Consider the following 72,089-nt stretch of genomic DNA (forward strand, 5'->3'; position numbering starts at 1 on the left):
CTTAAGGTTCTACCTATAGATGTATCCCCAAACTTTCACTTTAAAGTTATGGTAGCCAGAACTATCTATTGTCATGTTGCTTGCAATGAAAAATGTGTCTTTTATGTATTGAATTAAAAAAAAATATGTACAAATATTGTTTTAGAAGGATTTGTCTAAAAGATTTTAATCATTTTAATATGTATTTACAGTTTGTTACGGTCATCTCAAAGTATTCTGATATCAAAATTGGCGTCGTTTATTGATTGATTATTTTTTTTATTGATTTATGTTTAATATCCAATTAATTAATTATGAATTTATTGAGCGTATATCAGCTCGAAACGTCAGAATTTTACGAGGAAAACTTCTAAAATAAGAGGCTGTGAAGTTAAGACTTCCAGTTTTAACTTCATTTATTTTGTTCATATTGTGAGTCATTCTTTCTTTTAGATGGTATCAGCACAGATCAGCTCTGATGAGCTTGGTCTATCATGTAGTAGTGGAGATGATTTGGGATTGTCCCTTGGGTCTGACAGTGATAGTGAAGAGGCAGATGAAGTTGGTATGTCACTGAGCTCTTCCAGTGAATCTAGCTGTGATGATGATTTGGACGTGCAACTGAGTATAGATGTGGATTCAGTCTATGCCAGACCTCCTCCCATGAAACCTGTAAACCGTCTACTGTTCTGTAAGTTATTAATTCTGCCTGACCCTTCATAAGACAGGGGTGGCAAAATCAAATGTTTGAGTGCCTGAGTCGTACATTTGCTTGTCTGTGCAACATAATTTTTTTTCAATTAAGTTTTGTGGACAACCAGTTTTTAGCTCACCTGATAATGATTGCTCAGGTGAGCTTTTGGGATTGGTCTTTGTTTGGCGTCCGTCCTTTCACATTTGGTTTGTAAACACTCTAGAGGCCACATTTCTTGTCTGATCTTCATGAAACTTGGTCAGAAGATTTTTCACAATGAAACCGCGATCGAGTTCAAAACTGGGTCATGCTGGGTCAAAAACTAGGTCACTAGGTCAAAAAAAGAAAAAAAATGTAAACACTGTAGATGTCACATTTCATGTCCAATCTTCATGTAACTTTGTTAAAATGTTTGTCTTAATGATATGTTGGGTGAGTTTAAAAGTGGTTCCGGTCCGTTGAAAAACATGGCCATCAGTGGGCGGGACAGTTTTCCATATTGGGCTATACATAAACCTTGTGAACACTAGAAGTCACAATTTTTGCCCAATCATCATAAAGTTTAGTCAAAACATTGGTTTTATTTATATCTAGGACAAGTTCGAAAATGGTCCCGATCCAAAACACGGCCACCAGGGGGGCAGGGCAGTTTTCTCTATATGTATGTTGTAAAAACATGTGAGAACTCTAGAAGTCACATTTTTGGTCCAATCTTCATGAAATTTGGTCAGAACATATGTTATGCCCCCATATAGCAGTTGAACTGTCAGTCTGACCGTCCATCCGAAAACTGAAATGTTGGCCAGAACTTTTTGCAATATTGAAGATAGCAACTTGATATTTGACATGCATGTGTATACCAAGGAGCTGCACATTTTGAGTGGTCAGTGATTTAATTTGTTACAGCCTGTGCCATTTGATTGGGAAAATTAGCGCGATAAACCGTAAAATTGGGAAAATTAGCGCGATAAACCATGAAATTGGGAAAAATTAAGCATTATAAATAAGTTAAGACCTAGATTTAAGAAATCATAATTAAGTTATATAATACTTCTTTCTAAAAAAAAAAAAAAAAATTTTTTTTTTGGAAGTTGGGCTTTTTTGGGAAATTTTGGTCAGATTTTTGGGGAAAAACGTGTAATTTTGCGATTGGGAAGCAGCCAAAAATCGGCTGTAAATTTGAGCAAAAAAAATCACTGGTGGTGAAAGGTCAAGGTCAAGTTCATCCTTCAAGGTCAAAAGTAAAAAAAAATCAATCCAGGGGAAGTAATTATCTTTAAAAGGGAGATAATTTGAAGCCAAAATCTGGTGTCCTCTGGTTCCCGTCACACCGTTAGTGTCAAGGCCTGGTGTTAATGTTTATTAGTTTAATCACATAACCAATTTAAAGCAATTAAACTCAGACAAATGTAATTGATTCACTCAATGCTGCATATTTGATTAACAAAAAATCTTGAGACCAATTAAACACCCACGGGCAATCTAATTGCTTCAAACCATGTTGCATGCATGTTTTAATCTGAAGTGTCTACTGTCTAGACTTCATAATACTTAATATCTGTATAAAACTAAATGATTACCGGAATAAACCCCCTTTGGAAGAAACACCCTTCCCTATAAACGGCATAGCGGAAGAAACCCCCTTTTACATTTTGCATACACTGAAGAAACACCCTTCCATAGCAGAACAAACACCCTTCAAGTGTTCAGAATGGCAGAATAAACCCCCTTCCTAATCGTAAACCAAAATCCATAATTAAATGAAGGTGCGAAAATCTGATTAAAGAAGTGTACTGGCTGGCGTTTGTTAAGAAAAGTTGTTAATGATACACATTGATTAAATATTCATTTTTTTTGGCCCGATTTTATAGCCGAAAAACGGCTATGTTCCCAATGGCAAACGGTATACTGTTTTCCCAAAATTTGACAAAAAAATCCCAATTAAAAATAAAAATTAAGAAGTCTCTAATGATTATTTCATCACAATTTTATTTCAATTACATGTAACAAAGTACATAATTATGATTTATATGATTTTGATCTTTTAATTTGAATTATTAAATTAAAGAGTTATATCAATTTATATGGTTGTATTAAAGTGCTACCAAAGAAGGCTACTGAATTTATTTTCCCAATTTCTTCAAAATGCCGATAAAATTCCCAATTCAAAAGCCATGGGCTATCTACCCAAAAAGTTGAAAAAAAACCTGATATTCAAGCTGTGAATCTCAACTTCTCATCATTATCTACAATACATTAAAGTACATTAAAGGACCTTGAATATAAAGAAAAATTATACATTGAAGACGCATTTCATCAAATGCAGCAAAGACAAATTAGCGCCCCGAGCTGATTGTGACGAAGATATTTCATACATATTTTCCTACAATAACCGAAGCATTCGTCTTTTAAAAAAAACTTTCTTATTCTGACTTGAATCCCTAAAAATGGCATAGCGAAAGAAACCCCCTTTCACATTTTGCATACACATGATTTCATTAATTTTTATGGAAGGGGGTTAGTTCTGCTATGGAAGGGGGTCTATTCCGCAAATGCAAAACTAGCAAGGGTGTTTCTACTGCCTATGCAAAATATGAAAGGGGGTTTCTTCCGCTATGCCCATTTTAGGGAAGGGTGTTTCTTCCGGAGGGAGTTTCGTCCGTACACCAGCAAAAGAATCTTGAGTCTGCGTCTGATTTTTTTCACTGGAGGGCTTTTGTCCGCCTCTTTTTTTTTCATGGAAGAGCTTTTGTTCCCCCCCCCTTTTTCAGGTTTGGCATAAAACCCGGGTCTTATAGAATTGACCGGCCCGGGCGGGTAATACTGGGAAAACCCGGGTTTTACTGGGCAATAGTGGGCAATACTGGGTTATATAAACTTATGATATTGCAATATTGTATAACTTATACGATAATAATGAGTTTGTACATATTAAAAGAACATGATTATCTTTTAACAATTTTTAACTAAGTTACATTGTCAACTTCTAATTCATGTGAAAACATATTCATAATTCCTTCTCAATTTCATGAACATGGAAATTCTTTTTCTTTGTCTGTTTGGATGGGCATTACTTGGGTATCGAAGATATTACACAATTATACAAAAGCACAACTTGCACAATGATATAGCACATAACAGAAAATAACTATTTTAGCAATTCTATTCTATTATTTAAACTGTTAACTTCTACTTCTTGTTGATGCATATTCATAATTACTTTTTTCTGCAAAAAAGTGCAATTCATTTTGTGTTTGTTTTGGATGGTTTGGATGGGCTTTACTGGGTAATAAAGATATTACACATGACAATTATATAACTCATATGATTATAAGTCTTTATAAATTTATATCCATTAATTATTATTAATTAGAAACTATTTGTTACATTTAACCAACTACATCATGTGGAAAGTTTGGAATCCTAATAATACTTTCTTATTTTTACACAAATGAAGTTCAATTTAATGGTCTTTATGGACAACACTGGGTATAACTTGGTATCTGTGTTCTATCTGATTTACATTTTATTAACTCCCATTATTTTTCTAAAAATATGATATGTAACAGAATGGTATTTATGAAGGAAAAGGGAAATGGGTAAAGACTAAGGATTATACATGTAATTTATCTTTTTGTTATCATTCAAATTATTTAGTTGATCTCTTGTTGCATAAAGACTCATGTCCCAATCTAGTGTTTTAAATTATTGACACAGTTTTGTGTCTTCATTTATGACACTCACTCAGTTTGTACAACTAACAATAACACTGGGCTACTTAGATAAACATTGGACCTATATATATATATTTGGGCAACATAAGGGCCCTACTAGGGCGAGACAAAGGCCCTCTAACTGTTATTTAGGGGCCATAAAAGATACACAGATTAGTGCCAATAAGGGCCCTCCCATAAACAGTGAAAAATTGCTTTGATTGCTACAGTAAGTGACAGATTCCTGTTAAGAAACTGTGACGAGATGTTGTAATTAATAAAACAACAGTCACTTTGAAGTCTGCAGTAAAATTGTATATATCATACAGTGACGATATGTTACTTCTATTTCAATATTATTGCCAACAATTCTACAGCATTTGCTAACTCTTTTTTCTTTGAAATAGAGGCTAGCAGAGAATTAAGGATGATACAAAACAATTACAACTGCATGTTTAATGAAAAAAAATAGTATTGCCCACTTTCAGAGTATTGCCCGGGGCGGGAAAAAACGGGTTTTCCCGAGGCAGGTTTTTCGTGCCAACCCTGTTTTTATTTATGGGAGAGCTTTTGTCTGCCCCCAATAAAACTGATGGGAGAGTTTTTGTTTGAGATAGCAAATGTCCTGTTTTGCAAAATGTTAATACATGGTGGTAAAAAAGATAAGTCAAGTAATTTAAAAATGTATTTTATTATTTCTTTGTGTTGGTTTCAATTCCTCCTATTTGGAAAAATGATGTGATGCTTAAATTCCCCAGTCTGATAGTTCAGGCACTGTGCCCCCAAACAAGAGTGAGACCTCTGATCTTGTTATTTAGGAAACAAACTTATTGCTAGATGTGGTCTGGCCAGAAATTCAATTCACTGTATAATTAATAAAGATGCCAAGATTAAAATATTATCACAGTAGGGTTGCAGTGGCATGCAGTTTTCTGTTGTTTTTACAAGCATTCTTTATCAGCTTTATGACATCTAGGTGATGGTGTAGTGCAATAAAAGGGAAACAGCTGGTCACAGTAGGGTACTTCCCAAGTTGCTGATTAGATTGATAATTACTTGCAACTTGTTATCTAGGAATTTGCACTTCAAACACACTTGTTTACCACCTGCAGAGAGGCCAATTTCCTATACGAAAACGTTGACGAGTGACGTCACGCGCACCTGCTAAATGACCCGATTTTCTACTGGAGGGCAAAACGCGCATATACAGAAGGTCTATCTCAATATCTATCTCATAGCACTGCCTTGACAAAATCAACGTTTTTGTTGATAATCATGCATAATATCAAATATAATTTTACTTATTATGTCTGAAAAGACATAAGCATGCAAGGATCTTTATATTTGAATAATATTGTTATTATTTGTTTTTACTTCAAACGAACTCGGGAGTGGAAATCCATTTAAGAGCAAGTACGGTATATGGTTACCACAAAATTTCTCTACTTGCACTTCTTTGCGACCATTTGAAGTTAAAACAAGTCTCAGAAATTGTAATTCTTTAAGAATAAAATAGATTTAATGAACGAAAACAATTGAGGATAAAGACAAACAACAAATAGATAGATTTTATCTTAGCAACATATGCATGTAGTAACCTTTATATGTCTAAAAAAACTAACCTTGTTACACATTAAATGAATTTTATCGATTGATGTAATTGATTTATTTAATTGAGACACCAGTTTTGACACTCTGTGTTGCAGCATAGGTGTTAAATTGCATCTTTGTTCATCACAAATCGATTATCTCGTTATGATCGGAGACCGTCCAGACAAAGACAACAGGGTGTCATAAACCAAGGCACATTGGGTCCATGCCATAAACCACATGTTGCAGACGATTGTCTGTTCATTAAACACAATTCATGATACCTCTATGACATCTCTTGGCATTTTGAGAAATCATTAAAGCCAAATTTTAAAGCAAAAAAGAAAAGTTGCTTCAACAAAATATTTCAACATTACAAAATGACGAAATCTGTCAAAAATGGATTAACAGGAACACGTGCATTATATTAGCCAGTTAATTGAATCATTATAATACAGTGTTCAATAAATATAATTTTAACATATTGTGCAGTATTACTGCTACGTAATTAAGGGATCCGGCAAATGAAAACTTCGCTAGTACGTGTAAAGATTTTACGTTACTTCAGTGTACACAATACCATCATGAAAAGAAGCTATCACAATATGGTAAAAAATACTTGCGTTAAAGAAATGAAATTTATAATGTGTTAATAATAGAATGCTAGACTTTAAATTATCACTAATTATCACTAGCACGGACTCTATATGACAATATACGCTCCGTGTCACTAGTAAAGAGATTTCAATATACATGCAAAGACAATTCAATTTGCATAATATGCAGGGTTTTTTCCGCGTTTGTATGATAAAATTTATTAACATTGGCATTCAATGTTTACGAAACAAAAATTTATTGATTGGAAAAGTATATACCGTTAACCATAACATTTAAAATTTTAATGTATTCCGTTTTTGGCTTTGTTTGATAATTGATTAAATGCACCTCTTACAAGCTGATGAAAAAAACAACCTATCCATACCACTAATAATTATTATCAAATTAATAAGTGTTTTATTATTGTTGCAATATCATTTATTAAAGTCTTACTATCAGAAACAATAAGGCAATTTCATTGTTTTGTTTTGTGGGATTGTCAGTATTTAGTATTCCCACCACGTTTACTCTGATGCTTATAACTACATTGTTTTTATGAAGAGGGATCGATATATATATATGTGAATATACATTTATTGGTACTAAATATAATATATTACCACTATTTTTTTTAAGATATTCATTTTTATTTCGCATTTGTTATCAAAATATGGACGAAACAAAAGCCCTTTATACATGCTTTACGTTACTGTAACCAGTGTTTTTGCCCTCCAGTCAATGCGCATGCGCGGAAATATCGAAATGTAAACAATAACAATCAACGTTCGTATAACAGAATTAAATTTACTATTATAGATTTTGCCAAGATAACCAGATTAAGAAATAATCATGTTTTGTTTCATTGACTTTCAATTATTTTTTTAAATACATTTCATGTAATTGTTTGAAAGAAATGAACCAATGTTTGAGTATGGTATTAAAGTAGAATGTGTGTACTACTAATAAAGTTAAAAAATGTTAAATCTAGTTTTCTTAACTTATCTTAATTTACATTATATTTGTACAGGTTTTTTTTGGCCCGATTTTATAGGCGAATAACGGCTATGTTCCCAATGGCAAAAAGTATACTTTTCCCCAAAATTGTGTAAAAAATTTTCAATTTCCAAAAAAAAAATAAAAAATTATAAGTGTCTAATGATTATTTTATCTCAATTTTATTTCAATTACATCTAAAAAGTATACAATAAGGATTTATATCATTTTATTCTGTTAAATTGAATTATTATTAAGACTTATACCAAACTAGTTTTCCCCACTTCAGTAGACTTTTGTGCCAAAAAAAATTTCAATCCTGAATTTATTTTCCCAATTTCTTGGAAACGCCGATAAAATTCCCAATCTTAAAGCCATGGGCTTTCTTCCCAAAAAGGGGGAAAAAAACCCTGTTGTATAGATACAACTTACTAATTTTTCGAGTTTTTTTTAATGGGAAAAAAGTATTCAAAACAACTTGTTATTATATTGATTCTGTTTAAAACTGTAAGAATCACATATTTCAAATGAGGGGTTAACACTGGATAACTTTACATTATTTTTGCCTTTAAATGTACGGTGATTTGGGGGAAAGGAGGTCAGTGCCCTTTTAGGGGGGGGGGAATAGCGTGTTAACATATAAAAAGTGATGGTTTTGTCTTGTAAATATCTAGTTTAAAAGGGTTTTATAACACTGTAAGATACAAAACAATAAAATATTGTATTAAACAGTAAAAAAAAAAAGAAAAGAAATTACCGGAATAAACCCCCTTCGGAAGAAACTCCCTTCCCTAAAAACAGCATAGCGGAAGAAACCCCCTTTCACATTTTGCATACACGGAAGAAACCCTCTTCAGTCTATAAAATTGATGACATAAACACTGTGATTGCATCTGACTTTTTATTCAATCTTGTTGCCTTTTTTTATTTTGTATAGCTGAAGTGAGCCCGGGCATCAAAATGAAAAGCAAAGCCTTAAGCTTGCTAGACATCAAAAGTGCACTTAAAGAAACTTGTGCATGTGGATGTCAGTGTTTAAGTAAAACAGACTTTCTAACTGCAAGAGAAACAAGAAGACAATTTTGGATGAATTCAAGAAATATAAGAATGCAGTTACTGAAAATGTATGTCAGTAGATCAAAAAGACATGGACGCTTTAGATTTTTGGACATAAATCAACAAACATTTTGTTCAAAAGCCTTTTGTTCTCTACTTAGAATAAATAAAAATACTTTTTCTAGAGCTTTGGATGTGTTCAACAGACAAGCAGTGAGTGTGAAAGGAAAAAAACCTAGAGACATGTCTGAATCCTCAAAGCATCTCATTAGTTGGTTAGAGGACTATGCAACATACCATGGTGATCGAATGCCTGAAATGCAGACCTGTATTTGAAATACAAAAGTGAACTGGATGATGAGAATCATGTCAGCAGATCTCAGTTCTTCAAAATTTGGGAACAGTACTTTCCACATCTTAAAATAAAGAAGGTATACTCTTGTTTTACTTATTTTAATGTTACATGCTTAGTACTTGGTGTCTATGGCAGAGATAATGAGAACGCTCCTCAAGTAGGGATCAAACCCAAAAACTCGATCGCTAGGCGGACACCATTTCCACTACAACACTGTGATGTGTGAATATTACATACTAATTATCCCGTGCTGAAGATGCAGGGATATTGTTTGTCATTGTCTGTTCATCCATACCTCTTTATGTCTGCCACACTTTTCCACCCAGAGCTGTTTCTCCGTTAATAATGCATCAAATTTCTTTAAACTTAAAAATGTCTGTTATTATACTACTGTGGTGTAAGCCTAAATTTTGTTTGGATCGACCCCCTTTATGGATTGAAGTTAATAAAAAAAATCATCTTTTTTCCGTCCAGAGCTGTTTCTAAGTAACAATTGCATGGAATTTCATGAAATTTAAAATAGTTGAAAATGGTGGCCAACAAAGATATGTTGAATATCTTCTGAAATTCAATTTATTTTGGCTAACATTTATAGCAATGAACAGAGTATGTTTAAAACTCTTTTTATCAAAGATGTTATACATTATAAGAAAATATAAATATCTGACTCAAATTTCCTTCCTGCTCCTTTTTGGCAGTTCAATACATGATGATGATCACCAGTCCAAAGATAATAAAACATGGTTAAAATTAGAGTTATTTGAATTCTAAAAACATTAAACACCTTCTAGTTATAAGAACTAGTGAAAAACGTCTTGCCAAAAACAGTTGGATGGTAAAACTTCTGAAATTTGGATGAACAAATAAACAGGAGCACACATATTTATTATTTTTTCTTTCTTTTAACAGACTTGTACTCATAAAACACACACACAAGACTTATCAAACAAATTAAACTGTTATTTGTTTAGATTACCGGAAAAAACCCCCTTCGGAAGAAACCCCCTTCCCTAAAAACGGCATAGCGGAAGAAACCCCCTTTCACATTTTGCATACGCGGAAGAAACCCCCTCGCTAGTTTTGCATAGGCGGAACAAACCCCCTTCGAGTTTTCAGACAGGCGGAATAAACCCCCTTCGTGTTTTCAGAGAGGCGGAATAAACCCCTTTCCTAAGTGTTAAGTCTTTCCCGCAGAGGTAGTAAAATCCCGACTCGAACGATTCCCCAATACATCCGTTTCAACCCGACTCTATTACTGCATGCTTGCTTCTTTTCAAGTTTATATTCATTTCCCGATAATCCCGTTTATAAAATTTTTAAAGCACCTTCTGGTAAATATTAACGATAAAAGCTCTCAAAAATTTCTTTAACACAAACCTTGCCATGTTTTCTCTTGTATCAAATAAATTTCGGCATAAGTGACTATTTATAGACTATTTATAGACTTGATGAAATATTATCGGTCAGCAGCTGGAGCGTGCTCGTCGCGACCGAGGCCAGAAGCCGCCTGCAGAAGATTGATTCTCGCGGTTTGATCTTTTGCGGATGGCTCAGCAAATCCAGCTGAGTCCGTCACCCTCGAGCCGGATGTCTTCTTCACTGCTGAGACTGCTGTCTTCTCCAGGATGCAGCGGATCTGACCAATCCGCTGTTTATCGTCGAGAGCTCGCCTGCCCGTACCGGTCCAGAGGTCCCGTCTGTAGAGGGACGGGTACGGCGGGACAGCAGGAAGGGGGTTTCTTCCGCCTATGCAAAACTAGCGAGGGGGTTTCTTCCGCCTATGCAAAACTAGCGAGGGGGTTTCTTCCGCCTATGCAAACTATGAAAGGGGGTTTCTTCCGCCCTGCCGTTTTTAGCGAAGGGGGTTTCTTCCGGAGGGGGTTTCTTCCGTACACCATTTGTTTACTATGTCTTGGTTTACAGGGTTTTTTTTGGGGTTGTGGGGGAAGGGGCCTTTAGCCCTTATGTGGGTGAAATTTTACGCGGGATTTTCCACTTTGGGGGAAATTTGTGCGCGTTGGGAGTTTTCGCGGCGTTTCCATTTTGGGGGATTTGTTTACTTACTCTCTCATTATTACAATACATTTGTACATGTTTGCACTATATTCATTTGTTTTTCATAATTTATTACGTTTGGCAAGATTAAATTGAAATAGAATTGAGATATTATAATCATGAGACACATCTTTCTATTTAAAAAAAAAAACTTAAATTTTTTTTAGGGGGAATTTTTGGTTCTGAAAGCGAAAAAAACAGCCTAGTTTGGTGGGGGAAGACGCCAATATTCGGCGTCTGTTATATAAGGTAAAAAACCCATGGTTTAGATTCCAACTACTTGTACAAATATCACTTGACTTGAGGGTACAATAGCTGTTCCTACTTGTCCAAGACTTCTGAATCATTTGGCTATTTTGATATACATTGTACATTTGTGATGTATGTATGTTTTTCAGACAAACTCGTTCTCCAAGTGTTCCACCTGCACAAAACTGGAAAAACAACTGGAAAAAACTGCATGTGCCATCACAAGAGCACAGATCAAGCAGCGAATAGAGGGTCACAATCAATTCCAGATGTAAGCTCAGATATTTGTAATTTTTATTATTAGTTTTTTTGCCATAACTTTGTGAAGCAGCCATGGCCCCCTCGCTCAGTTTGTGAAAATACCGGTAGGAGTCATGAACATTTCAAAATTGTGAAAAAATGAGTCACAAACTACTGAAACTTGTCAAAATTCTGAAATTTAGTTTATGAAGAATAAGTATAGTAGAAGCATGTTTATTACTTGCATCATATTAAAATATCCATTCATAATCCATTAAAATCAAATTTCCATTGTCTGGACACTTTTTCTTCCAACAAATAACCACTAATGTCTTACATTTAGATCTTCAATATTTAATATTGCTTCCTATGGTTTGAGAAAGAGTTAAGCAGTCTTAATATTATATCAAGACTGCTTAACTTTTTCTCAAACCATAGGAAGCCTCTCCACTTTCAATATCTTGTCTCGCTAATGTCAAATATAAGAACAAATTGTAATTTTGAATTATGAACTGGCCCATTTTGACACTTTTGAGACCAAAATGTCCCGATTTTCACTGTTACAAAAAATGGCCGTTTTTGTCAAGTATTGTGGCCGTGTTAGATTTGTGAAATGGCCGTTTGGAAATTGTAAATAGGCCTTTCACGGCTATTCTCTAAGAAGAAAAAAAGCCCTGATTATTAAAATTATTTGTATAATTATTTATTTGTGTTATTTTATTTGAGGTTTAAAGCAACGCACACAAAGTTGTACTTGCCCATTTACCCAAACTTTTATAAAATGAAATAACCATTTGCATATAAGAGAGCAGTTTTATTAGGTGTCAGGCCTTTTTCTGTCTATTTGGGTGAAAAGAACCTAGCAAAATGGGGATTTTTCGAGTCATAAAATCTTCCAAATTGGGAAGAATTTTAATCAACAAAAGCATTATTTGGGCAGGGTGTTTTCCTGCCATGTTGGATAAAAATCGTATAAATTATGGAAATATATTTTGTAGGTTGTTTAAAAAAATAAAATGGAGATATAGAGTCTAATATACAGAGGAAACAATATGCATATTTGGCATGGGGAATGGGTCCGACTATCGGACCCTTGAGATAAGCAGAAAAAAGGCCTGGGTGTCCATTATTAACATATTAAGTGTATTTTTCCTCTTTTTCAGATTTACTTTATTATATGCTTGAATTTGCATGTTTATGCTTAATTTACCATGTTCACATAATACACAAATAGTAAGTTACCCAAATAATATGTTCGGCAATCTGGGAATCTACAAAAAGGACTCAGCAAACTGGGAATTGGCAATTCAGGAGTCGATAATCCTGTACTAATCCTATTCATTGCAAGTTATGTCCTAAATATAAAACTGAATCACATATTGTGTTTTTCCGGCTTATTTTGGGGCCGAAAATAGGCCCCATTCCCAATGCCAAAAAGTATATATTTTTCCGAAACAGAAGTAAAAGATTCCGGATCCTAAGTCATTTTGGGCCAATTTTGTTTTTCTGAATTTTACTTGTACTTACCTGTGATAATTGGATGCTTGTATGCCAGCAGTGTATATCGTATTAATTGGAAAAAAAATCAGGATGGAAAGAACCTACTACTATGGGAAAAGGAGGAAAAGCCGACTGGAGCCTACAGCCTATCTATCTATGATAATTGATGGGATGGATCAGTGTAAGATATTAGTCTTTAAAATATAAACGAGCATTCTGTCATTTTTTTTTATAAGCAATTCAAAGGGAATGACCTTTATTCAATGTCCAATATGTATTGATGCCTCCTGCTCCTTAAGATATGAACTAGTATAGATTTTAAGATAGAAAAAAAAACATACAATGAATGGAAATTTTAGAAAACAAAACACTTGAAAAGTTCTACCCACTCTGAGCCTCTGTCAATAATTTTGTAAAAACTTAATTTCAAACAGTAATCTGGTGTGTCTAATTCTCTTGAGTAAGAAATGCATCTAAAGAATTTTATCTATTGTTACTGGATTTTAAACTTGTTTTGAAATTCAAGACTGAACAGATTGAGAGGAAACGAAAAGAATATGCTTGGTAGAGGGCCATTTACAAACTGCAATACTGTAACTAAGTGATTAACTGGTGTGTAGTAGAGTATCTGGCCTTAATTCATTAAGAGAGACTTTATTTTTTTTTAATTCTTGATTAAATTTTCTATGTTGTTAAAATTATGTTTATTAATGGTATAAAAGCAGTTTATCTCTAAAAATGAGAAATACATGAAAAGAAATTAAGTATAAATTAATTATCTTTACAGCTGAAACAAACCTACCACATTTCACTGGAAGACTTCCCAAGAACATGAGGATGGCGGATCTGCTGAAAACCCATGTTACTGGAGTCATAAACCATGAACACGGCGGTTTCCACACCTTTATAGACCTCAACGAATACCCTCACGATCCGAACCTCACCATAAATGTCCTTCTTAAGATGCTGAAAATTACTGCTGTCAGTCATGTATGTATTATTTCTTCACTTCAAAACTGATAATGTTTTTGGGTCACACCACCTACATAATGTGTGTGAAAAATGCAAGAATGAGCCTAAACTTTATAATATAAGCATACTTTTAAGTTTATATTGAGAGCTAGTGAGTAAATGGGCTTATCATAAGTTATGGTCAAGCCTTATGTTCACTGACTGTTAATGGAAGTAAGAAAATGCCCTTCATTTTGTTACTGGTATATAATGAATTCAAAGAAGAGCCTGAGGTGGCATATAGTTTGCACTTGTCGGCTGATCAGTTGGTCTGTCTGTCTGTACCTAGACTTTGGTAAGGTTGTTAATAACTATATTTCAAGATCATGACAAGTCAATGTCAGTGTAAAATTTTAACCTTTCTGTTTTGAAACACCTGGCATGTAATACATCTGTGTGGATATAATGGCATTTTAGAGGACGTGATACATGTTTTACAAGCATTACTTGCTTTAATATTGTTTTGTTTTTGCGCCATAACATGTACCATTTAAGAAATAGAAAACCTCACTGAGGACCCTATGAAAGAATATTGACCAGTCAGGCAGCCACGAATAGTTTATGGACCGAAGCTAAAGGCTGAGGTCGATATACTCTTCGGGGCTGCCTGGCTGGTCACTATTTTGCGATTGGGTCCGAAGCGAGTTTGCTATTTCTTAAAGTATACCGAACATTATTTAGCAAATATATGTTTATTCAAATAAACACATTCCACCAATATGTTACCGTTTAATAACATTATATATAACTGTGTAAAACTAATAATTATTAAGTTTTTGAACAAGGAAACTGTAACCGAAACAATTTTTGCGTTGGGAAACTTGCAAAACATTCAAACGGGTACTATTAGTGGACCTATACAGAAAAGTGCCCACTGACTAGATGCGTGTGCATTTTTACCAGGCACTTTTCAAAAGAACGGACCTCAGTAATTTTTATAAGCAAAGAAGAAAGAAATTTATGTGAGGTGTACTATTGATTAATGAATATTTTGTAAAACAAAATACCCTTACACCTGAAATGTCAAGATATGATTATTATTTTTTTTCAGGACAACACCTTACCGCCTACATTTTTCATACAGGCTGACAATTGTGGACGAGAAAACAAAAATCATATGGTATTGGCCTTCTGTGAGCTTCTGGTAGCGAAAAACATATTTCAGGAGGTTTGTTATTTCTTTCTTAACATTTTAAGTAAGTGTATGTTTATTGCTCATCGAAGCACTTTGGACTTGGGTGAGTTCTTTTTGTGACTGGCCTTTGTCCATCATTCAGCATCATGTGTTCACAATTTTTTCATAAGACATTTCCTTCTGTTGCTCTGTCCCGAGGGTTTGTCCGGACTGTTACTATGTCATTTATCATTAGATTTTAAAATGGTTACATTTGTTTACCATCATGGGATAGTGCCAAAGAAGTACATAAATATCCCAAACTTGGCAAGGTCAAGTTTACTCTTGGGAGTTGACCATAAATGACCATAATGAGCATGTCCGGGACATAAGTATGTCATTCAATGTGAGATTTAAAATGACTTGGTACATTTGTGCACCATCATTGATCAGTGTGTCATGCAAAAGAATTACGTCAAGGTCACATAATCTTGCATAAAAGTTCATAAAAATTGCAATATATTACATCCAGAGCTGTTTCTCAGCAACTGTTGTAATGAATTTTATTGAACTAACAATAAATGTGTACCATATAACTGTGGAAGTGCACACAAAAAATTTGTACGGATAGACTTGGTAACTCAAAAGTTTTGCCCCCCTATATTGATTGAGTAATTGTGTCCATTTTGAGCAGTTTCACACTAACTTTTGTATAGAATTTCATAAAACTTGAATACAAATGTGTATAATCATTCTGAGGTAGTGCATTTTGAAGTTTTGTATCAACTTGGTAAACACAGAGAAAAATTTGGTCAGTCCAAAGCTGTTTGTCACTAAGAGAGGAATGTTGTGGTATTAATATTTTACATCAGCATGTTGCTGAAACCAAATAGTGCTTTATCCCCCGCCAAAGGCGGATGGAGATTGTTTTTGCCTTTTCAGTCCGGAGCTATTTCTCAGTTACATTTGCATGGAATTTCATGAAACTTAAAATTAATGTGTATCTGACTTCCAACCCCGTTATAGAGTTTGATGTAACAACTTGTTCATATATTTGGGATATAAAACTTCAAGAAAAAAACTTACATCAATTACTTGAATTCGTTGGTGAGCGGCTGCACACAAATCTTGACATCTGAGTGTCAAACAAATGATACAGGTTTCACAGAAGCTCTTTGGTGGAAATCATGAATTTATATAAATTTTGTTTGAAGAATACCATTTTTTCTACCCTTGACAAACAAGCTGCAAAATCCCTTTTCCCAATAAGAAGCAAAGAGAAAATGGCTTTTGCAACCAGCATAAAACCAGAACAGCCTGTGAGTAGTTCGCAGTCTGTTCAGGTTTTATGCTGTTTGCTTCTCATCAGTAACTAAGGGTTGAAAATGAAGCCTTGAATAAAACTTGAATAAAGTAAGAAACGTATTTAATGTTTAATGAAATGTACTATAACTTTTTAAGGGACTACAAATGCGTCAAAATACATATCTAAGTGGTAAAGGGATATGCCACTAAAATCTTAGAAATGAATTAAAATGCAAAGTATAAATTAAATATTATCTCATTTTAGCAATATTTTTGCTTACCATTCCATTAATTATTACTTAAATTGTTGCATCGTGTAGCTTTAACAAACCCCTCTTCATACAACATAGAAGACAGCACAACACAAGAGGATGTCAGAACTAGTCAGGATAACGCATTTCCAATTATCTGGACTACTGGCTCGAAGCAATGAAACGACACTGGAATCAGCGAACATCTGCATGGTTCAATTATTCTTCTGATAATTACATGTAAAGCCTGTCAGGCGTGCTTTCAATCAGTATGGTAAATGAAGCTCAGAATCTGATAACACACATCGTACTTAAGCATAATCCTTTGAGACTTAGTTTTTAACAAAAAGTCCTGATCAGTTTTCTGTAATGCATAACAGGTGGAAGTAATGTACCCTGGATAGTATATGGGCCCAGGAGCCCAATATTCAAAGAGCCATGAAAAAAAATCCTCGCATGATTCCAAGTCCAATATCAGAGGGTGCCAGTGGGGATTTTTTTCATGGCTCTTTGTCAATTTTTCTCCCATTAAACATGATTTTATATATTTTTTGAATATATAGGGCTCCTGGGTCCATATACTATCCAGGGTACGTTACTTTCACCTGTGTAAACTGTAATGCATCTGTAAAAGCCTTGACCGAGTCATACAAGGAAACATTAAAAAAACAACATATATGAATTGAAAACACCTATGGTAAAGATCAAATACAAATACAAATAATTGCTACAATAAAATGAGAAAACATAGGCCTATCTTTAGTAGATCTAAATAAGTTTTTAAAAACGACATTATCAAACAACGTGGTGTTTACATCAACTTGACATTTGGCGGGAAACAAACTTAAAGAATGCAACTTCCGGTTTTATGATGGATGCGTACATATAGTTAGATCTATATGTCATATTTTATGTCGATGCTTACCGTTGAAAATATTTTACATCAATCACAACACTTATAAAGAGAAATCTTATTTTGAAACCGGCGATCTATTTTTTGTAATGTCTTTTAAGACAACTCTTAATTTCTTCAAGAGCAAATATATCACAGTTGCGTCCCTTGATGACTTTGGTTGCCAATCTTTTACGATCCCGTAAAATCCAATGAAAGATATTTCGAACAAAATGTTTGTCTACATACTACATGGCTTATATTTTTATGGAAACTTTCTTTGTTTTTTAAAAGGCAATATTATATAAATACTGAATGAATTACGTACAATCAATACGAACATAAATTACAAATTTTGCCAAGAGTATTGCTTTAAATCTGCTGTAAATTGTATAAAATAATAATGCAATGAAATCAATTATTGAATACTTCCCAAGATTATTTCTTAAACTAAACAAAAACCTTTTCCCAATGTATTCCATATATTGTTTAAAGATTATAAACTGCAATGTTTCAACAGAGAAAACTAGGTATGTATTGAATAAAGGGGTGTGTTTGTATGGCGTACCATTTGGGTCAAAAGTCAACAAGACCTACTAGGTAAAATGAGAAATGTACGTCGACGTACAATATGTACGTTGACGTGCAAAAATTGTACGTCGACGTACAAATATGAAATACACGTCGACGTATATATTTGTACGTCGATGTACAATTTGTATGTCGACGTATATTTTTGTACGTCGACGTACACATTTTCTGAACAGCCAATAAAACACTCGTCTCTTGAGCCGCTTTTCTTTCAGATTTATTCATAACAGGAATGTATAATAGAGGGATCCGAAACTCGATTTTATGCCGAATATGCTGTCGTGCAGTTTTTGCGCAGGCGCACTCGTCTTAAGCTGAAAACGAAAATGGTGGATCAGACGACTTTTGTTAGGTTAAAAAATCATCATAATCATCGTTATTAAACCATCATCGAGACTAAATACACATGGAACAATGGCAGGTATGTTTTCAAAATCAGTTACGCATGTATATTTATGTTAGATTATGATGATAAAGTCATAAAATCAGGTTGCAAATAATAGCCTTCGGTAGAGGATAGATTTCAAAATGGCGGAAATGTATGTTAAACAAGCCGACATGTACCAATTTATTTGAATCATCAGGTTTATATTAGATTATACTGATTATTAAACTTTATATAAACCGATAGACAATGTATCGAATTGAGTCGTGGACATATTTTAAAGGCATATACGATATTAATTATGTTAGTTTTCTGGATTTGAATTTGGGGGAAAATGGCGGAAATGCATGTTAAACAAGCCGACATGTACCAATTTATTCGAATCATCAGGTTTATATCAAATTATACTGATTATTAAACCTTATATAAACCGATAGACAATGTATCGAATTGAGTCGTGGACATATTTTAAAGGCATATGCGATATTAATTATGTTAGTTTTCTGGATTTGAATTTGGGGGGAAAATGGCGGAAATGCATGTTAAACAAGCCGACATGTATCAATTTATTTGAATCATCAGTTTTATATCAGATTATACTGATTATTAAACCTTATATAAACCGATAAACAATGTATCGAATTGAGTCGTGGACATATTTGAAAAGCATATACGATATTTATTCTGTTATTTTTTTTATTGGAATTTGGGGGAAAATGGCAGAATTGTAGGTGAAACAAGGAGTTACTGGAATATTTTCTTGAAGCATCAAATGTATTTAAACATCTTAAAAATATAAATGGAAGCTGCAAATTTACTAAACTCATGTTACGGAATTGATTTTTTTTTAAATGTGTGTTTCTACGGTCGATTTTAATGCTATTTAAGTTGAAATGGCAGATTTTTTTTCCAATTGCACATTTTACAATAAAATAAAAACATGTTTACATCTATTTAAACTCCATTTACTACTGGTTTATTCTTTTCGAGTTACATTTATGGATAGTTTGTAAACGCTTTCATAAGGTAGATGATGTTTTGGAATATTTTAAACCCGAACCGTACCGTACCGTCTGCAATAGGTATATGTGAACCCTTTAGTATCGAAATTTATGAGACTTATTGGCAATTAATTTATTTTATATCTTGACAGTTCATGCGTATCAATGTATACCAATGATCATGTGATCAATGTAAAAATAAAGTGTTTAATATATATAAAAAAAATATGTTAGTTGTTCCTGTACGGATATTGCTCACATGCCAGGAATGTCACATTTTAATGTGCTTACTGATAAATAGCCGTTGCATACTTGCCAATTTTATTTACGTTGTAATTTCTGCTCTGATAAAATTTATGTTACCATACATTTCAGGTTGATGTTCACCTAACCATGCAAGTATAACTTTGCAAAGACATCTTCATCGTTGACTACTGGAAGAATATTCAAAATGCCAGCACGAAGGAAGATCAGAGTCGGCCAAAGAAAGAAATATGCTTCTGTTCAGAAGAAGTCCAAAGTGTTTAAGATTGAAGGTATGTCTAACATTTTCTTATTTCTGTATTTATTATATATCAAGGGTTTAGTGCAAGACTTTAGTAAATCTTTCTCTTTTTGGAAGTTGATATATCATATCAACTTCTTATGTCAGCACTTAACATTACTGCATAAACCCAACAACAATAATATCATTCCATACACCAGCAATATAGTTATGGCATTCAAGTCAATCGCTATAAAAACGCATATTTAAATAAAATTGAACAACATGTTCGATCTACAGGGTTTCGGCGTGGGACCCACCCCCCTCTCCCCTTTAACATCCACCACCCCCACCACTTAATACTTCAGGATGTTTTTATTGATAAATATTTATATTTTTTTGTAATTGTTTCATTTAAAAGAGACTTTTTGTGTCTGGTTTAAGTTACTGCCCACCTATAAACGTCCCTTTTAGATAATGCAACATCTTGGGCAATAATTAGAAACAATATGGTCACTAATTTTCACATTGATTGATTCTGATACTGTTTTAAGTATAACTTTATTGTGTATGTTTTGTTTTCTTGCAGACATTGTCGCAGCAGAATCTGATGCATTCTTTGCAAAGCCACTGGGCTTCTTTTTGTCCGATGCGGAGGACATTAATAGCTTAACTGATGTCATTCCTGTTGAAGATATTGATAGTGATAGGTTTTCTGCAAATGAATTCACAGTTTGTTTGGATAAACCATACAAATACTCACCGGATGTTGTTTTGGAGGACTTTATATTGAGCAAACTGAGAGAAAGCTGTGAGCAGGCTTTAAAAAGTGATAAGAAATATATGTATATGACTAACTCTTCAAATTTGAAATGTGTAGAACTGTATGACAGTGATGAGCACTGGGAAACGCCAAGAGTTAAGACATGCATATATTATACATCCCTGTTCATAATCAATGTTGAAAATCTCTTTTTTAATTGAGGAAAAGAATGAATTAAAATATCAAAATTGAAAAAAAAGAATTTAAAATAAAGTGTTTTTCCCAGGCCATTTTAGCGTGGCGAAAAGCCACGCCGCCCTCCCGGATCGCCACGCTGCCCTTTTTAAAGGCAAATTTCGCCACGCGCCCTTTTTTTCAAAGGCAAATTTCGCCACGAAATTTGCCTTACGATCTTACTTGGTCCGCAAAATCAGCTTCCTTGATTGTCTGTGACGCTCCGACTGTGCTTGATTTACTCGAGAGGCGTCAACGTCTAATCGACTATATTTAATTGAGCAGATTTAATCTATAACAGTGCTCGATTAGGTCTTACTGGCTGCCCCAAAGCTGTGAATTAGTCATGCGTGAATAACCCCGTGTCAGTATCAATCGATAATGCCGGAGGCTATGTTATACCAAGCGCACTTTTCGCTCGGCAATGTGTACTCCTCCACGATATAATCATTACTTCGGAGACATTTGATGAAAAACTCGATGTTATTCTTGTGGCAATTGTGCTTTGCATGCATTATTCAGTTATATCAAAACATATTTTTTTTACGCATAATTACTTTTAAATTCACAAACAAATTTATTCTTTATCGATTTCGTCTTTAAGATAATTAGATCTAATTATTGAAATAATTACCGAGACGTATACCAATTTAACAAAATACTAATCGCGTATACGATTTAACGTTGCTATGCGCACCTGTCGCTTACATCATTTGACATTTTATCAACATGGCGGACTATACAGAATTAAATTGTGACTCGGCATAAATGGCAAATAACGTCGTAAACAATCGAACTAACGATGGAGATTATACATTAAGAAGGAATAAATGAAATGTCTGTGATAATCAACGATGCATAAAAATGTTTTAGATAGCAACAACATAATTTATTTATTTGTAATCTACTCGGTGGATGTATGTCACGGAAACGAGTGTTTGCATATTGTTAGAGATCAATTTACTCGCAATGTTATTTTAAACATCTGTCGAGATTATTGTTAGAAAATGGGATAAGACAAACATGGTTTCATTTATATGTTAGTGGATCTGTGAATAATCAGATTCATATGCATATATTGCTTTATTATGTTTGTCGTGCTGTACAGTTTATTCAAACAGCATGGAACTTAAATGTTCATTGCAAGGTAAATATATTAATATAAATCATAGTAAGTTAAATACATCTATTACCATTAAATGTGCTTGTTTATAGGTTATTTTTTCCACAACTGCTTCGTGGAGCAAATAACATGGAACGTTTTTGCCCTTTTTTGCCTAAACTGCGCGCTAAAATGCCCTTTTTGAAAGTAATGCGCCATGCCCCTTTGCCCTCCTGGGAAAAACACTAAAATAAGTATCTACTTGACGGTATTTATTCTAAAATCGTTTAAAGTAATAAATACTATTAACTAGCCTACTGAGACCGTTAATTGAAACATAAATATTGTCAGATCGTGAAATCTGTCAGATAAACCGGAAACCTGACGATTCTTGCAGTACCCCCGTGAGATTGCTCAGATCAGTCGCCGTGAAAAATGTCAGATTGATGACAAGTAATATTTAACGCATGGTTGTTTCAATTAAACTTCATTTCACGTTTTAACACCTTGCAGTTATTTTCGGACATCTGTTTTTCGGACGTTGAACGTAAACACGTACCGGTAGTTCACAGCAAAGATATCAAAACAGTAGTTCTAACACCATGCAAACATTTTTAAAACGATTTTCGTTTCAAATGTTATATATATTGATGATGTACATGCATTACGTTTTAAATAAATATGGTAATGCGTAATTTACAGTGTTGCAGCGTTTTAATACAAAGATATAACATTGATTTAAGAAAATATTTTCAGATTATATATATTATTTCAGATACAAAATGTTAAAAACTGTTTATAATCAAAATGCAGTTCCAGAAATGTATAATCCCAATCGCTGTTTTTATCATGATTTTAGCTAATTCACATGTACACTCAATTTAGGAAAATTATTGTATTATAATCAAAATATTTCACACAATCATAGTTTCCACTATCATCATTGTTTTAGTCTGTCAATAAGCTTGATTGGTCATTGTTGGTTTGGCTCTGGTACTGCTTAAAAGTACCCCGGGTACTCTTAAGTATACTTTAATGTACCCCAGGTACGCTAAATATACTAAACATACCATCTGTCTGTCTGTCAGTGCAGTCTCTCACAAACTTTTCAGGGCTTTATCTCAGAAACTCAATATAAGTTTTTAACATCAAACTTTACGTGTGTAAAAATATCACCGAGGAGAGGTGCCATGCACAAGAACCATAACCCGTCGCTTTCTGAAATTATTGCTATTTGTTGTTTTTGTATGATGTAACTAGGGCTATATCTCAGATACTATACAATATTTTAACATGAAACTTCATGGGTGTATAATTATCAATGAAAAAAACCCATAACCGCACACTTTCTTACATAACAGTTATTGCCCTTTCTTGTTATTGTTATTGTATGATGTAATTTTTCAGGGCTATATCAGATATCATAATCTCATATATAGAACCATGCATAAGAACCATAACCCTTCACTTTCTTAAATAAGAGTTATTGTCCTTTGTTGTTTGTTGTTGTAACTTTTCAGGGCTATATCTCAGAAACTATAAATACAAGATTTCAACATGAAATTTCATGGGTTTATAATTGTCAATGAGATTATGTGCCATGCACAAGAAACATAACCCTAGTACATATGTAGTATTGTACATGTCTGATGTTACTTTTCAGGGCTATATCGCAGATATTATACACGATTTAAAGATGGAATGTAATGGATGTTAAGATATCAATGAGGATAAGTGCCATGAAAAAAATCTGTAACCCTACACTTTCGTAAATAAGAGTTATTGCCCATTGTTGCTTTTTTATGTTGTAACTTTTAAATAGGTGTGAAAGGGTACAACCCTTCAAATAAACTTTTCTGTTTGTTCTGCACCCATCAATAATCAAAATTTATTTGGCGGAGGATATCAATTTAACGAATTTGCTTGTTTTTATTAGTCTTGAGGTTGAAATGGACTTAATTTTTAACTAGCATTTAGAATATAAGACACAACAGACTCATCAGTCATCAGTATTATGTAAGCATCTCTTTAGTCAGTTACTAACCTAGCGCAAAATAAAGTTGAAGTTTATCAGGTGGCCTAGTAGATAAGTCTACAAAGTACCGGTTCATGAACATGAAATGATAAGTCATATTTATTTTAAGTCAATATGTTCTAGGAATCTTAAGGCACTCTTGAAATACATCACCACATAAATAAATATTTAGGTCAATTGTGATTCTGTCAAGCAATGATTATCATATCAATTATTAAATCCAGAGTGATTATTTTTTTCTTGCACTTATCAAAATCTAACAATCTGCATTATTTTTGCCAACAGTTGGTTTTGCACCACAATCATCAATATTTTTGTGTGGATAAGATGTAATAAAAATTTTAAGATTATAGAACCTTCAAGTTTCTTTGTGCTGTACTTGTTTAGGAGATAAGTTATACCAACTGGCTACATGTATCTGTTTTCAGAAATAAAAGGCGCAGAAGGATTTTATTAATATTTTGTGGAGTTCTCACATTAATCTAACCCAAAGCACTTCCTGCTACAAAAACATATTTCCGAGCAACAACACATATTGATAATATACTCTTGGTTTATTAAGACATCAACAATAATCAACATGTATGCATGAGCACATATAGTAAATATGATTCATATACAAATTAAGAAATGTTACAGTTGTCTGCACCTGAATAACATGGTGTTATTAATACTTCATATGTAAATTGATGATTTTTATATTTCCTCTGATTATCCATTATTGACCGGTCATAATGAGAAATGCATTTCTCATTGAATCACTTGTTATTAAAACCATCATTTTGAATAGAAATTACACATGCGGTAACAACCAGCTGCAAACAAATTTTTGTTTCTTACATGATTACTTATGCATGTCAAGGATAGGAAATTACACACATAGTGAATGAAATATTATCAATGTGCAGGTATCAATATTTGTCTTTGATTTAATATATCCTGAATAATGCATACTTTTTAACATGAAAATCTCAATTTCCAACAAAACACTAAATTAAAAGTTACAGGAAGGTGGTAAAAATACATCAATTCAGTTACAAAGCAATGAATTGAAAAATATCTGTACATTCAAGTTAACAACTGTATAAAACATGGCCTTAAAATCAGTATCAATATCACCTAAAATCCGAAAATGTTCAGTAAGATTGCCTTTTAAAACAAAAAATCATTATTGCCCTAAAATGAGTATTTAACAATATACATAGAACTATGAAGAACCTTTTTCAACATTTACTTTGTTGTTCTATAATTTAAATAAATATGCAATTCCAAACTTTGTATGCAGGTAAACCATGTACACACACAATTTTAGTGCTTATCTTTACTTTTTAGTATTTTAATTTTTTAATTTTAAGTTGTAGTTAAGTTTTAGTATTTTTTTTATGCCCCCGGATCGATAGATCAGGGGTATATTGTTTTTGGCCTGTCTTTCTTTCTTTCTGTCTGTCATTCTGTCCCAAAACTTTAACCTAATAGAAAAGTTTTGCAATAACTTTTGAAATATTGAACATAGCAACTTGATAGTTGGCATGCACGTGTATCTCATGGAGCTGCACATTTTGAGTGGTGAAAGGTTAAGGTCATCCTTCAAAGTTAGTGGTCAACAATTTAAAACTTAAATATAGTAAAGTTTTGCAATAACTTTTGAAATATTGAACATAGCACATTGATATGTGGCATGCATGTGTATCTCATGGAGCTGCACATTTTGAGAGGTGAAAGGTCAAGGTCATCCTTGTAGGTCAAAGGTCAAAAATTTAAAACTTAAATATAGTAAAGTTTTGCAATAACTTTTGAAATATTGAACATAGCAACTTGATATTTGGAATGCATGTGTATCTCATGGAGCTGCACATTTTGAGTGGTGAAAGGTCAAGGTCATCCTTCAAGGTCAAAGGTCAAAAATTAAAAACTTTAATATAGTAAAGTTTTGCAATAACTTTTGAAATATTGAACATAGCAACTTTATATTTCGCATGCATGTGTATCTCATGGAGCTGCACATTTTGAGTGGTGAAAGGTCAAGGTCATACTTCAAGGTTAAAGGTAAAAAAAAAACAGCGCATTATGGGGCATTGTGTTTCTGACAAACACATCTCTTGTTTTAAATTGTAGTTGACCTTATACAAACATCACACACAAAGCAATCTTGGGATGTAGGTTGTGAGACGCAGACCTCATGCAGCCACCGTTAGCAAACTTTGCATGACATCCATTCTATTATGCCGTGCTGGTCTTTACAGTGGAGTGAGTCGCGCAGATATGTTTGATGCACTCCATGAATCAGAAGTCTGCGTCTCACGTTAACTCTCATATTACTGAAACATGGGGCTGTCGCAACATTGTGGGATGCTTTAATTTTCCTGACAAAACATTCTGCAGTCTGGAAATAAAGTAAAATTCATTCATAATTTACTTTAAAAACAACAAATTTTGTTTGTAATAAGAAAAGGATATATTCACTAGATTAAGTGTTCACAAAAATATACTATTTCTGAAAATAAAAATGCAAGAACGATAGTTTGACAGTGAAAAGTATTCATGTTTTAAGCATCATAAATATACAATCACATAATGACACTGAAAAACAACTTTTAATACAAAATAATATAATGGAGCAAAGAGAATGCTTTTTTTCATTATATGACATATTAATATATTAAAACATGTGTAATCTTCCTGTTTAACCTAATTTTCAGGGTAAGTTGACAAAAGTGGGACTCTTTTTGATCCTCAGGTTATGATATTACATATGAAATATAATGTCCTTTATAAATTAAAAGAAAATGCAAGGCTCTAAAAACAAATGCACCAACAGAAAGGTACAATAATTATATTCTACATTCTCCCATTATTTTGTTGAATAAAAGTCCCCTACCGGTGAAACTCCACCATGTTAGTATTTTTGTATTATTTGTTGTGAAACGACACGCATAATCTCCATATTGCCATCTATCCATGTTTTAAGTTTCATAACAAGAGCTGTCAGAAGACAGCGCGCTCGACTATTTGAGTGCTTGACAGTATAACGTAAGCCATCATGGGAAGGTCAAGGTAATATAGTCATATTCTAAGTGGAAGAGGACCATAATTGAAGCATATTGATCGCTTATATTTAAAAGAAGTTGTAATTTATTGATGATTCTGAGTTAAGGTATATTTTCCACAATCTATTGAACATTTGTAAAGACATAAAACAAACTAATAAGATTTTCATGTTTGAATGCAAAAGCTTGGGTAGGATGGTTGGACGGTCCTTAAAAAATAAAAATATTTGTGTTATTTGTTTCCATGTTTAAAAAAAATCTTTTTGGGTGGGGTGGGAGTGGAATATAATGTGGGGTTCAGTTGGTCATTTGGTGATCTTTCAAAAATAAGACAAAATAATACCAAAAAAAAATGGAAAAAACAAATTTGGGAGGGGATGGTTAGGGTTGAGGGAAAAATGCCCCGCCCCTTGGCAGTCATGTTTTTCAATCAAACGTAACCATTTTCGAACTCATGCAAAATACCAAAAAAGACAGATCTTCTGTCCGAATTTCATGAAGATTGGACAATAAATGTACCCTCTAGAGAGTTAACAAGGCAAATGTTGACGCCGCACAACGGACGACGGACAAAAGGCAATTACAAAAGCTCACCATGAGCACGTTGTGCTCAGGTGAGCTAAAAATGCTTGATACAGCTGTCTACTCTTGTTTGTAGATTGGGGTCATGTTGGTAAAGAAGAATGCAAACAAAGAAAATATTTGAGGTGGCACGCAAACTTTAACATATTTTTATCAATAATATGCATATTCTAAGTAAACAAGATGTGTTTGTGAAACACAATGTCCCACTATATGACATTTGACCTTGAAGGATGACCTTGACCTTGACCCTTCACCACTCAAAATGTGCAGCTCCATGAGAAACACATGCATTTCAAATATAAAATTGCTAGCTTCAATATTGCAGAAGTGACATTACATGAGCAATTTTGACCCATATATTTGACCTTGAAGGATGACCTTGACCTTGACCTTCCACCACTCAAAATGTGCAGCTCCATGAGATACACATGCAGGCCAAATATCAAGTTGCTATCTTCAATATTGCAAAAGTATTCATAAAATAAGCGATTTGGGCCACATATATTTGACCTCTGACCTTGAAGGATGACCTTGACCTTGACCTTTCACCACTCAAAATGTGCAGCTCCATGAGATACACATGCATGCCAAATATCAAGTTGCTATCTTCAATATTGCAAAAGTATTCATAAAATAAGCGATTTTGGCCACATATATTTGACCTCTGACCTTGAAGGATGACCTTGACCTTGACCTTTCACCACTCAAAATGTGCAGCTCCATGAGATACACATGCATTCCAAATTTCAAGTTGCTATATTGAATATTGAAATACTGCAAAAGTGTACATTAAATGAGCGATTTTGACCCATATATTTGACCTTTGACCTTGAAGTATGACGTTTACCTTGACCTTTCACCACTCAAAATGTGCAGCTCCATGAAATGCATATGCATGCCAAATATCAAGTTGCTATCTTCAATATTGCAAAAGTTATTGCAAATGTTAAAGTTTGCGCAAACCAACCAACAGACCAACCAACCAACCAACAGACAGGGCAAAAACAATATGTCCCCCACTTCTATAGTGGGGGACATAAAAAAGGGGCATACTTCTTACAAAATGCTTGATACAGTTGTCTGCTCTTGTTTATAGATTGGGGTCATGTTGAAAAAGAAGTATGCAAAATAGGTTTTTTATGGGATTTACGTTATTAAATTTGTATTTGCCTTTTTGTATGCTTTATTTTAAATTAAATTACATGTTTGGTTATTTTAATTGCGTAATAATGCAAATATGCTTGTTATTAATATATAGATCTAAGCCCTGTTATATTATAACGATAAAACAAAGGGGTTGTGAAATCTTGCTGCAGTCACTTTTAAACAAAAGTAGATAAACAAAATACACCTTTTTGAGCTACCTAGAATATACTATCTTTAAATACATTAACATCAATTAAAATGTAAGAAGTAAACTTTTAACTACTGTATCAGAAATAAAATTTGATCAAGTTTAAAACATGGACTGTCACTTTAAGGGTATTTAGCGGCAATTTTGGCAAATGGACCCACTATATCAAGAACCTGTAATCATTTAATGTAAAAAAGTATGACAGAACCATCCTGTAATTGTTGAATATATGTAAATCTAGCCTGAAAGAATTAATTTAACTTATTTAAAGGAAACCATCAGTACATATATGACTTGATAGTATATGTATTATTATTACTATACAATCATTTTCCAATAATTTATAATATAGATGTTTTATATGAATAAATTATGTAATTCATAGCTAAGATCCCTAAAATTTGTCTGATATCAATTCTATAATCATGAAAGAAAATATATACATATTAAATCAAAGTTTCCTCTCCTCAGACATAAAAAGTTGTGCGATTAGTAATGCGGAAATTGAAACAAAAAATATTAATGATAAAAACTTACTTCAGTTTTCTGTTTGAATGACCTTTCCCTTTCACACATAATAATTTAAGCAATACTTCAGCCAGTTTGATTCATTGAAATACAGCGGGTGGGTATTAAAAGTGAAAGTGTTGACACAAAACACAAACTCATGTTATCAAAACATTTCCTTTTTGGAAGTCCCCTTTTTGCTAAGAAACTGGCACATTTCAAACGTGCTAATACAAGGTCAGGTCAAAGTGAAATCTTTGAACTTAACAGTAAATATTTATTAAAAAATCTTCAAAAGCATATAAACATTAACAATTTATAATCGATGCATTGAAGCAACACATAGAATAATCATTTTTGAACATTTGTAAACATTGCCCTTATTATATTGATAATTATTGCCTTCAAATTCTGACACTTTACCCATTTTATCCCATCATCAGACGTGCATTGTCGAAATAAACCACTGTGGAATAAATTTACCTTTATTTCAGCAGTGCTGAAATATAGCTGTCACGCGCGGCGAAGAATGTTCATATTACTCGGAATCAACTATAAAGTAATCATTTTTAGTAAAATCGAATCAGATTTAACAACACAAACAATTTGATACCAAGATGTAATATAGTTTTTACACATAATGCAACTCAAAAAGCAAATAAACATTATTTACAAATATTAAGTGCGCGTACGCGTGACGTCATTATTAATACGTCATACGACACAATGCATGTTGTTTCACGCTAAAGATGCAGTTGTTTAGTGTCTTTTTTTCATTATTTCTTAAAAATCGGGGACGTAGAGGTATGATAAACGAAAAACAGGTTGGTTACTGATCTTTTTGTAATGTATTAGGCTCGACACGATTAAAATAATGAAACAATGTTTGCTTAAAATATCTTTGGGATTTTCCGTCTAGTTCGATTTTCCTATTCTATGTTTAAAGAAATAATTTACGACTAAGAAAATTGATGGGATAAATCGAATACTAGGTCGGTGCCGAATAAAGCAAAGTTTATCTTGCTCGGCACAAAAATCTGAACCACTCGCCAAGGCTCGTGGTTCAGATTTTCTAAGCCTCGCAAAATAAACTTTGCTTTATTCGGCACCGACCTAGTATTCTCTATATTCCATACATATTATCACACAAAAAACATGAATTGTTAAAAGGTTCCCCTTCATACCAATATTTTCAAAAAAAGGTTTTTGCTACCATTCTATTTTAATTTTAGCATCAATGGTTACTGGAAACAAACAGTAATTTAGGCACAAAGATGCTTAGTACATACAATAGCCGTTGAGTATGACGGGTTAACGTTATAAGTCTATAATACAAAGCTTTGTGATCAAAGCCGGGACTCAGCTTCTGCAGGCTTTAACTATAATATCATGTGAGTCTATTTTACAAATTATTATTTGATTCCCAGCTTATTTTCATTGAAAAATAGTTGAATAACAATACCCACTGAATTCGCCCATGAGTCGAACACATTCGCCCTTAACATCAGGACACAGATTTGTATTAAGCATTTATTTGGTTATCCTTTCCCTATAAATATTAAAGTGTAAATTCCACAGTAACAGTCCTGTGTTGATTTTTTAAGCATATTATTTTGTCAGCATAATTATTATTATTATTATTATCATTATGTTTTTGAAACATTATAAAATAATACTAAACTTAAAGTGAAATTATGGACATTTTTCACTGAAAAAGCATATTTTTTAAGGCTTTCCTTTATAAGTCTATGTAAAACAATCAGTGATCATGGGGCAGGGCCTATTTTGACCCCAGGGGCATTATTTATATCACTTTTGTAGAGGACCACTAGACAAAAAATACCAAATATCTAAGCTCTGGAACTTTTAGTTTCTGAAAAGAAGATTTTTAAAGTTTATCCTATATAAGTCTATGTAAGAGAATCACTCAATCAGTAACCCCAGGGCGGGGCCTTTTTTGACCCCAGGGGCATTATTTATATCACTTTTGTAGAGGACCACTAGACAATACGATACCAAATATTGAAGCTCTGGGACTTACAGTTTCTTACAAGAAGATTTTTAAAGTTTTGCCAATATAAGTCTGTAAGAGAATCAGTGACCCAGGGGCAGGACCATTTTTGACCCCAGGGGCATAAATTTATATAACTTTTGTAACCCATGCATATTGCACCAATATATTAAGTTTGGCTGGATTAGCTGTCCATTAGGCCATTCTGTATCATATTTTCACACGCGGGTGTTTTCGGTCCGAAGAAGGCGATATTAGGCCTGTTAAAGCTTAAATGCCCCTTTTAGATGTAAAGCTGTTGTGTTCAATATTTGCAACAAAATACCAAAACGAACCAAATAGACATGCACGTGGGGCTTATGCGTGGTGGGGAAAAATGAATTCGTTAAGATATTTTCAACCTAAGCAATTTTGATAATGTCTTTTTTGTGTTTTTTTAATCACCCCAAAAATGTCAATTTCAAAGCAAAAAAAATCCAATTTCATCCAAGACAATAAACAATTAGTCAAAATGAGAGATCAAAGATACTTTGAATTGTAGAAATAAATAAGCTTCCAATAACTTGTTATTTCACACCAATAAAAGTGTGAAATCTTGAAAGCACCTTGTCGATCGGTGCTCATTTATTTACCAGCCGCCAATGATAAATTCTAGCATATAATGTCATGGGTGCGTTTAAACTGCAGCAGATGGTCAATATGCATTGCCAGCTCTTATTTAGAGGCTCAAGAGAATACAAAATTTCATATTTTGGGCACAAAATAAGTACTTTTGGCTATTTTTATGGTGGCAATCTGGTCAAAATGGGGGTTTGTAACCAAGAGAAAGAAAGAAATGCTCATTTGGGGTTTTAGGCTGGATGGAAAAGTTAAAATGAACAAGATACAATTATGTAGACAAGCATTATAAGCTTAGCAATGAGGTTCCATGAAGTAACAGGGGTAGAAAGGCAGTTCAGGTCAATGCAGGCATCCTGAAAGGGGTTTCTAGTACTTTTTTGGGGTACACAGCTTCCTGCAGAATTCTCAACACAACAAATATCCTTGATCCATGTCACCTTTCTATGCAAAGACAAGCGAATAAGGTCAATACTGCCCTTAATCACTGAATGAGAGAAGCATGTACCAAAATAAAAAACAAAACAAGTTGTTGAAAGTGCCAACTTTTGTCAAAAAGATCCCTCTAATGTAAATGATGTAGGGGACACTTGCTTCAACAATCTAATGTTTAAGTCGGGCGCAACACCCTTTTAAGTCGGAACCATGACTGTAAGCTTATTGTGAGAAAACAATACAAAAAACAAGCTAATTGAATGGTGTACAAGTAGCAAATCAACTCAGCTGCACTACATACATGCTCAGGAACAAGGATAAACCTGTTAAGTGCAAACTTCAGCTGCCAACAAAGAACGAGCTTGACGTGTCAGGACGCGGAACTATCGATACAAACTTCACGGGGAATTACACGACGGCAAGGGTTTGAGTGACCACAAACCTGATTATGACAATCTTTCACACCTTAAGCATCATAAATATGCTTATTTGCTTGTGTACATGATAATAAATTAATATTATTACCTGTTTTGCCATCAACAACCCTTATCCAGTGGCCCTTGTCTTATTCGCAGACATTCCTCTAACTGAAAAAGTCAAAATACCCAATAGAAATAGATATAAAATGACACAAAAACATGCATTTATGTATTTTAAGTGCATTTTTCGGCGTAAGCTGCATAAGCCAGCTTTTCACCCTGACTTGACCTTTGTAAGTGTCCAATAACATTCAAATAAAATTCCCCGCGGCTAGGTACGAATGAATACACTTCATTTATTCCATTGGCTGATTTGAGTATACCACCAGAATATTGGAAACATATCCGCGTCTTTGTACCACTGTTTTACTGTATGAAACAATTTTATCTCTAATGAAAAGGCTTAATAGATAGAACAGTTTTACACTCAATTCTCGACATCAATACAGTCTGGCGTACACCTTTTATTTTCAGAGTATTACCAGCGCAAAAGCCTTTATACTTAAAAGGCTATGGTCTCATATTTAGTACTTACTTCCATATTCATGTCAACATGTTAACATGTAAAAGTATAAAGAGCAGTGGAAGCGAGGCCTCACTTTAAAGAATTGCATTTCAACCCGCGAGGTTTCGGGTCAAGTCGCGGACATTCAGAGTTTATATACAGGTCATCACCGGAGTTCGCGGTCAGTAAAATAATCGTTATATAATAAAGACGCTATCCGTGAACTAGGTTACCTGGAATTTTCTTTAGACCAGAAATATGTTAAAAGAAGATATTCAGCAATATAATTATGGTATGTCAATAATAGATTCTTAATGTGTTTTCAACAATACAATGATAAATATTATTTTTAATAAATTTAACAATAATTATTCCACCATATTGCCTAATGTACTAAAGTGATATTATGAGCATGTAACAGTTTATAGGTGTCTATCGCAATTGTTGATTATTTTTGATGTTTCTACTTCATATACACTTATAGTAATTAATGCAGCATCAACATACTAAAACAATATACCAGAAAGAGAAAAATAATGCATTTGAATATTAACCGTACTTTCGTTTGACAACTGATCATGCGTTTACGAGTTGAACCTAAATTTAGTTTTAGTGCAGATTTGTTCATACGACACAAAGACACAATATTGTTTTACGGATCATTTCGGCTTACAGGACTGGGTGGGTCACGTAAGAATATCGAATATAAAATATATTTTTATAAACAACTGGTAGCAAGGTGAGTTGCAGATAATTGATCAGTAACCACATTTTAACTAACTATTTTGACCTGTTAATTCTTTTCAGCTCAATTCAACAGTGCAAAATGCCCATAATATCACTTTAAGCATGAGCACGATGATTCTCGATACTGTTAATAATCGAATCAAATAGCAATGCCCGACAGACCACTAAAACAGGTTTGTTCTCGTGTGGCCGGTTGACTCATATGTTTAAATTTCACTTCCATTCTTCTTTTGGTTTTCTGTTTTGTATCTATAGGTTTATGACCAGCAATATGTTATAATGTAAAATAAGCCGCGAAAACTCCCCGTAACATCCCGTTCTGCGTGTGATGCAGCTAAGAACTGCACAGAAAAAGACATTCGCTATCCTTGATCTCATTCATTAAACTATTTACGCCGTATATCTTTTTTAAAGATATTTCTTGTTATGAATAATATGAAATGGTAAAGCTTGTTAAATTCATGATTTTGTACTAAATATGAAGGCTGGCTCAGTTAAGCATCTGCTGCACTGTCCATACTGTAAAAATGCCTGCCATTCCATGTCGGTGAAATGGAGCTCTGTTTGAATGTTCATGCTTTTCGCACAAGCTATTGTTGCGTTAATGGATCACGAAGTCCCTGGCGTTGAATTCTCACTTTATGTAGCAAATTAATGCTTCACGGTCAACCAATATGCCGTTGAATTTAAGTCGGAAAGCAATTTAGCTCTTATTCCGCTATATAAGGTGGGGGGGGGGGGGGTCAACTTGAAAAACAACTATATCAGGACAAATCGCCCCGACACTTTTTAATGTCTTCATCGTCGACATGTTCGCAGGAACAGGAAAGAAACATTGCAAATTTGCCGACGATGGAACTACATGGGCTACGTCACACAAGGAAGAAACTGCAATCACAGAGGTCTGCCAAAACTTCCAGACAGTTTTGAAGTGGTGTCATACCTGGCGGATGTCGGTAAGCCTCAACAAAACAGAGGCAAAATTATTTACTGCCAAATCCTTAGCCGTCAAAACAGACTCATTCACGACCGGAAACAGCATTCTACCCTACAACGGCTACCCAAAGATATTGGGTATAACTCTAGATGAAAGGATGAGCTTCGATAGGCACATTCAGCTAGTAGAACGGAAAGCTAACGGAGCACTCAAGATCATCAGGGAAGTAAAGGGTATAACCTCTCTGGTTTCAACCAAGAAGTTGACAACCATCTACCAGTCTATGGTGAGATCCATTATTGAATATGGGGCAATCGTTTGGCAGGGAGCAAAAAACAAGACAGCGCTAGACGCAGTAAAAAGAAAAGGTCTATCTCTATGTCTCAACTTACCACAAAATGCAGGAAGAGAGGTAATGGAGGTAGCCACAGGAATCCTACCAATCGATCTTAGATTAGAAGAGATAGCTATTCGTGAAGTCGCAAAGATCAAGGCAAAAAGGATAACACAACCTATGAAACAAAAGCTAGAAGAACTGCTCAAAATGACACACCTCCAGACCATATTAGCCCACTAGCACTAGCACTTAGCAAGGCTAATGACATGGAAAAATCCACAGGAGTCTCAATCAGCACAATAGAACCAGAGATGGACTATGATGTGGGATGTATTCGCATGTCCAGAACTAAACCAGAATACTGGAGCCGTCTAGGTTCATCTAAGAACAGAACTCATGAGCAGGAGAACCTTGGAAAAGAGACCATCATGGATATCATGATGGAGGCCCCACAAGAATGTACATTTGCATTCACAGACGGATCCTGCTTGACTAATCCAGGCCCGACCGGTGCAGGAGCAGTCCTGTACACTCCAGGAGGTGACGCAATCAGGCTAAAAAGAGCGGTCACAAAACATGGTACAATCCTGCTAGCTGAGCTGGTCGCAGTCTTGATGGTTCTAGAAGAAATACTTCAACATCCCCACCTAACACCCGGCAACATAATTCAAATCTTCAGTGACAGCCAGACAGTGGTTGGCATCCTAACCATGGGCTGGAAAAACAACGGCCATAGGAGTGTGATTGAAGAAATCAAGAAGGCACTTAGGACACTATCTATGACCACAACAGTGCAACTCCTATTGACATCCGGTCATGCAGGCCTACAGGGCAATGAAGTTGCAGACGGCCTAGCAAAAGAATGAGCCAAAGAAGCCGAGGCAATGCCAGAGGACTCCAGGACAACCACAATCCAAGAAGTGAAAGCAGCAAGTCATAAGTCCTGCATGGTCAAGTGGCAAAAACGTTGGAAGAACTCATCTACCGGTAGGACATTCTATGAGTTCTTTCCATCAGTCGAGCAAAAGCGACAACTTGACCACCCAGATAAGGCAACATATGGCGTGATCCTGCAGCTACAGACAGGGTACTCAATCCTTAATGCACATCGCAACAGGGTGGGCATCAATGTCTCACCACAGTGCACATGTGGAACCCTGGAGACTACAGAGCATTTCCTCCTGGAATGCTACATCCACGAAAACACCGGGACGAGCTCCTGAAAGCACTAAACAAACTATGTGGAGTTACGGCCCTTGATATCAAAACACTTCTTAACACAGACGAGCACCCCTACATACCAGGCTAGAGAGAAACTATTAGATCTGAACTGTCTAAGTACATCAAAGCCACAGGCAGATTCATGATAAAACAGCCAGCCAGCGACCAACCCCGATCCGACATCCACAACTAAGTCCAATAAAATGCATAAGAGAAAATTACCTGTGTGGAATATATACCAAGAGACTAATGTATACCAAGAGACACTTGTGACGAAGAGTCCGTGGATCGAGGATCAAATAATCTGAATTCATGCATTTAATGCGAGTATTTTCTCTTTTGCTTAGAAATGACCAAAAATCAGCTTTCCCATTCATATTTTGCACTTGCAGATGATATTTCATTTTTACCTAAAGTTAGCTACTAAAAGATTTCCTACACAAATTCAATGTAAAACTAAAAGCAATAACTTTAACAAAAAATAAAGTCAAACTTTTGCGCGAAGACACCCCGATAACTATACCTTTGCTTAAAGAGCATTCCAATCCGCAATGATTTAAACAATAAAAAAGATAGGTCATCCAGTATGTAAGACAGAACTCAATGCAAATCAGCGGTCACTGTTTTATGGCCATCTTTTTACCGGCATCTCTCCAGTTGATGATGGTTTCCCACCAACTGTCAAAGTCTCATGTAGTCTCCAACCTAAAAGCAAAACAGTGAATTTGTAGTAAACAAAAATGTTTTCCCAACCACATGGACACAGAAATATTAAAAAATAAAGTCATGGCAAGTGCTCGTACACAGAATTGTGTCTTCAAATAAATGAAGATTTTGTTTTAGAGTGTATAGCCAAAAGTATTTAGTATATTGTAACTTTTAACATGCGGATCAAAGCAACAGATGTAAGGCGTCTTCTGATTGGCCAACACTTGAGGGTCGGTAAAAATATTGTACGTCGACGTATATGGCCATATCATCATGCATGAAAAGGTGTCTACATACAAATTGAAAGTACCATCAAGAATCATGACAAAGTCATAAAGAAGTATGTAATTTTTACCTAAATACCCTTCCATAGAAACCACCTGAGTTTCATAAACGATTATAATTGTGGATCGTTGTTTATAATTAAATTATTTTCGCCAACAAAACTATACTGTACTTTATATAAAAAAACATAATTCACTGAAGTGCTTCATTATCATATGGTAATATAGAAAAAAATGCATAGCAGTCGAGTTCAATTGCAAATACAAATGAGCGTGCGAAAATGCGTCTTATGCAATATGCGACCCGTGAACACCCAGAAACGCCTGCGCTTATCAGTGCTACCCCGTTCGCGATAAAGTCACATCAGTTTCATATTATGGTGTACGAACTGGTCCAAAACTTTCCTAAACCGTCCCGGACAGTAAACTGTCCGGGACAGTTTACAAACCGTATATTGCATATTGCATATCATATTCTCATCACCGGACTGCGTAGCTCCTAAGCAGACTGGGCGCATTAGCAGGCCTGGCTGGAGTTACGATGGTCGCATATGACGTTAGACCCGTTTTCGCGTAAATCGGGACAAATCATTTCAAATCAATTAAGATTTCAACGTAGTTATACCCGAACTAAAGGGTAAGTTTTGTTAATAAGTATTCTACATGTTATCTTGAAAGTAACAAATTAGCATACAGTTTTTGTTAACCGTTAAATAATGCCATTTAGATACACCCAGCGGCTTCTGTGCAGGTTTCCGATCCAGCATCAAACCTATAAAACTATATAAGCATAGTCTCTTAAAGAACCTAACTTTACAGATACACTATTATTATTTTTTTAAAGCCAATTGGAGTAACGTGTTATATTTCCCCTTGCATATACAATGGGACCTCCGCTACGTTCCATTAGGATTCCGGTTCATAACCGGAAAATGGTCACTCTACCCATTCAATTCATTCAAGTCAACATTTACTTCATTGAGCAAGAAAAAAGCTTTTATTCATACACAGCGGTTATATGCAGCAATTGTTACCATTTCCGTCATCATAAAATAGATCGTTATGTACCTATTATATCAGTATATGGATCTTTCGCGTTGTTTCCTCTATAATCACTGCAGAGAAGAAAGAATAATGACTTTTCATAAAGCAGTTATTGTGACGTTACTTTGTACATAGTGAACAGCAGGAAAATCGTCATCATGCACACTTTTAGTGGCAAAGTTGTACCGCGAATTCGATAACTTTTCAAAGTACATAATGACAGTTTTGCGATGTTCATAAAAAAAAATCAAACAGTAAGTGCACCTTTACTAGCAAAAGTTATCTAAACATCATCATGCGTCATACAACGATCAGACAAAAAAAAAGAAATTCAATAAGGCTAAAGAATTGAGCAAACCTTATTTGCTATTTCAATGTAAAATAAATGATTAAATGCATGTAAACAGAACAATCTAGATTTTACAAACAAATATTTATATAAAATAATGACGTATTATGATCAACATGAAAGACATATTTTTTGGTCAATGTGTTGAAAAATAGTATTTTAAATCACAGGTGGGTAGCGTGTGGCTATGATATTAAATAGTGAAAACATCATTTTGAATGATAAATAATCATATTATAACAAAAAATTTACTTTTCTGAAAAAAAATATTTCACTATCAAATAAATATATAACAAGGTATGCAACTCAAAATCAGCCCAAAACGGGGTGCATCGCTTTGAACAGTCATATCTTCATCAATTGTGCAGCGATTTTCACGATCTCGGTCTTAATCAACCCAGAAATGAATTTCCTTTCTGGAAATGTATATGTCTTGCAATATTTTTACAAATGCTGGGTCAACTTTTAAGAAATAACACGATACACAACCTTACCGAAAATCAAGTTTAGGCGGAAAGTGTCGTCCCTGCTTAGCCTGTGCGGACTGCACAGGCTAATCTGGGATGACACTTTACGCACATGCATTATGCCCAGTTTTCTCAGAACACTCTCACGGGAGTTATTTACTACGGTAATAAACCACTTCATACAACGTTCAATTAACTTATGTACCAAAATTAATCCGATCACATGATTATATGCTTATCATACCGTTAATATATTTCTCTAAATACTTTTGGAAAATCTAGCGTTTGTGGACGGATTGTAGCACTCTAAACGGAAATACTCAATAGCTTTGGAATCCATGCCCGTTTAATAATGTAAGGTGAGTTCACGCAATCAATACATTCATTTATATAATATGTAATGAACAAATGATATATGAAATGGGTTTTTATATAAAAATATTGCTTTATTTCCAAAAAAATTGATAGTTGCTTGTAATTAAATTATATAAATTGAAATGTAGATGTATACACATGAATTTCTTTGCCAATGTTTGGAATTTAATTCATTACTATACATATATCACGTTCCAGAAGAAGTTTTCAAAATTGTTCAAACGACACACATGTGCTTTTGCCGCCGCAACGGTTCGATACTACTGGTAATTAAATTAATATTGAATATTTATCAAACTTGATTCGAAATTCTAGATTTAGTAATAAGAGCATAGGACTCCTGTGTTGACATCAGTTTTGAAGAATGCATTAAACATTAATGACCTTGATGCCCTATCAATTGAGTCGCGTTCTGAGAAAACTGGGCATAATGCATGTGCGTAAAGTGTCGTCCCAGATTAGCCTGTGCAGTCCGCACAGGCTAATCAGGGACGACAGTTTTCGCCTAAATTGGATTTTTGCTAAGAAGAGACTTGATTTAAACGAAAAATGTCATAAAAGCGGCAAGTGTTGTCCCTGATTAGCCTGTGTGGACTGCACAGGCTAATCTGGGACAACACTTTACGCACATGCATTATGCCCTGTTTTCTCAGAACGCGACACAATTGAATAGAAACAAAAAAAAATAACTTTAAACATATTTTATTTCAAAATGCATGACATTTATATAAATTTATACATTTGGCCCATACATACATAATGGAAAAGGGATTAGACTTAAAGTTCTACAACATTATTTGGGGTCATTCCCGAAACAATACATCATACAAAAGTGTAAAATAAACGGCCGTTGTTGTATTTATCAGAATATTGATTGGGGTATATGCGTTGGTTATTTAAAACATTATACATTGTAATACACTTCATCGTAGTTACTTGTCCAACAGACCAATTTTCCACAATTTATCATATAACCTCTCTGAATCACAATACTTCTGTAATCTACAATGGAAGAATTTTTTAATGCAAAAAAAAAACGGTTAGCAGTTTACACCGTATACCTGACGGTAAGTTCACATTTAAGCCAAATACACCCTAGAAACATTATCATTAGACACTATATACATGAATTGTTTACATCCCCTACGAATTGTATTAAACACACACATTTTAACTGTCAAAGAACCAAATTTTAAACGGTTAAAAGGTGCACATGATATCACAAAATATACCCGAATTAATTACAAAAAACACACTCTTTAAAATAGTAATTACAGTTGAGTTGTTTATTCCAACTCCTTTACACTATTGTGGAGATGGAAAATATAGTGGCTCGTTATCGTGTATCTAACAAGTCGTAAATGGCTGTATAATGAGTTAAATGCGCAATATCCATAGTTGCCGCTGCGTTTAGACTCCATCACACGCTTCAGTAGTAACAATAGGCAATGCCCAGAAAAATATGCTGTCAACGCAGTAACAAATAATGATAAGCCGTCAGATGCATGAATATGCATTTGCACCATGAAGTAAGCATGTTGATGATATGTGCCGCGTTCTGAGAAAACTGGGCATAATGCATGTGCGTAAAGTGTCGTCCCAGATTAGCCTGTGCAGTCCGCACAGGCTAATCAGGGACGACACTTTCCGCCTAAATTGGTTTTTGCTAAGAAGAGACTTCATTTAAACGAAAAATGTCATAAAAGCGGAAAATCTGGGACGACACTTTACGCATTGGAATTAATCCCAGTTTTCTCAGAACGCGGCTAATATATGTCAAAGAAATTGTATATAACTGATTCTACGATTCAGTATACGACCAAAAGCAATAATAGAGAATTGACATTAATGTGACCCCACACAAATCTCTTCTTTAGAATTTGTTTGTGTCAATTAATGCTGTGATGTGGGAAGACCTATATTATCTCCAAAAGTGAAACAGGTGTTCATATTGATAGCATTCAGTCCTTCCATCTTTTAACCAACTTGTGATAAATCGTCATCGGTCGAATGTCACGTGACATCGACACGTTGTCAGGATGTGTGGGTATCTTTTCATTGAGACGCCTCTGTGAATTTTAGAGATCTTTTTAATAATATTTGTATACAAATATAACAATGCTATTTTTGCTTCCTTTCGAATTATTTAAACCTTTTTGCACAGATATATCCAATGTCAGTAGCAATTTTTAATCGCGTTTTTTCAGTTTGAAAGCATTTGCACAATCTTCTTCGAAGCTAGACGTGGATATTAAGCGATCTTTTCCCCTTGTTACGCCTTTCAAAATCCCTTCTTTGGCTTTAAATGATTTAAATGTATTCATATGTATTGCAAGTGAAGTAGTTAAACTGTTGCACATGTTTTACAATATAATGTAAATCTTAGTTATTTTTAACCAAATTCTCATATGTCTGCTTCGAAATGTCAATGCTCAAAAACATTTTGGTACCCATTATATTTAATCGAACCACTGCTCGGATGTATTTATGACGACATTTAATTTAAAGCAACATTCACATTTCATGTATAAATAACATATTTATGAACTTTCATATTGACACATTTTCACAAAACCGAGATACGAGTTTGCGACACAAAGTGGACACGTACTCTGGTGCAGATCAACCGAGCAACCAACCTACGACCGACAACGTGGTTCCACTCTTTTCCCTGAGACTGTGTTTGCAAGGAACTATGGAAACGAAATACCGAAATAACGTCATGTTACATGAGCTATATAGACCGGCTTAAGCTGTACGTTTAAATGTTGAGACGAATACGGAATTTCACCGACAATTATGTTAACATTATAAAATCGTATTTCATTAAGATGAATTTGTGTTGCTTTGAACAAAACTCAACCACTGAGTAATTAAATTGTAATTCTTGTATATTGAATTTGGAAGTATGTTTTAATACAAAATCTTAAAACGTTATATAATATTTCATCAATTGCCATTATGTTGAAGCATTTACAATAAGGCCAGAGTTTTTTATCTTCTGTTTAACGGGAGCGCCTTATCCAATTTTCCGAAAAGTGAAATTAAAAAAAAAAACGGAAACAAATATTTTTATTTTTATTTTTTCCTCCGTATCCAACAAAAAGTGGTCTTAAAAAAAGTTACTAAACGAGAAACGCATATGAATTTTATTTCACTATTATTGCATAATGTAAATTAACGCGTTATACCGATTTTCGGACTACTTGCACCGACATGTGCGTGTTTACAATACAACTGCGGATATGTCAAACATCATTAATTTTCATGAAATTCATCTTGTTCACGAACGATTGTACTTTACTTCAATGTTTTCAATGTTGACGTAGGACCATCCTTCGCCGAGAAAATAGTACCCGACTTTGACGTTGAATAAAATGACTTTAGATGGACGGATCAAAATTTCGAAAGTAGTTCTAAAAACTAGAAAGTCTAACTTAAATTACCTAAATTATTGTCCGCAAATGAGAATTAGGTATCCGCATCTTTAAACAAAGACGCATTTATACCATTCGACCTCGATTTACCTGCAAGAGGGCAATCTGAACGCATCGGACAGTGGGCTACACCACACCGTATGACGATCGCCGATATGGCGGAATTGTCCGAGGAGTCCCGATTGGCAAGAGGGAAGCGCCATTTTTTTTTGCTTCGCTAATCGGTATCGTTCATAATAGTGAATATTAATTAAACCATACTCGCGTTAACTATACAGAAAACACCAGAAAGGTTTGTTATGATCATTTTCTGATTAATTATGGGGTAGTATTAAAAAATCATTATATAAATATTAAAACCAGCTTTTTGGATCGATGGCAATGTTCGATATTTGTCAATTTGACACGCAAATCGTATAACCATTATCTGAATGAATATTTCAGTATCGTGTTATGTATGCTTCAAATCATCGCATTGAAATGGCTGTTTATATAAAAACAAATCAAACAATAAATGAATACGTTTTTCTATTCGTATTTACGTAAATAAATGGATTGTTTGAATCGGGTACGAAGTACTTCGAACTTAACATTTTATTCACTTGTTCGTACCATTTTTTTCGCGATTCTACAAAGCTGCAAGATAATGGAGGAAAACTACATCAAAACGATTTTTATATGCATTTTATTATTTAATAAATATTTGATATGTTGTGTTATTTTTCCAGTGTGTCCGGCTGTTTCAAAGGTGAAAGACTGCACACAGTAACGATGGAGTATCCAGGTCCCTTCTGCAGGAAGTGGGACTCTGCTGCAACTCCATCATAACCCCTCCAGGAGAGAAGAAAGGCCAACAGACTTATCTTCTTCTATAGCGTGGTTTAGGGCAGGTACCAGCCATGCCTAGCCAAGACTTCTTTACCCCAGTCCAGCAATCTAAACGCAGAGTTACCTCTAAGACTTTTTCAGATTTAAAAGCAGATAACATTGTTGAAAATTACTCAGAACTCTAGCAAAAACTCTAAGTGTTTCATACAAATCAAGTGTTAAACCCTACTATATAAAAACTATTTTTCCCTAAGACATTAATAGAATGGAATAATCTAGAATTAGAATAAAGTTAATTAGGCGCAGACACAGTTTGCAGATTCAGGTCAACTGTCCTACCGTGGGACTAACCTGACCAGCCTCTCTACCGTTGTGCCGATGCCGAAGGTCCCGGCAAAGTACCCATCCAGAACCAAGCAAGTTAAAAAACTCAGTTTATTGACAAATGGAATCGTTGTTGAAATATTCAACTGCACGAAGAAGAATGGTTATACCTTAAGACATTTTGTAGAATTGCTCTGTATGTTAAATAATGACTGTAAGAATGTGTTCCCATCAACTCTGACATCAAAAGAAAACAGTGTTCTTGAGTGTTAAAAGAAGCTCCAAGTTTTCAAAATGTTGAACAATTACTGAGAAAAGACATTAGTGTGTGTGTAAAAATGAAAACTGTTTAAACAATTGGTGAGTCAGTCGACTCAGTGCAAACTGCTATTGGCTCTGAGCAAATATATGCCGTTACGAACGAGGAAGGGTTATTTCTAATTAAAGGAACTAAAAAAATTCTTCTCTAAATTGTCCTTGAATGTTTTAGTATTGAAATATTGAGATGTTTTATTGAATCGTGACATACATATGTAAGCACTTGAAATTATTGCAGTTTATTTGTGTAAAGGGGTATTGCCTTATTAAATATTTTCACCATTTAAAAGCACATGTTATCATGCAATGCTTTTCGACAATTTATGTATGGAAAAAACACCCAAATGGTCACTCAATGAAAATTCGGGAACTATACCCATTTCTGATCAAGAAAATAATGCATTTAGTTTTATTGTAATCTAAAGAAAAAATGCCATCAGTATGCCAAATTTCAAATGTGTACCACATATAAAAAATACAGAAAAAAGAAACCTAAAGTTATAAAACGCGGATCCGCGAATCGACTAACAACTTGGAAGCTTAATATAAGGAAAAAAATCACCAAAATGGCTATTTTTCCTAAGTTTCAAATTGCCATACATGTAACTTTTAAAGTAGTTGAGATAAATTAATAATTCCATCTGATTCTGAGCAGGATTTAATGAAATCTTTAAGTTAGTTAGTATCAAAACATTAAAGATGTTTGTGAGTTGAAATTTATATAGGGGGTTGCTATTTTAAACATTTAACTTCTTTTCATGTTTTTGAACTTTATTGAGACCCCTCACACTTTATACTGACTGGGGACTGTCTGGCATTACCAGGCAAGTTTACAGGTAGTTTTTTTAACTGTTTTTTAGTAACTCTCAAAAATAAAATATTTTGTTTTTTATTATATTTAATTTTTTTATTTTTTTTTTCTACGGAATTTTTTTGATTTTTTTTCCTCCCCCCCACTCAAACTTTCAAAAAAAATTCCGTTAAACAGAAAATATTAAAACTCTGGCCTTAGCGCTTTTCAATTTATCTCACACTTACATGTAATTATTATAATTCAATTAGAAAATGGCTACCGCTACATGTCTTAACGTGAGACACCAGTACCTTTTTTGAAACCCGATAGATGAATATGAACATTATATACTTATTATTTTAATTTGGAAATAACTTAATCAGATATGCTGCTACTAAACGCGAAGGAAGTAACAGATCCACTGTTGGTTACTGGTATATTGCTTATTGTATGTAGGATCCGATATATGTCACACAACAGTAATCGAAGTAAACCATCCGTATCGATCCAAATATTTATAGAACAAATGAGAGTATTGCCCAGAGAGATGCATGGTTATAGTATATATCTTGCTGAATTGGCATCGTTTAAATTAAACATAATATTAACGAATTTGATATGCTGAGTGTGATCGCTCTTAATATTATATTCGGAAAAAGACACTTTTTCATTCGTTTTTGCGTTATCCTTTGTTATCCTAATACTGCTATGATACTTTTGTATGTTACCATCTCCTGTAATGATATAACATTATCTTTTATCGCCCTTAGCAATCATGATATAACACGAATATGTGTCACTTTGATATTGTTATGTGACACGATAATTTCTTTCACATGGTTATAAAATTCGATGATGTGACGCCTTTTACAATGATCCTATAAAACGATCATTTGTCTATATTTACCATGATGCTGTAGTACAATTATGTGTCGCCCTTTACAATGATGCTATACCACTATAATTTATCACCCTTTTTTATAATGTTATAACGCGGGTTAAAACCGAAAAAAAAACTATGTACGAGTAATGGAGGAATTAAGTAAAACTCATTGGACTGTCTTGCAACGGTACGAATGGGATAAAACAAAATTTTCATGCATATAAAACATCAACAAAATATAAAATATTTGGGTTTGTTTAGGAATAAAAGCGGGAAATATTTTATGGAATTTTTATAATTGAAGTAAAATGCTAATAATTTTGGGCTTTTGTGTCTGAAAGATGAAAAATAAAAATCAATTGAAATATTTCGGATAAAATAAACGTTTTTAAGTTAACTGACCATTTCCGTTTTATTACTCCTAAGGTGTGTTTTATTCTAAAATAAAGCAACCATAATACCCCGAAAATATTATCAGGAGGGAAAATATTTGAGTCGTGCTCTTTGAAAAGGGGTTTATGCATGTGCGAATTGTCATTCCATATTAGCTTGTGCAGTCCACACAGGCTAATCAGGGACGACACTTTCCGCCTAAACTTGATTTTTGCTAAGAAGCGACTTTCTTTAAACGAAAACTTTCATAAAAGCGGAAAGTGTCGTCCCTGATTGGCTTGTGCGGACTGCAAGGCTCATCTGGGACGACACTTTACGCACATGCATCCATAGAGCACGGCTCATTTTATCATTCGCAAGTCGATTATTTATACAAACCACATATCAAGACACAAGCCTAACAGCGACAAAAGTGTTTCTATTTTAGGTGGATATCGTAATTAGTTGATTATTATTTGATTATTTGATTAATACAGGAATTACTGTTCCATCATATTATAAATTATCACGTAAAATTCGTTTCAACGTGTTCTAATTTTACGTAGCACATTATTGTAGTAACTAATGTAATATGTATCTTCACATAATCGAACTGTTTGATTATTCAAAGGTCGTAAAAACTGGCATGTGATTACAACATATCAATTTGGCAGGTGTGAAATAATTGATCTAACCCGAGATTTTTCAAAATACATCGTGGCGTCAATTTGTATTTGTAAATACGCCTGTAAATCCAGTCTATCAACAAACACATGTACGGCTATGAGCTTTTATGAATGGTTTCATTAGTTTTCAACTTTTTTTTTAAACACGAACTGTTTGCTTTTCGAAACCTTTCTCATTCCATTTCCGTTTGGAGATTACTCGAAGATAAAGTTTCTATAGTTGCAACTTGGCAGGTGTCAGATAAAGTTTCTTTAGTTGCAACTTGGCAGGTGTCAGGCATTTTAAGCATGTAGGTTTGTTTCCATGGAAAACAATCCTTGACCGGGTTATGCAAATGGGTTCGGAAAGGAACCCTACTAGCCTAGCTATCGTTCCAATCCTATAAACTTTAGATGCTTGTACATTATGTTGTAAAACACATTACTGAATAAATATGTTTAAACCAAATGGGTTCAACTAGTTCAGTGCGTCATGGAGTCCTGAATTTATATTGCACATCAGCATGTCCATCCCACAATATTAACAGTGCATGCTTTATTTTACATGCTTTAAATATCACCATGTTAGGTGCACAGATCATTTAAACATAAAAACATACGCATATGGGCAATAGAATTACAATTTAATATGACAGGCAGTGAAACAATGTGTTATTATACCATAACTTCCGGTTATTATGTGGGGGGGGGGGGGTATTGGAGTAACTCAGTACTTTTTAGTAGTTTTAAGTCCGTCTTTCGGTATGTAAAAAAAACATTTTTCGGACTTGATTTCATATGTGTAAAAGAATTTCGAAATTACTTGGCACTTATCTATGGAATACCGTTAGTGCCATCGTGGTTACACATTATAATACAGAGGGCGACAATGTGATATTAGCCTGTGCTGTCCGCACAGGCTAGTCAGGGACGACACTTTTATGGTATTTTTTCGTTTACAGATAGTCTCATCTTAGCAAAAATCCAGTTTAGGCGAAAAGCGTCTTCCCTGATAAGCCTGTGCAGTCCGCATCTGGGACGAAACTTTGCGCACATGCATTAAACCCCTTTTTACAGAGCGCGGCCCATATATGAGCTAAAACAAACACTAATGCATTTGATAACAAATAATTATTGGATCTGTGCTGTTGCAAAACAAAGTTATATTTAAAATATTTTATGAACTTACATTTTCTTTTCCTGAAAAAAAGTTAACTTTTATGTTGTTTAAAATATCATTTTGTTTTTATTTATAAATCTTTACTAAGAATTGCCATGAATATCTTTTTGTTAGTGTAGCTGTTAATATCTATGTATGTTTAAACTCGTCATATATCTCGTGATGCGCATGTTTTTTTAGCAATAACACAATTACTTATCCTGTAACTATAGAGCAACAGTTCGACAGTTCTTCATATGAGCCGCGTTCTGAGAAAACTGGGCTTAATGCATGTGCGTAAAGTGTCGTCCCAGATTAGCCTGTGTGGTCCGCACAGGCTAATCGGGGACGACACTTTCCGCTTTTATGGTATCTTTAAATTCAAGGTAGTTCCGAAAATCAAGTTTAGGCGGAAAGTGTCGTCCCTTATTAGCCTGTGCGGACTGCACAGGCTAATCTGGGATGACACTTTACGCACATGCATTAAGCCCAGTTTTCTCAGAACAAGGCAATATGTTTATATATTCACCCAGCTGTTTCAATCATGTAGGCGTCTGAATATTCCTCTATACATGTTTCAAAGTGATTCATGCATGTGGAACAGGTAATATTATAATTAACCCATTTATGAATAGTGGACTCTCCCATTCTTCTAAATTGGATCTATTTATTTCCAAAATTAGGGATGTCTAGTATATTTATTTCTATATTTAGAATATTACTTACTGAAATTCCTTTAAGCAAACAGCGCAGACCAGGTTGAGACGCCGCATCATGCGGCGTCTCATCTGTGTCTACGCTGTTTGCAATGTCCTTTTTTCAGGACGCTAGGCATGAATGGGTTAAACATAACACAAATATTGTTCGAATGTGATTTGCGAGTGGAACAATTAAAGGGTCGAGATAGAAAAAAGTGACTGCTTTTTGAAATAATCGTATCGTTATAATTGAAGTTTTGGTAAGAAATAAAACATATCGTTTAAATTCTTGTACAAATCGATTACAACACCTGTTTGAGCTCTAATTAATCATTTTAGTGATAAAGCAAACAAATAGAAACTATCGGATGTTTTGAAAATAAATGGGAAGCATGCACGTGTAAAACGCAGGTATAACATGTCATAGAGCTTTATCGCATTATTTCAGTTCATTGCTTTTCTTGTAATATAATCCCTCATCCGACTGATAAAAACGACACACTTTTAGGATAAACCTTTGAAGGCTTTCATTTTCCTGCATTGTTAACATCAGTTTTCCTTTATTATTTCGCGTCATTATATATGTATGACCTCGTGTCTACAATGGACTTTTTACTTACATGGCCAATAGAACATACTGACACTTATATGATTAAGCGCATACAAACACTGGAAAAACGTCCGATATTGATTCACATGATGTTGTTTGTAAACATGTTTAATACGTGTCTTTCTAACAGCGAGTAAATGAAGATGGTTTATCGATTCCATTGACTTTTGCGTACGGACTTATATTGATTAAATAGTGTGTTTTTTTTTCAAAGTTGTACGGCCATGCATCAATATCGGAGTCATTTTAGTGCGAAAAGAAATGCTTGCTATCAAACTAGGTCGAGATATTTGATATATATGAGTCGTGTTCTGAGAAAACTGGGCATAATGCATGTGCGTAAAGTGTTGTCCCAGATTAGCATGTGCAGTCCGCACAGGCTAATCAGGGACGACAATTTCCGCTTTTATATTTACATTTAAATGAATTCTCTTCTTAACAAAAATCCAATTTAGGCGGAAAGTGTCGTCCCTGATTAGCCTGTGCGGACTGCACATGCTAATCAGGGACGACACTTTACATACATGCATTATACCCAGTTTTGTATATATATACGACTCATATATTCAATTGAATATTATAAGTCCAATTTAGGTTAACAATTACTCATAAGTATGGTGTAAATTTCTAAATTCAACCAAATGTTAACAAATATGCATATTCATAGCAAGCTATGATTTGTGTAGTGTTGGTAAATTAAAACAGTTTGTTTGTTCTATAATGCTTGAATGTACATTTGATTAAATGAATAGAGCTTTAACCATGTATGCAGACGTGTTAATACTTTATTGGTCACAATTTAAGACAAATGTACCATTCGCATTATTTTCTGGATTTTGTATAAGTAAATGTGAGCATATCTTCGACGGATCAATGGTTGTAATGTTTAAAACTAGATCAGTGGTAAAGCAGCCATGCAGCAGGGTTTCTGACTATTGCCTACAGGTCGGAATGGAGTTCAATGTATTTAAAATTTGATTCTGAAAAGTTAGTGTGAAGACTTATTCACAGTTATATTTGATTATCATAACAAGTACATTTTTAGTTTAAGTAAACATTTCAACCACATACTTGTGATTTGAGCCGTTGCAATTGCACTTATTACACATGAGCAATATAATTGTTTTGTATTTATGTTTCACATGAGCAATATAATTGTATTGTATTTATTAACATAGTTTAACCCATTTATGCCTAGCGTCTGGAAAAAAAGGCCTAGGCAAACAGCTAAGACCCATATGAGAGGCCTCATCAGGGTCTGCGCTGTTTGCTTACAGGAATTTCTGTAAGAAATATTTTAAATATAGAAATAAATATACTAGACATCCCTAATTTTGGAAATAACTTGATCCAATTTAGAAGGATGGGAGAGTGCACCAGGCTTAAATGGGTTAATAGCAGCATTTAAGGGTGACATATAAAACCTAAGTGTTATTGTATATTATTTTCAGGAAACAACTTTAAACCTTAAAATAACAAAATTGTATACTACATTCGGCCTGATGGTATTCACACTTACGTTTTCAACAAAATGCAGACAAACAAATACACTTATATTTCACAAAACAGAAAGATTGAGGCTTCTTCGCGGTTTCGATAAAAAATACACACATTAAATTTAGAAAGATTTACAATTTACAATGTTTTTATACTTTTATGACGTATAATATATTTATTAATAAAATAATACCGTACGAGCATCGGCTGATTGTGTATTGGTAGAAAGTCTTTCTATAAATTACACTCAAAACATTTTGGTGTACTTTCTAAAACCTTTTTTCGATGGCGTAATATGCCATATTTCAAATATTTTATAACGCTCACATAATTTAAGTGCCACACTGTTTTAGGAAGTTTAATAATAAAATATTATTGTATATATAAAGAGACACAGTAAATATCTATTTCATTTATTTCATTGGTCGTTGCTAGGAATGATAATGATAAGTAATGCGACGTAACAAGTTAAATATTATATTAAATATTAGTATACAAAATATTATACGCATTGGAAAATTATAAACAACCGAAATTCAATTGACAAATATTCCTACATATGCTTTGGAGCAGTGTCAATATTGAATCAATACCGATCTAATTATAAAATGGCTAAGCTAATTGATGATACATGTTGGAGAGCGATGCCAGATGATAATATAGAAGAACACACAAAGTAAATAATCACTGCTTATCTCACTAATATGACATGATGTGGAGTATGCAGGGAATATAAATGGCGGGCTTAGCATCCTTATTTGACTGTCGCATGTCAAGTTACTTCGCTAGCTTTGGGCACGTGGTTTTGCACGAGATCCCGTCGGAAATTGACACGTCAGCATTGGGTGTTCCAATCTATATTAATACACTGTTCGTCAGTAGAGGGTAATTAGAGTAGGAGATTCGGCCGGACGTAACGGTCACAAGATTTGTTATTGTCATCGAGCCAATAGGCCATTACATTAAATTTACAATTTAGATTATTTTACGAACATTGGAAACGTTTTGTTGAAGTTAAATCAATAGAAATAAATCTTTATGAACATTGAAAAGGACTTGTGTATGTTTATGATTATGTGTGTCAAAGATTATGTCACACAGTGTCACAGTAAGTAAAAAACCTATATACCAGTGTGCATTATGTCCCAGAAACATTCTGGAATGGTCAAAATATTTTATATCAGAGAAATACTAGAAAGATCATTTTGATATAAAAAAAAACAACAGTAAACAACCATTAAACAAAAATAAACATATTTAACCCATTAATGCCTAGCGTCTACAAAAAAGCCTTGGCAAACAGCGTAGACCCAGATGAGACGCCGCATCATACGGCGTCTCATCAGGGTCTGCGCTATTTGCTTAAATGGCTATCTGAAATAAATATTCTAAATATAGAAATAAATATACTAGACATCTCTAATTTTGGAAATAAATTGATCCAATTTAGATGGATGGGAGAGTCCACTAGGCTTAAATGGGTTAATAATAAAACCCGTTATTATAGCAATAAACATACGACCCGCGCCATGCGAAAATGGATCGAATGTCAGCGAAATCGCGCAGTCTGGTCAGGGGGTACGCTGTCCGCTATAACATCAACCCATTTATGCCAAGATGACTCTCCCATCCTTCTAAATTGGATCAATTTATTTCCAAAATTAGGGATGTCTAGTATATTTATTTCTATATTTAGAATATTTCTTACAGAAATTCATTAAAGCAAACAGCGAAGACCCAGATGAGACGCCGCATCATGCGGCGTCTCATCTGGGTCTATGCTGTTTTCCAATGCCTTTTTTTCTAGACGCCAGGCAAAAATGGGTTAAACAAGGTTTCGTGTTTTATTTGCGGACGGAAAAACGTTTGAACTGACGGCGCAAATGTGCATCGTGATCTCGAGTTACGCTGGCCGCATATGTCTTAACGCCCATGTTCACTAGATGCGGGTCATATGTCATACACAGATCGATACAAACAGCTTACAATTGAAACTAAATAAACAATTCCATAACAAAATTGAAGATTTTGATTTATCATCAATATTTGCCATTTTATCGCTGTCAACGTTGTTTATAACATAGCCATTTTCCAAAATCCATCGGCATATGTTGATGACATATCAGTAACGGCAGCGTGATCCCCGTTGGGATGGAAACAAAGGGCGCCTGGACTCGACTGACCTGTTTCTTCCGGGTACAAAATTTCTTGCAAAACCCCTTTATTTGAAAGTACGTGTATTCCGGTTGCCTTTGAGCAAACGTAGAGTCGATTATTCCTGCCTGAAGCCATGCCTGCAGGATACTGTAGTTGATTATTCTCGTAGCAGAACAGGCGTTCACCGGACATGGAAATGCCGAGAATGCAATTTGCACCTGAGTCGCTTACATATAAAGTTGTGTCGAACATATCAGCACACACATACAAAGGGCATTTGAAAAACGGATGCCCAACGTCGTCATGCCAAATCACAGATAGAAAGTGTCCGTCGTTTGAGAACATTCGGAGCGATGGGGACTTACTCCACGGCGCACATATCACCGCAAATTTGTCGCCTACTTTGCAAATCCCGAAACAGTCACAACCAGTATCAAATTTCCCTACGATTCTGAGTGGTTTCGTTTCAACAAAGAACACTTTGTGCAACTTGGGAACTGTCACCGCCGCTTTGTCTGCGCATACATACGCTACGTCCCAAGGACATCGATCGAATTTTAAAATATCGGCAACTATTCCGAATTTGTTTATCTGACATAACTCACCATTCATCCAATCTGCGAGTAAAATGGCATCGCTTCCGACATAGGCACAGCCCGTGAAACTGCGTGCTTTTTTCAAACATTCCGTGTCATTGACCAACGCGAGGAACTCGCTCCCCTTCAAACAACTTTGCTTAGAAATGACGTCTGATCCATAATTATCCGACGTTTCTGTACTTGATAAAAAGGGCGGAAGACTAGGTGTAGTAACGGTTGGTTCGATAGAAGCTAGTGTGTCTAATTTATAAATGGCGTCAACACTTGGCGAGGTTTCGAAATCGTAGTAATAGTTTGAACTCGCATCGTAATATTTCTTGAGGTTCTTTTTCAAGACGTCAGTCTTCGTTTCAGCGCGGCTTACGATGCGCTTGTATTTGTTGAAGTTATCGAAGTCCATCGGTACCTTTAACAATATGAGTCGTGTTCTGAGAAAACTGGGCTTAATGTATGTGCGTAAAGTGTCATCCCAGATTAGCCTGTGCAGTCCTCACAGGCTAATCAGGGACGACACTTTCCGCTCTTATTGCATTTTTCGTTTAAAGAAAGTCTCTCCGACACGAAAATCCAGTTAAAGCGGAAAGTGTTGTCCCTGAGTAGCCCGTGCGGACTGCACAGGCTAATCTGGGATGACACTTTACGCACATGCATTAAACCCAGTTTTCTAAAGAACTCATATAGTATTTAGTGAGAAGGTTTGTTATCGAAAAGGAAATTTAATGGCAATTTCTTTAAAACAATCGGAAATTATTTCATTTTGGTACACAATGCTTAAGCCATAACATATACTTATTTAAATATTTATCGAATATTTAGCATATAAATCGCTGTTGATCTTTGAGAATTATCGCTTGGTTTCAGTTATGACAGCTTTACCTTGAATTAATACCTCTTTAGTTAAAAATGTACTTGCATGTTTGGATTTTTGCTGATGTCGTAAATGCTTACCTGCAGAGAGTTAATAGCTTCTCGGGATTCAATGCGGATTCTGTTCAGTCTAGATATCCAGCGCTCCACGCGATCGAGGTTTGACCGGTGGGATTCTTCAAAATGTTTCAAAAATGCGTCCTTCAACTACAACATATACAGTTCAATTTACACAGGCAACTATCGTGGCCATTCAATATGCGTGTTTTAATAAGAAAAATTAAAAATCCAGAATTGAAAGTGACCTTTTTGCAATTATCCGTTTATAGTCTTACAAAGGCAACTGACGTTACGACAGGATTTTGTGACACTGTTTTGACCAGTTTGAGATTCACGAACTGATTGTTTGATAGCCCGGTCTTGTGAAATATATTGTACACTATCAGCGTTTTTTTTTATATTAAAGCGAGATAATACGATTTATTATATGTGTTAAATTGTAATATATTGATAAAATATGTTACAATAACACAAAATAGGCAAGAAAAATTATACATTGAAGACGAATTTCATAAAATTCAGCAAAGACAAATTAGCGCCCCGAGCCGATTGTGACAAAGATAACTCGTACATATTTTCCTATAATAACCGAAGCATTCGTCTTTTTAGTTAGTGTTCGTGTGTCGTATGAATAGATATCGTTGCAGAAATTTAAAATGACCGTAAAAGCCACACACCTTGAAATGAAATACATGGCGTAGTACATTTTAGTATAAATAAGAAACATATTTTATCTGTGCCAATTAGAATATATCTGGTGGTTAAAATGTAGAAATCCGTTTCTTTAACGCTTTAAAACTTAACAATAATCGCGTTCGTCGAAACGGATGTAAACGTCTAGAAATCCTACTTTCGTTTTAAAAGCGGTACCGTTTGTTAAATAATAAATTACTTGCTAACTAGGCTAAAGATTTACTTTTATGTATGGCAATTAGATTATATCTGGTGGTAACAAGATAGTTATCCGTCTTTTTTGCGCTTTAAAACTTAAAAACAATTGCGTTTGTCGAAATAGACGTAAACGTATAGATATCCTACTTTCGGTTAAAAAAAAATACTTGCTAACTAGGCTTTAGATTTAACGACAATTTTGCACATTTTCAAATTGCATCTATATGTATTGATTAACACGTATTTCATTTCAAGGTGTGTGGCTTTAAACAAAATTTAGATTCACATCGTTACATGCATGATATACATGCTGACGAATTCGACTGTACATCCTTTTTCGATTTCAGAATTAAATATTATATAGCTTATTTTGCATTTTCGACACATGTTTTTGTTAACGTTTATTTTAATTTATATTAAAATATATGTTTAATAAGTTTTTTTACACATTTAATAAAAATTAATTAATATTTGAAAAAATCGTTTAATCTCGCTTTAATTAATAATTAATACGCCGCATAAACACGCACACACACGCACACGCATTCACACACCCGCTAACATGCACAAAACGCAAAAGATATTGAATATTAAAAGGTAATAAACGTTAAACATGCATCATATAGCAGGACACAAGTATTTCCAACTCCAAATTAAAAGATAAATAAAAAAATAAGAAAACTTCTTAATAAAACTTCACACGACACAAACATACAATACAATATAACGTTACATATTTTAAAGCAGTCAAAAAATATAAGAAGACATATTCTAAGCAGAACTCAGTGCAATGCGATAAATCAAATATATTCTACTTAATATACAAATTGTTACATTTAATGTCAAGGGTTTAGGGACTAAGAATAAGCGTGATGAAGTATTAAGCTGGCTAAATCAAAAGGCATTTTCTGTTGTTTTATTACAAGAAATTCACTATAATGCTCAGAATGATAATACAAATTGAGGAGCTTCTTGGACAGGGCACTATTTTTTATGTGGCGGTAGCTCCAATAGCAATGGCGTAGGAATTCTTATTAATAAATCATGCAATTGTGACATTATTGAATATAAAGAAATCATAGTTGGAAGAATGCAACTTATAAAACTACATATATCAGATAGCAACGTAATTTTGATTAATCTATATGCACCAAATAATGATGACGTCAATTTCTATAACACATTAGAGAATACTATTAAAGACTACGAAGACGAAACATTAATAATTGGAGGTGACTTTAATGACTATAACTTCGACAAATTAAATGGAAGGGACAATTCTAACCATAAAACATCAAATAAAATAAATAATATCATAGAAAATTACGATCTCAGTGATATATTCAGAACAAAAAACCCAACTGCAAAGGTTTATACATGGCATTCCAACACGCACCCACCAATGTTTTGCAGACTAGATGATTTCTTAATCTCAAACAACATTTTAAATGCCGTGTCGGACTGCCAAATACACCCAGGTTATCGGTCCGATCATTCTATTGTTAAAATGATATTAAATACCAACAAGCAAGAAAGAGGACCCGGGTATTTTAAATTAAACAATTCGTTATTACTAGACACTGAATATCAGTCAAAAATTAAAAATGAAATAAATTTAGTTGTTGAGTTTAATCAAGAAGCTAACCCGAACACCTTATGGGAATTAATTAAAGGAAGAATAAGGGATGAAACCATCAAATATTCAAGCCATAAAAATAAAATTAAAAATAAACAAGAAAATGAGCTACTTCAACATATTATAAACATTGAAAATAAGTTATTATCAAATTCAAACGATAATTAACTTTTAGAACAATTAAATAATGCAAAACTATTATTACATGAATTTAATAATACTAAAATAAAAGGTTATATGTTAAGGAGTAAAGCTGAATGGATTGAGGGAGCCGAAAAAAATACAAAATATTTCGCTAATCTGGAAAAATATCATTCTGAAAAGAAAACGATAAAACAAATAAAAATGGACGAAAACAAAATAGAAGAAAATCCTGAGAAAATCATACACCATATAAAAGACTTTTATCAAAAATTGTATAAAAAAGATAATAATATCGAGGAGAGCAGCCATTCGAAATTTTTTAACAACAATGTAAATAGAATAAATAATCCGGATAATATAGAGCATCTTACAGAATACGAATGTGCAGAAGCCTTAAAAGATATGAAAAACAACAAAAGTCCGGGTTCCGATGGTATAACTGCGGATTTCTATAAAATATTTTGGAGAGATATAAAGAAATACCTAGTAAATTCACTAAATTATTCTTATGATAATGGCAACTTAACAGAAATTCAAAAACAAAGTATCATAACTTTACTTCCAAAAGGAGACAAAGATCTATTAACATTAAATAATTGGAGACCAATATCACTACTTAACTGTGATTACAAAATAGCATCAAAAGCAATTGCAAATAGAATAAAAAACACCTCCCAACCATTATAGGCACAGAGCAAACTGGCTTTGTGAAAGGAAGGTATATAGGAGAAAATGTAAGATGCCTGTCAGAAGCTATTGAAAAAGTGAATATTTACAATGAAAATGGGCTATTTTTTTCTCAGATTTTAATAAGGCATTCGACAGTTTGGATCATGCTTTCATGAGGAATAGTTTAGCTAAATTTGGTTTCAACTCCGCAATTATAAATTGGATTAATTTGTTTTACAAAGACGCTAAGTCATGCATAACAAACAATGGTCACTTTTCTGAATACTTTAACATACAAAAAGGTGTTAGACAAGGCTGCCCGCTGTCTCCCTACATATTTATAATTTGTATAGAATTATTGGAAAATGAAATAAATACAAATGAAAATATTTCCGGTATAAGAGTGAAAAATACAGAAATTAAACAAACGCTCTTCGCAGATGACGCATGCTTCCTTCTGGATGGATCAAGATTATCATTTGAGACCCTTATTGCAACCCTTGACAATTTTTCAAAAATATCAGGCCTAAGATTAAATAAAAATAAATGCACTGTTCTGCGCATAGTACGTATGAAATTTTCAAACATTATTTTCTGTAAAAAACACAATTTTTCATGGACATCGGAAAGTGCAAAAACATTAGGTATAACATTTTTGAATAACACGGACGAAATGACCGAGTATAACATCAAACCAAAGATTAAAGAGTTTAAAAATTGTCTCGCAAAATGGCAAAAATGGAAACTAAGTTTAATGGGAAAAATTACTGTTTTAAAAACATTCGCCTTTCCAAAACTTATATATCCTTTAACAGTTTTAAATAATCCAGGCAATGAAATTATAAAAGACATAAAGATCTCAATGTTTTCATTTTTGTGGGATAATAAACCAGATAAAATCGCGAGAAACAAAATTGTTCAAAACTACAAAAATGGAGGACTCAAAATGATTGATCTCGAAAATTTTATAGACGCGCTAAAATCAAGCTGGGTGAAAAGGATGTTATATCAACCAACAACAAAATGGGCAAAAATTTACAGTGACATGCTTGAAAATAATGGCAATCTCTTTATCTTTAAATGCAACCTAAAATCATCAAATATAGACTCTTTGGAATTGAAATCTAAATTTCTAACTGAATGCTTAAAAGGATGGTGCCGCGCGAACTATAAAGAAAAACAGACAATCATAGGGAAAGAAATACTCTGGAACAATTCAAATATATTTCTATTGAATAAAACATTGTTTTACAAAACATGGTTCGATCGAGGTATTACACAAATAGAACATATCTTTAACTACAGGAACAAACATTTTCATACCTTCACAGAACTTCAAGAATTATATGATTTGCCCCGTTCTGATTTTTTAAAATACCACACGTTAATTGGATGTATACCAAAATGCTGGAAAGAAAAAATTAACAATGAAGAAAGGTCATACGTGCCACCTAGTTACCTTATTAATAGAATCACCCCGACAACAAAAATATGCAAATTTATAAACGAACTGTTAATAGAGAATACACATATAAAAAACAACAAACAAGAACACAAATGGGAAATGGTTTTTAATAAACAGTTACATTGGGAATCAATATTCACAAATTATATTCAAATCACAATAGATTCCTCCTTAAGAACGTTCCAGTATAAATATATGATGAATATTGTTCCCAACAACGAAAACCTGTTTAAATATGGCATTGTAGAATCTAGTCTCTGTGATTTATGTTCAATGTCTGTTGAAACTAATATGCATTTGTTTTGGAATTGTCCTAATGTTCATATTTTTTGGAACAACATTGAGACATATATAAAATCCCAACTTAGCATTTGTACTGATTTCAAATTGTCTTATGAATGTATTTCACTTTGTAATACTTTTATCAACAATAGAAACTGCTCAAACTGTATCAATTTTATTGTATTACTAGGAAAATATTTTATATTTAAATGCAAATATCAACGATGTCCACCAATTTTTCAAAGATTTTTGGAATATTTTAAATACAAAATAAAAATCGAAGAGATTATCGCAAGCTGGAAGGGTAAAACTGAAAAACATACTAAAAAATGGAATAATTTTGTGATTTAAATCTGTTTTCTTAAATTTAAGGGAAAAAAGAAGATAAATATGTTAATATATCTACTTCATATGCTTTTCTACTTGTATTCGTTTGTGTCCTTCATTATTTAAAACATCACATCCTTTTTCATTTTCATGTATTCCATATGTTTATATATATATATGTACTTTTCCCTGTGTAAAATGATGGTATGTGCATATATTATGTAGTGAATAAAGTACTAAAAACGGAAAAAAAATATAAATAAAAGTATTTTCTAGATAAAAATATTTTAAATTACATAAAGTCCATGTAGTTCTTCGTAGCATATTAAATAGATAAAGAAGGGTATGTTCTTACGGGCATCAGTTCACTTCTCCTGTTTAAATGCTTTACAAGCAATGCAGCTTGTGTTCCCATTGTTGACTTTAGCTCTCAACAAAACGTGCTTTGCTTCACCGTTCAACAAACAAAGTACTTATTCTGTCAGGAATAATCCTCAAAAATAAATGTATTATTCAATATCTAGGTCATGTATCCATGTTGTCTTACATGATTATTCAGCTGAATATATACAAAGAAGAATCGTCCTTTGCGTGTGTTGTATTACAGCAACTAGATATGTGCATAACGGATGTCTCACCTCAAGTATCTTTTCTATCATGAGGTCCATGTCAGCTTGCATGTGTGCCTCCATTTGCAGTTTGCGTGTCGCCAGATCTCTCTTCAGGTCCTCACGATCCTTTACCATCACCCCAGAGTAGTCGTTCAATTTCACCAACATCTCATTGTAAATGCTGTGCATTGCCCTTGACGCCAAAGACGTCTCGCCAAATGGCGCTGAAGAAGTATAAATGAAAAATATAAATACTACAAAACAAACAAGGGGTCAATATGACAGCAATGACGTCAACCATGCTAGTTTCATTGTATTGTATAAATAAAAGAGAAACTCAACACGCAATATGTGAGATAAAGGAAAATGTGTTCAAGGGCCCCATATTTCTGCAAGAAACAAGTCAAACTTATTTTAAGTAAATATACTAGACATCTCTAATTTTGGAAATAAATTGATCCAATTAAGAAGGACGGGAGAGTCCACAGGGCATAAATGGGTTAAAGCAAAGTGGTAATGACGAGTTAGAACATGTGTACCTGTACCTCCCTGATTGAGCTTTGTTTTACGAGTCTTGTTGTATTGACCATGTGTTAACCCATTTATGCCTAGTGGACTCTCCCATCCTTCTAAATCGGATCAATTTTTTCCCAAAATTAGGGATGTCTAGTATATTTATTTCTATATTTAGAATATTTCTTACAGATATTCCTTTAAGCAAACAGCGTAGACCCAGATGAGACGCCGCATCATGCATGCGGCGTCTCATCTGGGTCTACGCTGTTTGCCAAGGCCTTTTTTCTAGACGCTAGGCATAAATGGGTTAATTATTTGATGTAAATAGTGTGATATTGCATATAGGAAAAGAGAAAACAAAAATAATTAGCTTGTGGTAGATAGCATCTGAACTCATTTAGTTTGCCTCGTCAGTTGCTGTTTATGCCAAATTATGCCACAAATTATGTTACCATACATGTTGCGCCCCAGTGCGTGCTAGTGATATAGGGGGGAAATATTTGTAATCCAACATTTTGCCAACGAACAGGTTTTTTTTTCGACAAACCCTTTATGTCAATGTTCGGAATTCATTCACAATATATACGTCGGTAGTGCAATACGCATCAACGACTGTTTCTTAATAAATAATCTAAATCACTACTGTATTTTAATTAAATAAAAAGTACATGTATATCCTAATTTATATACTCACATCCCGAATCAGGACGGGCTTCTCTGACTTTTTGAATGTCGACATGGCGGTACTCTGGCATGCAACGGTTGCTTGTCGAACATACTTGCTTCGTTGGACTATTTGACGACGCATTTCGGGATAAACATGGGGAGGCTGACATTCTCGGCGTCGTGGCCACTTCTCTATGACATCTGCTGTGTCTGTATTGTTCTGCTTTGGAATCACACATCTTCATATGATCAACACAAAAATATTTAATATCTACTTCAGAATCGGAGTCATCCGCAAGATATGAAATGCCATGTTCGAGGTAATGCTTTCTTTGTTTTTGCGAGGAAATTGATACAAGATCAATGTCAATATGTTCCGTAATTGAGCTTTCGATGCTTTCGGCCCCCATGCTGATGCCAGAGTCTGTCCGAGTTTGGAAAGCTTTATGTTTATTACTTTTAGGCGCTTTGATTGTTCTTGATCTTTCGTCTTCAATTATACAATCTAATACTGGCGAGACGTGACGTATGCTCCCGTTATTATCATGGTAAGATTTAAAAAAGCATTCTTTTCTTTCGACCAACCATGTGCATAGTCTTTGTGGCTTCTTAAGTCTTGTACGGTTTTGTCCTTTTCAATTGCCACAACATCAATTGGTTGCGCGTGTTTTCGTTTTGACGATTGTTCATGAGATTGTTTTTGTTTTTCAAAGCGATTACTAGATCTACACTTTCGTTTAACTTGACCATCAGAGACGGTGCTAAGCTCGTTTGGTTGCGGATGGAAATCCAGTCCTTTGCCATCCTGTCCAAATGTATCAACAAATACATTTGCTGCAAATTGGTTGAAATCTTTCTTGGTATTCATCTTTTCTTATGATTTGAATATAGTTATGACAACTTGTTATTAAAACCATGAAAAGTAATCCCGTTTAAAATTTCTCAAAATAGTTCATAAATGATTCATAGATTCTGTAGCTAGAAAATTTATATCAAAGTATGTTTTGCTTACTTCGTATGTATCCAAGTTTCTTGTGAATAACTGATCGAAATTGTCACACACTGAGAAGCTTGTGGGCTTTTCTAATTAAAATAAAACATTACAATATCATCAATAAATATCTATTAAGATCAATAACACTTTCGTTAGTTTAAACTTATTTTAAAATAAACTAACAGTATTTCGTAGAACCTTTCAGAATTTGCTGTAAAATGTGTAAACACAGCAACACTAGCAATTCTTGTTGACTATGATCAAACGTTCCCGAATACACAACAGTATTTGTCACAGAGTATTCAACAACTAAGTCTTAAATTTCACGTCCTTTTCTATTCCATGTATGCAACATCCACGTGAAAGAGACTTGTTATATTAGTGCCAGAAGTGATTCACCGATAATATCAATTGCGCTTGCGCGTATGGTAAAATCTACTGTTTAACTGCTTAAACTCAAATTATGATAACTATGCACAAATGTTGTTCCCTACTTCTAAGCAATATTGGCCTTTAGCTTATATAACTCGAGATTGTTATCCGGACCTCTGTTCATGACTGTCTGCTATTGGCAAATCGTCCAAGCCATGTGACAGCTGCTGGCTGAATATTGTGATGCGCTCTCAACCAATCAGTGCGATGTAACCGAGCTTTGACTCTCCTCCTCATTTACCATCTTTCATTGGTATTCATCAGTATTAGATCTGAGACTTACACTTAAATAACTTGAAAGTTCAGTACCTTCGTAGACGTTATAGTTAGCAACGAACAAATAAAATAAACAAATATAATATTATGTTCCTTAACTAAAACATAGCTCTGCGGTCTATCAATGAAACAAAACATATTGGTATTGGGTAATTCATCTGCAGGCTAAGATTTGAATAAGACCGAGTTCATGGAAATCGCTGAACAATTGATTAAGTTATGGCTGCTTAAAGCGATTGACCCTGTTTTCGGGTCTTTTTGAGTTAAATACCTTGTTATTTAGGAGTGCATTTTGTTCAGAGAAGTTGATTTTTCGTCATAATTTATTATTTTTTCATTCAAAATGATGTTATTACTAATTATTATCATAGCCACAAGCCAACCACCTGTGCTATAGATGTTTTCGTTTACTTTGATATATATCTTACAGATTCTTCCGAGTGGATATTTTAAAAAGTAGTGAGGAAACGATTCAAAATATTTTGAACATGCTCTTTTTCAAAATATTTAATTGAACACCTTTATACCTTACTTATCGATTATATAAAAATAGACGTGTCTTCTCAAAAACAAAGATGCATAGTGATGCTGTAGGCGATGATTTTATGCCAAGTTTCATGTGCATAAATGTCTTTAATGCAACCAACCGTGTATAGAGAAATATCAGCAGGGTTTCTCCAAAAAACTATTCTTTGTTGAGAAATTTGCGTTTTAAATGACCATGTTGGAAACACATGGATATTATCTGAGAGGTTATGGCAGACATGTGTAAGTTGGTATAAATCCTTTATGTATCGTAGTGGCTTGCAAATTAAAGCAGTGTTTCTCCCCTAAATACCTGAACATGGCCCATTTTGCCCGATCTTCTACTCCAGGTAGCCACATTAAGCTATTTTTTAAAGAAAATTTGTCAGGATTTTTTCTACATGTAGGCCAATAATGTTGTTATCAATGTTAATACACAGTTGTTTCAAATTAGACTAAGAAAATTTCATTTTTTCCAATTTACTTACCCATTGTTAGTTCATGCTAAAATAACGATCACTGCTCCGATGGTATTACACTGCTCACAAGATTTTTAGCGTTATTCTCCAGTATAAATACAAAAATATTCAGTGTTAGCATAAAATACAATTTTGTTTTAGATCTGTTGGAATATGATTTTAACTCACTCGTGATCAAAGGACGCTGCGTCACTCGTGAATTTATTTTTCTATGATCACTCGTGAATTAAAATCGACCACATCCAACAAATATCCTCTATGTCTCCCATGGAAAGGCTTGCATTATAAAACAGTGACTGGTGCGACATTTATTTTTCATTTTAAAGCAATTGCTCTTGAACATGTATTAGACTGAGTAAACGTGTTCACCATTGTTAGGCCATAATTACAGCGATCGTTGGTGAAAACGTATACTTTGATTCTTCTCTGTACATTCAATACGTATTTAGTCGACATGATATATAAGAGGTTAATAAAAGAATGTGGTGGATTTGTAAGTGACTTAAACAAGTGGTTAAACAAAGAAATCAAAAAAGTTTCTAAAACAGTTATTTTGCTTATGGAAGTATAACAGATTTTTTCTCCTAAATGTTAATGTATTGGTTATCCTATCATTTAAGTAGTTTTGATGATATTTTTATAATCAACATGAAAACGTACACCTGACATTTGAACCTTTTTTGAGCAACCATTTTTTGCTATGCTCTCTCATCAAAACTTGTTTGTATGCATGCTACAATGGTTTCGTATATAATAACGTTTAGTTCTGAAATGGCAGAAGATTTGCTTAAAGAATGCGATGTTTTATTTCAATATTCTCCTGTTACTTCCTATACATGAGCCGTGCTCTGTGGTAAGGGGGTTTAATGCATGTACGTAAAGTGTCGTCACAGATTAGCCTGTGCAGTCGGCACAGGATAATCAGGCACGACACTTTCCGCCTTAATGGTATGTTTCGTTTAAAAAAGTATTTTCTTAGCAAAAATCCAGTTTATGCGGAAAGTGTAGTCCATGATTAGCCTGTGCGAACTGCACAGGTTAATATGGACAACACTTTACGCACATGCAATAAACCCCCTTTTCACAGACCTCGATTACGATTAAAATCTTTCTCAACATCAATTCCCACACCAGGATTATACTTTTATCATTTGGGTGTGTGTGTGCATAATATCAAAAATCGCTTAGTCGAGTCCAATAAAGCGTCCTGTTATTGAACTGATCCTAGTTCTAATCTTGATTGTAAACTTATACTGGAACAAACTTATCAATCAATTATACTGAAATACATTTATCTCATCTTTAAACTGAAATATTCTTATCTTATCCTTATAATAGAATTCACTTAAACACATTGCATTTTAAAGCCTCTATAGTAGCCCCGTCACACCGGACTGGCGTCCTTACGGCAACCTAAGACTGTGTTTCTGGAAATTTCTGGTTGTCGTAGTAAAGACGCCAATGACTTTTTCGGTAAAAATGCTGTTTTTCGCCTTCCCGTCACACCAGCGTCCTGGTTTATGGCATTTAGCGCGTCCTCACGGCGTCCTTAATACGTCCATAAAGACGCACTGGGGTCGCAGTAGGAACGCCATAGTCGTAGTAGGGTCGCAATAGACGCCGTAAGGACGCAATGCAGTCGCAGTAAGGACGCCATAGTCGTTCTGAGGACGCAATAGACGTACAAAGGACGTACTAAAGTCGCAATAAGGTCGCCGTACGGTCGCCTTGCAGTCAATTATCATTCTCTGTGGGTTTGAGCGGCGACCACACGACGTCCATGGCGACCTTACAGCGACCCTACCACGTCCCTACTACGACTATTGCGTCCTTGACAGCACGCCGTAAAAACGCCGGACTTCGGCGACCACTTTGAACATGTTCAAAGTGGTCGCCGTGAGCTCGCGTCCTGAGCAATTTTCGGCGTCTTCACTGCGTTCTCTTGCGTTCTTACTGCGTCTCTCCGGCGTCTATGGCGTCCTAACTGCGACCTGGGTCGCGGTAAGGACGCAGTAAGGACGCCAGTCCGGTGTGACAGGGGTATAACGCTCATTATCAAAAGACAATTTCGTAATATAAAGTTTACACCTAAACAATCAGTGTTCCTTATAGCAATAGCAACAATTTCAACGCTAGATGTGGTATGATTACATAGATTTGTGTAGATACAAAATGCTCGTTTTTATTTATTTGTGACACAATTAATTCCATTTTAAGGTAGTGCACCTCTAATGATTTCCCGCGATTTCTTCGAAGGTTGAAGAGCCTACTATTAGGTGCCGTAGCCTAGTGGTTAAGGCAATAGACTAGAAATCTTTTGGGATATTCCCGCGCAGGTTCGAATCCTGCCGACGACGTATACTTTTTTTGCGACGCGTTTTATTTATTTTCTAACGTAATTTGATTTAATATGGCATATAAGCTATATTTATTGTTAAATATGTTGCAATTTTTATGCACATTTTTCAATTATTAAAATTAAAACAACGTTATGGCGAAATTGGGTGATTTACTGTTGAACATACGAACCATGCATGTTGCATTTTTATTTTTATTTCAAAAAGTAAACGGTAAATCTGTCTAGTTCTTGGTATTTTTGCTGTATATAGTGGTTCTATAAAAACTAAGTTTAAAATATGACTTAAATGATACTATTTTGAATTTTATGACACTTTGTTTTTAACCGACCCAGTTTTTACTTGGCTGAAATCACTTACATTTCATGGTGCTCTTCCATAGATAAAAATTTGTAAAAAATAAATGTCTGTAAAAGAATACTTATTTCATCTTGTTTAAACTTTAAACACCTTTACAGCATCTGTACACACCAACTGCATGCCCATATTTGGAAATTTGAATGAATTATGGAACTTTTATATACCCCAGGGGTGAAAATAAACTGGACAAAAGCCGAGCGTGGGGGTGGTTTTGAAAAAATCGGTATATTTTTTTAAAAAGCATGGAAAGCCTACCTACAAATTTGCATGTAGTTCAGTGAAATGATGCTGATTAAGAAAATAATTAATAAGATTATATTTGGATATGTGCCCATTAGAGGTGCACTACCTTAATTTCCCGCAAATATATATATTCAATATTATTCATACGACACACGAACACTAAAATGGTACCATGTTAGTGTTCATGTGTCGTATGAATATATATCGTTGCGGGAAATTAAAATGGAATTAAATAAGCAAAACAATAATAAAAACGAGCATTTTGTATTTACAAACATCTATTTTACCACACTACATCTGGTGTTAAAATTTCGGCAATTGCCAAAAGGAACACTGATTTTTAATTGTTTCACTTTTTTTTACGAAATACTTTACGAAATTTTCGTTGATTATGAGCGTTATAGAGGCTTTAAAATGCAATTCAGCAGCATGATCAAATAATGATACGATTATTCGCATTTTACACTTTGTTTTCCTATTAATATCAGTAAAAGCCTGTATTAATCAGTGAAACAAGAAACTTTTTATTATTTGAGGAACCGCTTTGTGTACTGCAGACGTTGCGAAGTATTGTCCTTTGAATGAAATATTCGTATTTATTCTGGGCTTGTGACGTATACATATTGTAAAGTGCATTCATACGCTTGGATTGGCTGTGGAATAACATGAACGCTCGTCCAGTGAAACGTGAATATTTCTTAAAATATTCCATGCTCTAATACTAAATGCTTTGGTGTAATGACAAATTAAACCTGAATCCTGAGCAATTACAATGGGTAACATAAAATAAAGAAACATGCTGTAATAGTCACAAATATTTACGTTGGTTTAAAAACAAAGACATTTTTGCGTCATTATTTCTTCTAAATTATATTTTGTTTCGACAGAATTGCTTTACAAGCGTTGTAACATTTATGTTTACTATTTCTCAATATCTTTGCGATTATTAAATATTTGCACATGTTCGACATACAATGCATTGCGGGGTATCTGTCTACAAGGAATACAAAATAACCAAACAAATATTTGTATTTTACCCTACTGGCATGTTCGAATCTGCTCAAGGCATATTTTAAACAAGATCATTTTTCTTGCTTCCACTGAGTCGTTTATTTCGTCATGACAATAACACATACAAATGTAACATGGTGCAGGCACACGAACGTCTCTTTATAATAGAACACAATAACAATACAAAGGAACACGTGGACGAAACTGACTTAAATATTCATGAAGCTGATCCCTGTGATGTCTTTCATCACGTGCTTTGTTTTAATGTCATTGCCATGAATCAGCATTTTCATATACCAATGATATGTTCGTTGTATTTTTTTTTTAAACATGACGACGATAATTATGTATTGCTTATTAATGCATGAGTACAAGGAAAAGTATTATTTTATGTCGAACGCACTGGCAAAATGCCATATTGATTGTTATAAAGGTTGATTGTAAATATGCCTGATTTATCTTATTCCAGCTTGCCTGAACCTTAAATTCATTCTTTATGCGTGTGAACTAAATTATCTCAAAAAGTCAACACGTGGATACGGCGTTTTACATGCCCCTACATAAAACAAGTTCAAGGTCAACGTCCAAATTAGAGGTAATAAGTCAAAGGCAAGACTGTTAACCATCAGGTATTGTTTTTAGCTTTTTACGATAATATCATGTAAGCTTTGTATGTCTGCTTAACCCATTTATGCCTAGCGTCCTGAAAAAAAGACATTGCAAACAGCGTAGACCCAGATGAGACGCCGCATAATGCGGCGTCTCATCAGGGTCTACACTGTTTGCTTAAACGAAATTCTGTAAGAAATATTCTAAAACCAGAAATAAATATACCAGACATCCCTAATTTTGGAAATAAATTGATCCAATTTTGAAGGATGGGAGACTCCACTGGGCATAAATGGGTTAATTTTGGTGCATTTCATTGGGGATTACATTGGAAGCTGATTGTTGAGGTGCGTTTATTAGAGTACGGAGCTTTGGTCGAAATTTCACTTTCATAATTCTGTTTTCCGTTGTTGCATGCCCTTGTGCGAACTCTACTTTCTCAGAAGTTGGAAAACGTATTATTTTAACTGCACTGATTGAAAGAGAACATATTTATTTTTTAAATGATACCAGGCTTACAAAGTTTGATATAAACAAAAGGCATGGACAATGCTTTGAAAGTTTGCACTTTAACAGTGGGACCCCATGGAAATCGGAATTTCTTCATTTATTGGACAGTTTTAAATACTTTGCTTAAAATGTTGCCATTGATAATTTTAAAAAGTTGTCATCAAATGTTAGCAACTTGGTAAAGACAAGTTGCATATGAGGATGTTGTCATAATCGTTAATACATATATAATATTATTAAATGACCATGTTGTCGGAACGACAGTTAAACAAATTGTCATGGATTAAGAAAACGATTATAACCATAAAAATTATCAAAGCGATAAAGCACTCATGGCTTAGATATTGTTGAAAACAATCGCTACATTTATGCATGAAACCCCCTTTTCACAGAGCGTGACTCACATTTATATGCAAATCAAGTCTTTATTTATAACTAAAAATTATTAAATGCGATAGTATTTGCACGCTTTTATTATAAAGCAGTTTATTTTCTTCCACATGCGATCTGAACATTTCCACCTTATTTGATATTACGAATGAACAAAACTGCGCTTACATATTTGTTATACGTGTATAAATAAATGCAGTATATTTTTAGAAAACGTCGAGAAAATCCCAAACATCCGATAAGTCGAAGCACATCTGCGCATGTTTCTTGGGTATAGCGCTCTCCATCGTCAATTTTGTTCATGGCACCGAACACCGTGTTGAGTAGTATATGTAACATCCCTTAAGATAGACATAGAGATCTGCTGTTATGCTTCACGTCCCTGATAAAATCTAGCTTATTGTAAGATTGCGTAAACAAAAGCTTTGCTCGTGCCCATACTATTAAAATTGTTTGGACAATTGTAGGTCCGCCCATTAAGCTAAATAATGATAAAGTGGTACTTTGTACATGCGAAAACACCGAGATATTTAAATCATCGAAGACCGTTGTTATTACAGTGAAGATCGGTCACGCTGTATGTATTAAAAGTTTTAAAAATGTTCAATTATGAAAAATTAAACAACTTGTTCAGACACAACTCACATTTTACCTGTTGTTAGCTTTGAACAAGCTAATTGGCGTCGGTGATAAATAATTTACATTGAAATTGAGATAAGTCCTCGAGAACTCAGTGCCCCAGATAATTATTTTGGAAATAGGGTTTTCAACCATTGATTTTGAAAAATAGGGTGATTCCATTCTTCATATAGAGTGAAATGAGTAATAAAAATGCATACCTTAAAATAATTGCTGATTTACTTCCGTTGATGCTGCACACTTGTATTGATTCAATAGAACTGTAAACTATCATCATAAATTTTAATAAACTGATGTTTCGTAATATCGTTAATCCTTGAAACTGTCCATGATATAAACTTTAAAAAATGTCGACAATTTCTATCCAATGACATGCCTTTTTATACTTTTGACAGGTTTGTTAAGTCACAGACTTTCCATCATGTTTTTTGGATGTCAACTCAACTGCTGACACAGTTTCTAACAAAATCGATAACACGAATGATTCGGCACTTATTGGCTCTTGCTTTCTTGATTCGAAAAAGTTTGCGATCGGCTGATATTTTTGCGAAACAATCTCGGACATCTTTCGACCTCTCTTAGCTATTTTTA

The 72,089-nt window shown here is 34.2% G+C and overlaps 3 protein-coding genes across 3 annotated transcripts in view; all 3 read left to right on the forward strand.

The window, feature by feature from the left end:
- Positions 1–702, forward strand: part of LOC127831366 (uncharacterized) — a 15,681-nt gene extending 14,979 nt beyond the window's left edge. The window contains exon 2 of the mRNA XM_052356335.1: positions 433–702. Within this exon, the coding sequence (XP_052212295.1) occupies positions 433–702 (270 nt within the window). The remainder of the gene's footprint in view (positions 1–432) is intronic.
- Positions 703–8,940: 8,238 nt separating this feature from the next.
- On the forward strand, positions 8,941–22,611 carry LOC127831367 (uncharacterized). The gene is made up of 6 exons (XM_052356336.1): positions 8,941–9,053; positions 11,431–11,552; positions 13,111–13,202; positions 13,809–14,011; positions 15,084–15,200; positions 22,552–22,611. Coding segments are annotated over exons 2-6 (474 nt in total). The 5' UTR covers positions 8,941–9,053; positions 11,431–11,550.
- Positions 22,612–36,017: 13,406 nt separating this feature from the next.
- LOC127831368 (ribonuclease H-like) lies at positions 36,018–36,617 on the forward strand. Its single transcript, XM_052356338.1, has one exon. The coding sequence runs from the start codon at positions 36,018–36,020 to the stop codon at positions 36,615–36,617; it is 600 nt and encodes a 199-aa protein (XP_052212298.1).
- The last annotated feature ends 35,472 nt before the right edge of the window (positions 36,618–72,089 follow it).

This window comes from Dreissena polymorpha, chromosome 5 (assembly GCF_020536995.1).
Source record: "Dreissena polymorpha isolate Duluth1 chromosome 5, UMN_Dpol_1.0, whole genome shotgun sequence".
NCBI lineage: Eukaryota > Metazoa > Mollusca > Bivalvia > Myida > Dreissenidae > Dreissena > Dreissena polymorpha.

Bases quoted from the DNA above. Each gene is read 5' to 3' on its own strand.
- LOC127831367 (XM_052356336.1), top strand. The intron at 13,203-13,808 runs GTAAGATATTAG...TTATCTTTACAG, and splicing joins AATTGATGGGATGGATCAGT to CTGAAACAAACCTACCACAT. The intron at 15,201-22,551 runs GTTTGTTATTTC...CGATTCTTGCAG, and splicing joins CGAAAAACATATTTCAGGAG to TACCCCCGTGAGATTGCTCA.
- LOC127831368 (XM_052356338.1), top strand. From the start codon at position 36,018: ATGGAAAAATCCACAGGAGTCTCAATCAGCACAATAGAACCAGAGATG.